The sequence below is a fragment of the Oncorhynchus clarkii genome, chromosome 7 (assembly GCF_045791955.1).
Source record: "Oncorhynchus clarkii lewisi isolate Uvic-CL-2024 chromosome 7, UVic_Ocla_1.0, whole genome shotgun sequence".
In the NCBI taxonomy this organism is placed as follows: Eukaryota; Metazoa; Chordata; class Actinopteri; order Salmoniformes; family Salmonidae; genus Oncorhynchus; species Oncorhynchus clarkii.
The window spans coordinates 35,729,705-35,801,793 of NC_092153.1; the positions used below are offsets into that span (position 1 = coordinate 35,729,705).

General features: G+C 42.2%; 3 protein-coding genes across 3 annotated transcripts in view; 1 reads left to right on the forward strand and 2 right to left on the reverse strand.

Annotated features, from left to right (window-relative positions):
- Positions 1 to 2,097, forward strand: part of LOC139414201 (vesicular inhibitory amino acid transporter-like) — a 4,893-nt gene extending 2,796 nt beyond the window's left edge. The window contains exon 2 of the mRNA XM_071162091.1: positions 1 to 2,097. This exon is cut by the window's left edge and continues 535 nt beyond it. Within this exon, the coding sequence (XP_071018192.1) occupies positions 1 to 653 (653 nt within the window). The 3' untranslated portion in view covers positions 654 to 2,097.
- A 22,627-nt stretch (positions 2,098 to 24,724) lies between these two features.
- Positions 24,725 to 34,248, reverse strand: LOC139412590 (ATP-dependent RNA helicase DDX19B-like). The gene is made up of 8 exons (XM_071159300.1): positions 34,192 to 34,248; positions 31,274 to 31,333; positions 27,947 to 28,190; positions 26,797 to 26,978; positions 26,438 to 26,585; positions 26,004 to 26,027; positions 25,031 to 25,222; positions 24,725 to 24,786 (listed from the first exon to the last, which is right to left on the reverse strand). The coding sequence occupies exons 1-8, from the start codon at positions 34,246 to 34,248 to the stop codon at positions 24,725 to 24,727; spliced, it is 969 nt and encodes a 322-aa protein (XP_071015401.1).
- A 14,576-nt stretch (positions 34,249 to 48,824) lies between these two features.
- On the reverse strand, positions 48,825 to 50,109 carry LOC139414203 (calcium/calmodulin-dependent protein kinase II inhibitor 2-like). Its single transcript, XM_071162092.1, has 2 exons — positions 49,584 to 50,109; positions 48,825 to 48,909 (listed from the first exon to the last, which is right to left on the reverse strand). The coding sequence occupies exons 1-2, from the start codon at positions 49,744 to 49,746 to the stop codon at positions 48,839 to 48,841; spliced, it is 234 nt and encodes a 77-aa protein (XP_071018193.1). The 5' UTR covers positions 49,747 to 50,109; the 3' UTR covers positions 48,825 to 48,838.
- Positions 50,110 to 72,089: the final 21,980 nt, after the last annotated feature.

Sequence of the window (72,089 nt, forward strand, 5' to 3'; positions counted from 1 at the left end):
CTATTGGAATCATCGTGTTCAGTTACACGTCTCAGATTTTCCTTCCGTCACTCGAGGGGAACATGGTGAAACCCAGCGAGTTCCACTGTATGATGAACTGGACCCACATCGCTGCATGCGTCCTCAAAGGCCTGTTCGCCCTTCTGGCTTACCTGACCTGGGCGGATGCCACCAAGGAGGTTATCACCGACAACCTGCCGTCAACCATCAGGGCTGTTGTGAACCTTTTCTTAGTGGCCAAAGCTTTACTGTCATACCCATTGCCATTCTTCGCTGCGGTTGAAGTATTGGAGAAATCATTTTTCTGTGAACGAGAACGCACATGGTTCCCAGATTGCTATGGAGGCGATGGAAGGCTGAAAGCCTGGGGCCTCACTCTCAGATGCACCCTTGTGGTGTTCACGTTGCTCATGGCCATTTATGTACCGCATTTTGCTCTTCTCATGGGTCTGACCGGCAGCCTGACGGGCGCGGGGCTTTGCTTTCTGCTCCCCAGCCTCTTCCACCTCAAGCTACTATGGAGAAAGCTGCTATGGCACCACGTGTTCTTTGATGTCGCTATATTTGTAATAGGGGGCATATGCGCCATCTCTGGTTTCATCCACTCAATGGAGGGACTAGTAGAAGCTTACAAGTATGGCATAGAAGATTAGCCAAGCCACTGTCTGCTGGATATCGATGTTTTTGCACATCTCCTTATATTGTGTAACTGAAATCCCCACTGAGCGCAGTCAGTGCATCCCTGCTTACAGAATTCATGCGAAATAAATGCGTGCACCGAAATGCAGTGCAAGCACTCATTACACACACACACACACAGTGGGACAGAGTCTAAATATGATATGGACAATTCAACTTGTAATTTATAAATATGAGAACAACATGCATATCCATATTTTTTCAGTGGAGTGAAGGTTTACAATAGTTCAATCGACCTAAACAAAATTGCAAAATGGGACACGTTTCTTCATCTCTCTGTGGTGTTTTCCCATCTTGAGAGACATTTCATTTGAAATTCAAGTATGTGGTTTTGGACGACAATTTGACGGCATCGTGACTAAATGGTATAAACAAAGTTGTGTGTTTGATATGATGGCACTTTCTTCTACATGATTTTCAATGTTTCAGTGGGCAGTGAATGTGATTATTAATTAACACATTGACATACTATAATGTGGACCTATTATGATGGGAACTACTAAAATGGCAATACATTTTAGGCTATCAGCAAGACAACATAAATATAATACATATCGTGAATGATGAAACAGTGTGTTAATGAATACTAGGAATATCCCAAATATCTTGGATATTTATTTAGAAGTAATTTGTATTCTCTCCAAGCGCTATTTCGAAACAGCATTAGCTACATTGAATGTATAATATTCAGACAAAAGAAAAGTGTTCAGGAATTAGGACGCGGAAAAGAAAACGTTCACAACCTGAGTAAGGAAAGACGTGTTTTGGAAATTTGAATAAACATTTGAACACATGGTTAGGCCTAAACACATATCGCACAGGTTATGAAATTGGGAAGAAAAAAAGACGGCAAATGCCTGTGAAGTAATAGGCTGTGTCATTATCGTTTGAAGAAGGCCCCACAAGTCAGTCACTTGACCGATATTCGCCACATGATTAAGATCACCATGGAATTCGGTCACTGTAAATTCGAATTTATCCCTTAATGTTTCATATTATAATGCATTTTACTTGTAAACTATACCTGCGAGATTAATTGAAATGATTCGATGTCCGGAATTAAGTGTCTGAATCATACAAATATGAAGAGATCATGAAAATAAGAAAATGTGCATAAAGACATTTTTCATTCTGCACAATCCAACGGTCCTGTGGAAATGTTATAAAACCGTATGTGTAGTGTATTGTGGTTTCAAAAAGATGGAATGTAAATCTCAAATCGTGATCATATATCGTGAAAATGAATATTAAAGAATAAAGAAACAAGTTAAATTATATCATATACATTTGTGTGGTGGGTTTTATGTGATAAAAACGAAAAACCGTGAGAACATGTACACTGAACAAAAATATAAATGCAACATGTCAAGTGTTGGTCCCATGTTTCACGAGCTGAAATAAAAGATCCCAGAAATTTGACATACAAAGAAAAAGCTTATTTGCACAAATGTGTTTACATCCCAGTTAGTGAGCATTTCTCCTTTGCCAAGATAATCTATTCACCTGGCAGGTGTGGCATTTCAAGATTAAAGCTGATTTAACAAAATTATCATTGTACCTTGTGCTGAGGACAATAAATGGCCACTCTAAAATTAGCAGTTTTGTCACACAATGCAATGCCACAGCTATGGGGAGCATGCAATTGGTATGCTGACTGCAGGAATGTCCACCAGCGCTGTTGCCAGAGAATTGAATGTTCATTTCTCTACCATAAACCGCCTCCAACGTTGTTTTAGGGAATTTGGCAGTACAGCCAACAGGCCTCAGAACCGCAGACCTGCGGGATCATCTGAGACCAGCCACCTGGACAGCTGATGAAACTGAGGATTATTTCTGTCTCTAATGAAGCTCTTTTGTGGGGAAAAAGTAATTGGCTAGGCCTAGCTCCCCAGTGAGTGGACCTATGCCCTGTGGGTATGCACAACCAAATAATTTCTGCACAAAGAATCAGAAACTGTATCAGGGAAGCTCATCTGCGTGCTTGTTGTCCTCATCTGGGTCTTGACCTGACTGCAGTTTAGCATCTTAACCGACTTCAGTGGGCAAATGCTCACCTTCGATGGCCATTGGCATGCTGGAGAAGTGTGCTCTACACGGATCAATCCCGGCTTCAACTGTACTGGGCAGATGGCAAACAGGGTGTATGGCTTTGTGTGGGAGAGCAGTTTCCTGATGTCAATGTTGTGAACAGTGTGCCCCATGGTGGCAGTTGGGTTATGCTATGGGCAGGCATAAGCTACAGACAACGAACACAATTGCATTTTATCAATTTGATTGCACAGCGATACCGTGATGAGATCCTGCGGCCCATTGTTGTGCCATTCATCCTCCGGCGTTCACCTCACCTTTCAGCATGATAATGCACGGCCCCATGTCACAAGGATCTGTACACAATTCCTGGAAGCTGAAAATGTCCCAGTTCTTCCATGGTCGGCATACTCACCAGACATGTCACCCATTGAGCATGTGTGGGATGCTCTGGATCGACGTGTACAACCACGTGTTCCATTTCCCACCAATATCCAGCAACTTTGTACAGCCATTGAAGAGGAGTGGGACAACATTCCACAATCAACTGCCTGATCAACTCTATGCAAAGGAGATGTGTCGCGCTGCATGAGGCAAATGGTGGCCACACCAGATACTGACTGGTTTTCTGATCCATGCCCCTACTTTTACATACATATCTGTATTCCCGCATGTTGCGGTTATATTTTTTGTTCAGTGTATTTTTTCTGGATAAATATAATAAAATATGGAAATTTGTTTTGTAGAATTATTGCAGATATAAAACAATGATTCATGAAAATACATAGCATTTCTTTGTTTGATGCGATTGATTAGGGTTATTCCTGTGTCATAAGAAATCTAAATTACAGGAATTCTATGCAATTACATTCCAGACCAAAAAGGTCATGTCTGTCTCTCTGTGTGTGTGTGTGTGTGTGTGTGTGAGTGAGAGAGAGAGATCTAACAAGCTGCACTGCTAACCACAGTGAGAGTAGGTGCACAAGTCACATGCCATAATTGTTACCATTTGCTTCTATGATGGTCAATTTTAACCAGTAGTTGTCTCTGAATGACTGTAGCCTATGTCATTTTTGCTAATGCTTGTAATAGCCAAGCCTTACAGATCTAAAATATTGTTTAGTATATAAAGGTAAAAAAGGGTATAGGACAGGCGTATTCCAGGCAGGTCACCCACGATACAAGTCAGTATTTGATGCCCATCCCTGTCTGAGAACGTCGGGGAGATTACCTGGAAACCGGTCAATAGCAGCGCTGTTACCTTCAACTCGGTTTTGGATTCATTAAGGCGTTGTGGACTGGTATGGCGGATGTGCATAATCACATGCGCTGATTCAAAGGTTGCGTGTTCAAATTCAGTGATAAAACAAAAAATACCAAAAATAACTTTCTAAGCCTATGCCAAACCTTAACCCATACCTTAAGAATTCAGAGTTAATACCTAAACTTAACCTCAACGTTTGGAACAAGTTCGAAATTTGACATATGGGAAACATGGATGAACAACTAATCCTGACGCGAGACAGAGCTTGTAGGGTATTCAACCTGGGGATCACGCAAATATGTTAGTCCCAAAAAAATGTCCCATTGTTTTTATGAATGTCACTAGCGACTAAACTCATTTTGATTTACACAACATTAGAAAAGAGGATAATATATTTCTAATGATGTCAACTTTATTTCTCAACTCCTAATAGTGAGCTAATTACACTCACTGGAGTATCAGACATAGGCTTTGAAAAGCACCCATGAGTAGGCCGACCAGTTGCTGCAAGTGATGCTGGCTACTGGTAAGCTTTCTTGACATGGACAATTGTTTTGCCAACACATGGCTAACCTTTGTTTAACCATAGCTAAACAGCTGCTATTAGCGAAAATGTGTTTGGAGTTATCTTTCTAGTTAATATGCCATGTTAGAGTTTACACTTCTTCCTGTTATACACTGAACATAAATATAAACGCAACATGCAACAATTTCAAAGATTTTACTGAGTTACAGTACATATAAGGAAATCAGTCAATTAAAATAAATTCATTAGGCCCTAATCTAGGGATTTCACACGACTGGGAATACAGATATGCATCTGTTGGTCACAGATACCGTTAAAAAAAAGGTAGGGGCGTGGATCAGAAGCTGGGGGCGTGGACTTGAAGCTGTCTACCTGCTCCACTGCTGCTCCGACCTCATCCCTGTAGGCTGACTCATTGTAGCCTGTGATCAGGCCTACCACCGTTGTGTTGTCAGCGAACTTGATAATGGTTTTGGAGTCGTGCATGGCCACACACTCGTGGGTGAACAGGGAGTACAGGAGGGGACTAACCACACACCCCTGTGGAACCCCTGTGTCAAGGGTCAGCGTGATGGAGGTAATGTTGCCTACATTCACCGCGTGGGGTCGGCCCATCAGGAATACCAGTATCCAATTAGAGAGGGAGGTGTTCAGACCCAGAGTCCTAAGCTTGGTGACGAGCTAGTAAGTGACAATGTTATTGAACGCAGAGCTGTAGTCAATGAACAGCATTGTCACATAGATATTCCTCTTATCTAGGTGGGTGCCGGCAGTGTGGAGAAAAACGTGCGGATAACAGACTGGGACAAGGAGAGTTTGAAAATTACAGTGAATATGCCTGCCAGCTGTTCTGCGCATTTTCTGAGAACGTGCCCTGGAATACCAACGGGGCCCGCGGCCTTGCGGATTTTGACCTGATTAAAACACAATTTTCACATCGGCCTCACGTGACTCGATGTTGTTGTTGTCAAAGCATGCATAAAATGCATTGATTCTAGTAGAGGCATCATTGGGCAGATCATGTTTGGGTCTTCCTTTGTAATCCATAATGGACTATAGCCACCTTATATTGTCCTTTTGCTCATTTGATGACTCTGTGGAGGTCATAGCGGGCCTTCTTGTACTTATTCCTGTCTTCGGCCGTAGCATCAGGGTTGTCTATGATAACTCTGTGTGTGATAGCCCTGCTCTTTAATTTAGTTCCAACCTCTGTGTTAATCCAGGGCTTTTGTTTGGGGAAACAGCGAACAATCACTGTGGGTCCAACAACGCCAATGCATTTTCTAATGAAGCCGGTGATGGAGGTGGTTAGCTCGTCAATGTTATGGGTAGAGTCTCGAAACATATTCCAATCAGTGCTAGCAAAGCAGTCTGCAACATAACCTCTGATTCTGGTGACCATTTCTAAACAGAGCGAATCGCGGGTACTTCCTATTTCAGATTCTGCTTGAAATCAGGAGTTATCTGATTTGCCGAATGGCGGACGAGGGAGGGCCTTGTATGCTTGCTGGAATAGCAGTGGTCTAGGACTTTATCACCCTTAGTGGCATTGGAGACGTGTTGATGGAAGTTGGGCGTAGTGACACCGGCAACCAGAAAGTCAGCCTCTGGGTGTAGGGTTTCCTGCTTGTTTATAGCCTTGTACAGTTCGTTAAGCGCCAGCTTGTTATTTTTATTGTCCTGAGGTGGAATGTATACAGCAATCACATTAACAGCTGAAAACTGACTCGTTAGGTAGAAGGGCCGGCATTTGACCATCAGGTATTCCAAGACGGGTGAACAGTGGGTTGACACATGAACCAAGCTGGAATTAGCACACCAGTTGGAGTTGATGAAGAGGTAAACCCCTCCCCCTCGATTTCCAAGACTCCACTGTCCTATCAACCCTGTGAATGGAGAATCCATCGAGTTGGATAGCAGTATCTTGTCTGAGAGCCATGTTTCTGAAAACGCAGTTCCGAGAGTCCCGTTGGTAGGCAAATCCGCGATCGGAGGTCATCCACCTTATTATCAAGTGACTGTACATTAGCCAGTAGAATGGAGGGAAGAGGTGGCCAGTTTTTTCTTCGCCTTAATCTCACCAGGATCCCCCCTATCTTGTCTATGTAATGCCGGCGTTTCCCCTTGGGCAGCCCAAAAATTGGTTTGGAATTACACAGAGAGCCCAGGGAGGATGAGTCGAAATAGAAGCCGTAATTGGGGTAAGTAGCTGCCGATCTGATGTTTCAGAGTTCTTGTCAGTTATAAGAAAAGCGGATGTATTTCGTGAAAATAGAGTATAAATAGAAAACAAAAGAATTACAAAATAGCAAAGTCGGGTCGTTGATTACAAAACAGTAGCCATCCAGTTTGTTGTCCGTAGCTTATGCCTGCCCATACGATAACCCCACCGCCACCATGGGACATTCTGTTCACAACGTCAACCACACGACGCCATACACACGTCTGACAGTACAGTTGAAACCGGGATTTATCCGTCACGAGCACTTTTATTTAGCGTGGCCATTGAAGGTGAGCATTTGCCCACTGAAGTCGGTTACGACGCCGAACTGCAGTCAAATCAAGACCCTGGTGAGGACGCCGAGCAACGCAGATGACCTTCCTTGAGACCTTTCTTGACAGTTTGTGCTGAAATTCTTTGGTTTTGTAAACCCAAAGTTTCATCAGCTGTCCAGGTGGCTGGTCTCAGATGATCCCACAGGTAAAGGAGCCAGATGTGGAGGTCCTGGGCTGGCGTGATTAAACGTGGTCTGCGGTTGTGAGGTCGGTTGGATGTACTGCCAAATTCTGTAACGAAGATGGTAGAGAAATATGGTCGAGAAATTAACATAAAATTCTCAGAGGACAGCTCTGGTGGGTATTCCTGCTGTCAGCATGCCAATTGTACGCTACCTCAAAACTTCAGACATCGGTGGCATTGTGTTGTGTCACAAAACTGCACATTTTAGAGTGGCCTTTTATTATCCCCAGTACAAGGTGCACCTGTGTAGGGATCATGCTGTTTAATCAGCTGCTTGATATGCCAAACCTGTTAGGTGGACGGATTATCTTGGCAAAAATAAGTGGATGGATTATCTTGAAGAAATACTCACTAACAGGGATGTAAAACATTTGTGCACAAAATTTGAGAGAAATAAGCTTTTTGTGCGTATGGAGATTTCTGGGATCTTTTATTTTAGCTCATGAAACATGGGACCAACACTTTACATGTTGCGTTTAGATTTTTGTTCAGTACATTTGGGGGATGTGAAAATAATGAAAACCTAGCAAATCTAGTCATTTTTAAATGTCGATTATTTCTCCTTGCCATTATCATGCACCTGATAAGAAATGTGAATTTATTTTAGTAACATATGATGGGGGTCCCTGGGTCGCCAGTTTCCCTGGGCGGGGGTCCCAGGGCAAGAAAAGGTTGAAGACACCTGGTATAGGCTAATAGTTGAAGGTATGTGACGCTTGTAGAACTTGTCCACTTTGGTTCATCATCATGTATATGGAGATAAGTTTTAGGTTAACAGACGGTATGCTATTTGCCAGATTTATGCTGTGGGCACAAGCAGATAAGCCTGCCTGTTCACTGAACATGTGGATTTGTGTTCAGAAAAAACATCTGGACTGTAGTTTATTTATTTGAAAGGACCTGCACAGTCTCTCATTACAGTTCATAATCTGTTGATAAAGATGTATATTAGTGGGACAGGCCTATGCTTATAAAACTGCCTTCTGTAACGAGTGCATTGAGAGTCGGGACGCAAGTTCAGGGAGTGTGTTTTAATAAATAAATGTAACATAATACAAAACCACGAACAATGCACAGACAAGAAACCGAAGCAATGACACCTGGGGAAGGAACCAAGGGGAGTGACATATATAGGACGGGTAATCTAGAAGGTGATGGAGTCCAGGTGAATGTCATTATGCGCTAATGCACATAACTATGGTGACAGGTGTGCGCCTTTAACGAGCAGCCTGGTTGACCTAGAGGCCGGAGAGGGAGCATACGTGACAACCTACACCTTCTGTTAGCCCTCTCTGTGTCTGAAATTCGGCTACTAAAGAGGATGAAGTTATAAGATAGAAAATATGAGACCAAAAAAGGCGTTGCTGTCTGACTATTTGAGCTAGAGTACCAGTCAAAAGTTTGGACATACCTACTCATTCAAGGGTTTTTCTTTATTTTTTTTACTGTTTTCTACATTGTAGAATAATAGTGAAGATATGAAATAACACAATACGTGCGTCTCACAAAGACACGGTGGTTGGAGCCAAAAATCTCAAATTTGGACTCATCAGACCTAAGGACAGATGTCCATTGCTTGTGTTTCTTGGCCCAAGCACCCTTTAGTGGTGGTTTCTTTGCATCAATTTGTCCATGAAGGCCGGATTTACGTCTCCTCTGAACAGTTGATGTTGAGATGTGTCTGTTACTTGAACTCTGAAGTATTTATTTGGGCTCCGATTTCTGAGGCTGGTAACTCTAATGAACTCTGGGTCTTCCTTTCCTGTGGTGGTCTTCATGAGAGCCAGTTTCCTCATAGCGCTTGATTGTTTTTGCGACTGCAACTTGAAAAGTTATTCAAATGTTCTGGATTGACTGACCTTCATATCTTAAAGTAATGATGGACTGTTATATCTCTTTGCTAATTTGAGCTGTTCTTGCCATAATATGGACTTGGTCTTTTACCAAATAGGGCTGTCTTCTGTATACCACCCCTACCTTGTCACAACACAACTGATTGACTCAAACGCATTAAGAAGGAAATAAATTCCACAAATTAACTTAACAAGGCACACCTATTAATTGAAATGCATTCCAGGTGACTACCTCATGAAGCAGTTTGAGAGAATGCCAAGAGTGTGCAAAGCTGTCATCAAGGCAAAGGGTGGCTACTCTGAAGAATCTCAAATATATTTTGATTTGTTTAACACTTTTTTGGTTACTACATGATTCCATATGTGTTATCACTATTATTCTACAATGTAGAAAGTAAAAAATAAAGAAAAACCCTGGAATGAGTAGGTGTCTAAACCTTTGACGGGTACTGTATGACAGTCTCTGAATCTACCAGTGAGAAATCAGATATTTACACAATGATATATCTACAAAAATGTAATTTTGTAAAACTGAAATATTTATGAACAAAACATCACTCAAACAGTTCTTATTAAACTATGCTTTATTACCGTTAACTATTGACATTCACCTCCCAGTGGTGATATGACTGATTGCACCAGGTAGACTGCAATCAAACCAACCGATCATTATAGACACGGAGAAAGACGTTACAACCATTCGCATTATTGGACCAGTGCTAACCACTTACTTCTCCTGACACATATGCTCAACCAAATGGATTGTCCAAAATGAAGTGTTGAATTATCAACCCATTTTAACACGATATTGACAGCTGGACACGTGTATAAAGCTTACCTTATGCTTCCCAGTCAAAACAGTTCATGCATATGACGTAGTTTGTTTGGTCTTCGGTTTTTCATGCACACATTTTTTTCGTTAAGCAAATCGAAGCCCCTTCTTCGGTGATTGGTCAACAGTATTACTCGTAGGAGTGGGAGCTGTGGACGGGAATATTCCATTTAGTGTTTGTCATTCAACGAGAGATGATTCGTTTTCATGCAAAAAAAAAAAATCACTTGAGAAACATTTATGTCGACCCTTGCGCAGGAAGTGACAGTCTATTGCATACCATAGGTCTATAACTGTAATAAGGCATAGCCTACCACTGAGACGCAGGTGAATTTATAACGACACCTATGTTTAAACACCAATCACAGTTTGTGTTTCATAGTCAATTAAAGTACATTGGAATTGCGTGACACGTGGACGCACCAAGAAGCCACATGAAAATGAAGTCAAAACAAATTCTTTACTTCTCCCATAAATCAACATGTTGATGCATTGCTTCTTCATCAAAATGAGTGGGGCCCATCTAGTGGCAATAAAGTATATTGCAATGACAGGTGGAAAACAGTCCTTGCATTTGTGTATTGAATGATTGTTTGTACAGTTTGGTTTGCTTACTGTATTTTAACAATATGTACTGTATGTACTATATGTATACCTCATGAACATTGCTACAATATTTAAATTCAACATTTATTTAATCAAGAAATGACAGGAAATTCTCAATTTTACACACAGTAAAACAATTACAAAGACAAAATGCCATAGAAAAGTAAAAGGAGGCAGACATTACAAGGGCATAAAGATGACTGATGACGAAACATTGATTTCATAGTATGGTGAGTAGTATGGAAGTCAAGCATTAAGCATGGGTTGTGTCATTGGGCACCAAACGTAATAAAATGCACTGAAACATGTTCCGTTGCGTGCCCTAATGAACAAGACACTGGTCACAGTAATGTGTAGGACAGTTCGTTGGTGTACATCCCAAAGGGCAGCCTATTCGCTATATAGGGCACTTATGGGCCCTGGTCAAAAGTAGAGCCCTATATAGGAAATATGTTTCCATTTTAGACACAACCTAGGAGTTCCTAATTTGCTCAACCCTACCCTAGTAGGATCTCAGTCCTCATTTGCTTTGCTCAGGTCTGTGCGACATGGCGGTTGGCGTCTTGGTAGAGTTCTCCTCCACCCAGGGATGGGTCAGGACACCCTGGATAGGGAGCCTGTGGAGAGGGTTGTGTTTCAGCAGCTTGCCTTTCAGGTCTCTGCTGCCGGTGCTGACATTGGCCGGGTACGTGAAATCCACCAGCAAGAACGAGAGGGAATTCAGAGTTTTATTCCAGGTATATAATACATGCCACTTAGCAAATGCCTTTATCCAAAACAACTGTGCAGTTTCAAGAAGTGAACCCACAAACTTGCCGTTGTTAATAGGGCTGGGTGGTATACCATATTTTACTATATACCGGTATTGATGTGCGGACCGGTTTGGGTTTTTACTTTGCCTTCCATAAAGATATGTGACCTTCCACTCCGTTTTTATAGTTTACACCTCTACTTGAGTCATCCACCTGATTAGACTACAATCACCCTATTAAAAGGTGGAAGTCATCGTACCAATCTGGTATGATCATTTCCTCCTTTAAATGGGGTGATTGTAGTCTAATCGGGTGCACCCAATCTCCTTCTCACCAAGCCCCGCCCCTGTCACTCAAGGAGCACAGTCATGGTTGGTCGAGCACTGTTCTCTTCAGTCTGCATGGTCAGTGCAGCAGATGCAACAATATGTTGATTACCACTATGCCGTTTTCCTCAACATAAATCCACAAGCGTTCTGTAACTACACTAGTTTGTGTATCTTACTCTCTGCAAAGAGCTAGTTTATATTGTCTTAGCAAGTTGTGGCTAAAATAAATTGCAGCTAATGCCGAATAGCTAATAAATGTACTAGTGGGCCATAGAAAACTATATGCTTTTGTTTTCGAGGCGATTGATCAATCTATCTCGAGGAAGAAGCTGGTTTTTACATTGTGCATATTTATTTCAATTTGTTGGTGAAGTCAATTCTTGCAAATTTTTAAATTAATACTTTTATGGTCGATAGCTGTTCAGACAAACACTGCAGAGTACTAAACTGTAAACCAATCAAAATGTGTGTACTATCCATGTTAACGCCTAGCTAAGGTTACGTGATTGGTGTCTAAGGCCAGCAAGCCACGTTTCTTGCCAAAATCTTAGCTATGACGATTCAATAACAAGTCATGACTTCTCTCCCATCATGGATTGATGAATATTGGTCAAATTGACACGGGAGGAAGAGCTGCTCTGTCTAGTCGAGGTTGAGCTTGAGGTGGTGTACTGACATCCAAGCTGAGATCTCTGCGTGCCTGGCAGATATGAGGATATGACGGAGCCGAGTGACTTGATGTACAGTTGAAGTCAGAAGTTTACATACATCTTAGCCAAATACGTTTAAACTTAGTTTTTCACAATTTCTGACATTTAATCCTAGTAAAAATTCCCTGTTTTAGGCCATTTAGGATTACCACTTTATTTTAAGAATATGAACTATCAGAATAATAGTAGAGAGAATGATTGATTTCAGCTTTAATTTCTTTCATCACATTCCCAGTGGATCATAAGTTTCCATACACTTAATTTGGTAACATTGCCTTTAAATTGTTTAACTTGGGTCAAACGTTTCAGGTAGCCTTTCACAAGCTTCCCACAATAAGTGGGTGAATTTTTTCCCATTCCTCCTGACAGAGCTTTTGGTACTGAGTCAGGTTTGTAGGCCTCCTTGCTCGCACATGCCTTTTCAGTTCTGCCCAAAAATGTTCTATAGGATTGAGGTCAGGGCTTTGTGATGGCCACTCCAATACATTGACTTTGTTGTCCTTAAGCCATTTTGCACAACTTTGAAAGTATGCTTGGGGCCATTTTCCATTTGGAAGATCCATTTGCGACCAAGCTTTAACTTCCCGACTGATGTCTTGAAATGTTACTTCAATATATCCACATAATTTTCCTACCTTCCTACCTCCTACCCATCTATTTTGTGAAGTGCACCAGGCCCTCCTGCAGCAAAGCATCAAAGGCCCTCCTGCAGCAAAGCACCAAAACACACATGATGCTGCCACCCCCATGCTTCACGGTTGGGATGGTGTTCCTCGGCTTGCAATGCATCCTCCTTTTCCCTCCAAACATAATGATGGTCATTATGGCCAAACAGTTCTATTTTTGTTTCATCAAACCAGAGGACATTTCTCCAAAAGGTACGATCTTTGTCCCCATTTTTTGAATTTTACCCCATTTTCTCCCCAATTTCATGGTATCCAATTGCTTTTAGTAGCTACTATCTTGTCTCATCGCTACAACTCCCGTACGGGCTCCGAGAGACGAATGTTGAAAGTCATGCGTCCTCCAATACACAACCCAACCAAGCCGCACTGCTTCTTAAAACACAGCGCGCATCCAACCCGGAAGCCAGCCGCACCAATGGAGGAAACACCATGCACCTGGCAACCTTGGTTAGCGCCCGGCCCACCACAGGAGTCGCTGGTGCTTGATGAGACAAGGATATCCCTACCGGCCAACCCCTCCCTAACCCGGACGACGCTAGGTCAATTGTGCGTCGCCCCACGGACCTCCCAGTCGCGGCCGGTTACGACAGAGCCTGGGCGCAAACCCAGAGTCTCTGGTGGCACAGCCCTTAACCACTGCGCCACCCGGGAGGCCCTGAAAAACAAGTTTTAATGACTCCAACCTAAGTGTATGTAAACTTCCAACTTCAACTGTAGGTAGTGAGTCTGAGTTGAAGTATTTAGGTATGTGGTTTGATGAGAGGCTTACGTGGAAGAGACATATTGAGTATATTGAAATTAAGTGTGGGAAGCTGCAGAACCTCCTGAGGGCAGTGGCAAGATATGAATGTGGATCAGATAGACAAACACTGTTGTATATGTACATTGATCAGGTCATCTTTGGATTATGGGTGCTTTGTATATGGATTGTCAGCCAAAACGCTTCATGAGCTCCTGGATAGGGTGCAGTCAAGGGCCCTGAGATTGTGTGTGGGTGCCTTCAAGATGACACCTGATTAGACATTGCAGGTGGACAGTGGAGAACTGCAACTGAGGATAAGGCGGTTCCATGTGGCACAGTTGGTAGAGCATGGCACTTGCAATGCCAGGGTTGTGGGTTAGATTCCGACGAGGTACCAGTAGAAATGAAAATGTATGCACTCTGGACTAGAGCGTCTGCTAAATGACTGAAATGTAAATTAACAAAATAAACTTGCATTAGCGTACTGGGCGAGGTTGAAAGGGAGTTCAGAAGGACATCCTGTGGTCATGGCATCTGGGGAATGTAAGTGGGTAAGCAGAGGGTGTATGAGTGGACAAATGGGCAGAAAGTGATAAAATATGGACTGGGGGAGAGAGAGACAGGGCTGGCAATTGCATTGGGGAACGTGCTCCCCCAATGTAATTGTGTGGATATGATTGAAGGTAGGAGAGAATGGGGAGTGGAGAGATATATATACTTTTTACCCCTTTTTCTCACGAATTGGTAGTTACAGTCTTGTCCCAGTACTGCAACTCCCATATGGACTTGGGAGAGGCAAAGGTCAAGAGCTATGCATCCTCTGAAACACAACCCTGCCAAGTCACACTGCTTCTTGACACACTACTCGCTTATCCCGGAAGCCAGCCACACCAACTGGCTACCGTGTCAGCGTGCATGCGCCCGGCCCGCCACAGGAGTCGCTAGAGCGCGATAGGAAAAGGACATCCCGCCGGCCTAACCCATACGACGCTGGGCCAATTGTGCGTTGCCTCATGTTGCGTCTCCCGGTTGCGGCCGGCTGAAAAACAGCCCGAGATCGAACCCGGGATTGTAGTGACGCCTCAAGCACTGCATTGCCTTAGACCGCTGTGCCACTCGGGAGGCCCCAGATAATCGGTTTTATTTGTTTTTAAGGACATATACAGATGTTTCAAAGGATCCAGTCAGTGGAAGGGTGGGGGCAGGGGTGTATATCCCAGATTTCAATGTTAGAGTATGTAAGCAGTTAACTGATTATATGTCAGGGTATGCAGCCGAGTTGATGGCCATGATAATAGGTTTGAGATGGGTGGAGGAGGTGAAACCACTGGTGATCTGCTCTGATTAGGCTGCAGTGTTGAGTAGTGTGAAGACGGGTAGGTCAGATAGGGGAGACTTGTTTGTGGAGATGACAGTGTTGTTGATGGGATTGAAGAGGATGGGAGTGGTGGTAAGCTTTTGCTGAGTTCCTGCCCATGTGGATGTGGAGGCTGATGTGGTGGCTAAGAGTCAAGTCCTTGATCCGGGGAAAAGGGCTCTGTCTTTGGCAAAGGGAGTGGGATGTTACGAGTAAGGGGAGGCAATTGTATCATGTGCACCGGTCGGTTAAGGAAAACGTGCGGAGTATGGGATGTACAGTAGGAAAGAGGAAGTTGTGTGGAGTAGACTACGGCTTGGGCACACAGGTTTGAATGCCACGTTGTAGATGATAGGTCTGTGTGATGAGTGTTCAGTGGAGGAAACGGCGGAGCATGTGTTAGAATTTTGTGAACTGTGTGACTTATTTGATTTATTTCACCTGTATTTAAGCAGGTAGGCCAGTTGAGAACAAGTTCTCATTTACAACTGCGACACAAACAACACAGAGTTACACATGGGATAAACAAACATACAGTCAATAACACAATAGGAAAACGTCTATATACAGTGTGTGCAAATGAAGTAAGATTAGGGAGGTAAGGTAATAATAATTCGGCCATACTGGCAGAATAATTACAATTTAGCAATTAAACACGGGTGATAGGTGTGCAGAAGATGAATGTGCAGGTAGAGTTACTGGGGTGCAAAGGAGCAAAAAAATAAATAGCAATATGGGGATGAGGTAGTTGGGTGGGCTATTACAGATGGGCTGTGTACAGGTGCAATGATCGGTAAGCTGCTCTGACAGCTGATGCTTAAAGTTAATGAAGGAGATATAAGGCTTCAGTGATTTTTGTAATTAGTTCCAGTCATCAAACTCAAGAGAACTGGAAGGAAAGGCAGCCAAAGGAGAAGTTGGCTTTGGGGGTGAACAGTGAAATAAACCTGCTGGAGCGTGTGCTACGTACGGGTAGGTGCTGCTATGGTGACCAGTGAGCTGAGATAAGGCGGGGCTTTACCTAGCATAGACTTATAGATGACCCGGAGCCTGTGGGTTTGGCGACGAATATGAAGCGAGGGCCAGCCAATGAGAGCATACAGGTCGCAGTGGTGGGTAGTATATGGTGCTTTGGTTACAAAACGGATGGCACTGTGATAGACTACATTCCATTTTCTGAGAAGAGTGTTAGAGGCTATTTTGTAATTGACATCGCCAAAGTCAAGGATCGGTAGGATAGTCAGTTTTACGAGGGTATGTTTGGCAGCATGAGTGAAGGATGCTTTGTTTGCGATTCTAGATTTAATTTTGGATTGGAGATGCTTAATGTGAGTCTGGAAGGAGAGTTTACAGTCTAACCAGACACCTAGGTATTTGTAGTTGTCCACATATTCTAAGTCAGAACCGTCCAGAGTAGTGATGCTTGACGGGCGCGTGGGTGCGGGTAGCGATCGGTTGAAGAGCAGTCATTTAGTTCTACTAGCATTTAAGAGCGGTTGGAGGCCAGAGAAGGAGTGTTCTTTGGCATTGAAGCTTGTCTGGAGGTTAGTTAACACAGTGTCCAAAGAAGGGCCAGAAGTATACAGAATGGTGTAATCTGCATAGAGGTGGATCAGAGAATCACCAGCAGCAAGAGCGACATCATTGATGTATACAGAAAAGAGAGTTGGCCCGAGAATTGAACCCTGTGAAACCCCCATAGAGACTGCCAGAGGTCCGGACAGCAGGCCCTCCGATTTGACACACTGTACTCTATCTGAGAAGTAGTTGGTGAACCAGGCGAGGCAGTCATTTAAGAAACCAAGGCTGTTGAGTGTGCCGATAAGAATGCAGTTATTGACAGAGTCAAAAGCCTTGGCCAGGTCGATGAAGACGGCTGCACAGTATTGTCTTTTAGCGATGGCGGTTATGATATCGTTTAGGACCTTGAGCGTGGCTGAGGTGCACCCATGACCAGCTCGGAAACCAGATTGCATAGCGGAGAAGGTACGGTGGAATCAAAATGGTCGATGATGTTTGCTAACTTAGCTTTTGAAGACTTTAGAAAGGCAGGGTAGGATAGATATAGGTCTGTAACAGTTTGGGTCTAGAGTGTCTCCCCCTTTGAAGAGGGGGATGACCGAGGCAGCTTTCCAATCTTTAGGGATCTCAGAAGATACGAAAGAGAGGTTGAACAGGCTAGTAATAGGGGTTGCAACAATTGCGGCCTGTAATTTTAGAAAGAGAGGGTCCAGATGGTCTAACCCAGCTGATTTGTAGGGGTCCAGATTTGGAACTCTTTTAGAAATGGTGGAGGCTTGGGAAAGTTGCTGTGGGGGGTGCAGAGCTGTTGACCGGGGTAGGGGTAGCCAGGTAGAAAGCATGGCCAGCTGTAGAAAAGTGCTAATTGAAATTCTCGATTATCATAGATTTATTAGTGGTGACAGTGTTTCCTAGCCTCAGTGCAGTGGGGAGCTGGGAGGAGGTGCTCTTATTCTCCATGGACTTTACAGTGTTCCAGAACTTCTTGGAGTTTGTGCTACAGGGTGCAAATTTCTGTTTGAAAAAGCTAGCCTTTGCTTTCCTAACTGCCTGTGTATATTGATTCCTAACTTCCCTGAAAAGTTGCATATCGCGGGGGCTATTCGATGCTAATGCAGTACGCCACAGGATATTTTTGTGCTGGTCAAGGGCAGTCAAGTTTGGAGTGAACCAAGGGCTATATCTGTTCTTAGTTCAATTTTTTTTAATTGGGCATGCTTATTTAAGATGGTGAGGAAAGCACTTTTAAAGAATAACCAGGCATCTTCTACTGACAGAATGAGGTCAATGTCCTTCCAGGATACCCGGGCCACGTCGATTTAGAAAGGCTTGCTCGCTGAATTGTTTTAGGGAGCGTTTTACAGTGGTCGTTTGACCACGGACCCATTACGGACATAAGCAATGATCGCTGAGATCCTGGTTGAAGACAGCAGAGGTGTATTTAGAGGGCAGGTTGGCCAGGATGATATCAATGAGGGTGCCCGTGTTTACAGATTTAGGGTTGTACCTGGTAGGTTCCTTGATAATTTGTGTGAGATTGAGGGCATCTATCTTAGATTGTAGGATGGCCGGGGTGTTAAGCATATCCCAGTTTAGGTCATTTTTTATTCATTTGAAAAATCAAATGTTCTTTCACATAACAAATGTGGAGTAAGTTGTGTAGATTGTTAGGGGGGAAAGAGGTGTGTAGACTTTCACTAGCGTCTGTATAATGAACAGTGTCTGTATCAACCCTGGATGGATACCAGGGGGCACTGTATTGAAGCCAACTCCCCCACCATTGTAAAAAATACTTTGTACGCTATAGAAATGCAATTTATTAATGTCTGCATTTGTTTTTAACACATTTATTTGATTACAGACACCTTAATGCATGCTTTTAAATGATCTAATAAACCAATGTGGGAAATTGTTAACTCTGTGTTACGTAGACCAAAATTAGTTTGGTTTAAGAGGAGTGTGGAGTGTTAAGTACAGAATGGTGGGTCAACCATATGTACTCCAAACACTTTCTGTCTCTCATTGATAATCAGTTTACATCCACAAAACTGTAGAAGTGAGGTGAGGTTCTGTAAAGGATATTCTGATTGAACAAACATAATTCCAGCATTCAAATCAAACAAAATGATCATGCCATATTATGGACGACTCTGAATGTTCTCCAAATAACTGTAATTTTGATCAGTCACCCATCATTTTCTTTATTTTTATTTCACCTTTATTTAACCAGGTAGGCTAGTTGAGAACAAGTTCTCATTTACAACTGTGACCTGGCCAAGATAAAGCATAGCAGTGTGAACAGACAACAACACAGAGTTACACATTGAGAAAACAATAAATAAGTCAATAACACAGTAGAAAAAATAAAATAGTCTATTTACATTGTGTGCAAAAGGCATGAGGAGGTAGGCGAATAATTACAATTTAGCAGATTAACACTGAAGTGATAAATGATCAGATGGTCATGTGCAGGTAGAGATACTGGTGTGCAAAAGAGCAGAAAAGTAAATAAATAAAATAATAAATAAAAACAGCATGGGGATGAGGTCGATAAAATGGGTGGGCTATTTACCGATGGACTATGTACAGCTGCAGTGATCGGTTAGCTGCTCAGTTAGCTCGGTTAGCTGCTCAGCTGCTCAGAATGTTAATTTACTATAATGGAGAAATGCTGTAGGTGTATTCAGCTGGTAAGGAATGATTTTAAATGGATCATTCAGATATATTTTTCATTCAAATGTATTTGACCTAATGCCATATACATACTAAACAAAAATATAAATGCAACATGCAAAGTATTGGTCCCATGTTTCATAAGCTGAAATAAAAGATCCAATTTTCCAGCACAAAAAAACATATTTCTTTCAAATGTTGTGCACACATTTGTTTACATCCCTGTTAGGGAGCATTTCTCCTTTGCCAAGAAAATACATCCACCTGAAAAGCTGTGGCATATCAAGAAGCTGATTAATTACATGATCATTACACAGGTGCACCTTGTGCTGGGGATAATAAAAGGCCACTCTAAAATGTACAGTTGTGTCACACGAAGCCACACAAAAATAGGACAAAACACACATCACGACAAAAGACAACACAACGCTACATAAAGAAAGACCTAAGACAACAACATAGCAAGGCAGCAACACATGACAACCAAGGGTACTCTGTGACAGGTTGTGGCTGAGACAACAGATTTTGACTTTATACACTGAACCCTTTGAGAAAGGTAGTTAGCACACCAGGCCAAAGACCACTCAGAGACACCAATACTCCTTAGCCGGCCCACAAGAATGGAATGGTTTAACGTATCAAAAGCTTTGACCAAGTCAATAAAAATAGCAGCATAACATTGCTTAGAATCAAGGGCAATGGCGACATCATTAAGGACCTTTAATAAGGTTGCAGTGACCCATCCATAGCCTGAAACCAGATTGCATACCAGAGAGAATACTATTGACATCAAGAAAGCCAGTCAGTTGATTATTGACAAGTTTTTCCAACACTTTTGATAAACAGGGCAAAATAGAAATAGGCCTATAACAGTTAGGATCAGCTTGATCTCCCCCTTTAAATAAAGGACGGACCGGGGCTGCCTTTCAAGCAATGGGAACCTCCCCAGAGAGGAGAGACAGGTTAAATGGTCAGAGATAAGCTTGGCAATGATAGGGGCACCAACCTTAAAGAAGAAAGGGTAAACCATCTGAACCAGATGTTTTTTAGGGGGTCAAGTTTAAAGGAGCTCCTTTAGCACCTTGGGCAGGGGGAAAATAGGGAGGAGCGTCAGAGCTAGTCGTATTAGAAGGGGTGGCTGAGTCAAATAAGAATCCTGACTTAATGAAGTGGTGATTAAAGAGCTCAGCCATGTGCTTCTTGTCAGTAACAACCACATCATCAACATTAAGGGACATGGGCAGATGTGAAGGAGGTTTATTCTCCAGATCTTTAATTGTTTTCCAGAACTTCTTGGGGTTAGACCCAGAGAGAGAACTGCTCCTTAAAGTAACTCACTTTGGCCTTCCGGATAGCCTGAGTGCACTTATTTCTCATTTGCCTGAACGAGAGCCATGAGTCAGCCTGAGTATGTGTATGCTGAGCCTTTTGCCAAATGTAATTCTTAAGGTAGAGTAACTCTGCAAGATCATGGTCGAGCCAGGGGCCGAACCTGTTTTTAATGATCATTTTGTGGGGGCGTGTTAACAATACCACTGAAAATATCAAAAAAATAAGGTCCAAGCGTCTTTGACAGAGGGGATCAAGCTGATTCTATACCATTTGACAGAGGCCAGTTCATGAAGGATGGCATGCTCATTAAAGTTTTTTAGCAAGCGTCTATGACAAATCAGGACAGATCGTTTCACTGAGCAGCCATTACGAACACAGGCTGTAAAACAGTGATCACTAAGCTCATTACAGAAAACACCAGACTGATACCTACCAGGATTATTTGTGAGGATAACATCGAGGAGAGTAGCCTTTTCTGGGTGTTTGGAGTCATACCTTGTGGGATTGGTGATAATCAGAAAGATTTAGGGAGTCCCATTGCTTTAGGACTTGGTCAGATGGTTTAAGCATGTCCCAGTCACTTGGCAGGATATATTCGGACTTAGTGTAAAGGGCCGGTTCTGATGGAGGACAATAGCACCTAGCAAAAGTCAACAAAGAGCTTTTTGAAAGTGTAATGCTTAAAACCAGCAAATCAAATTGTTTGGGGACAGACTTGGTGGAGACAACCGAGCATTGAAGGTGATCCTTGGTAAAGATTGCCACTCCCCCACCTTTGGAAGATCTGTCTTGCCGAAAAAGGTTATAACCAGAAAGGTTAACATCAGTATTCAAAACACTCTTAACCACGTCTCAGTAATGACCAACACATCTGGATTGGAGCTGTGAACCCACACTTTCAATTGATACATTTTAGGCAATAAGCTTCTAGTGTTAACGTGCAGAAAACACAGGCTTTTACAAGAGCAGAAATCAGTGAAGCAGATATCAGAGCACAAGTCAGAATTGGTGCTAGCAACAGTAGATGGGCCAGGGTGTACATGCACATTTCCACATATAATTGGCAGTAATACAATCAAGGTATGGCAGAGGACAGGGAGAGCTCTGCAGTGTTGATTTATCAAATCAAATGTATTTATATAGCCCTTCGTACATCAGCTGATATCTCAAAGTGCTGTACAGAAACCCAGCCTAAAACCCCAAACAGCAAGCAATGCAGGTGTAGAAGCACGGTGGCTAGGAAAAACTCCCTAGAAAGGCCAAAACCTAGGAAGAAACCTAGAGAGGAACCAGGCTATGTGGGGTGGCCAGTCCTTTTCTGGCTGTGCCGGGTGGAGATTATAACAGAACATGGCCAAGATGTTCAAATGTTCATAAATGACCAGCATGGTCAAATAATAATAATCACAGGCAGAACAGTTGAAACTGGAGCAGCAGCACGGCCAGGTGGACTGGGGACAGCAAGGAGTCATCATGCCCAGTAGTCCTGAGGCATGGTCCTAGGGCTCAGGTCCTCCGAGAGAGAGAAAGAGTTCATAACTTATGATTATGAATGTGCACCAGATGGCAACAAGATCACATTGTACAGCAATTTCATCAGATAACATGAATACAAAGCCGGCGAGAGGTGGTTAGAATAGGGTGGGAAGCCAAAAGTCTGTAACCAATAGAGTCATAGTCCCGAGTGAGGGAACAAACAGTCTGTCCCAAGTTTGGGTAAACAATAAAGTTCATAGTCAACAAAGCATGCAGGAGTCATGAGGCAAATAGCAAAATGCACAAGAACATTTTAAAAATATATAACAACTTGGGGCTAGCCATTGTAAGGTCAGGGTCACTTTCCCCAGCAGTGCGTGTGTGCTGGAGGCGAGCGAAAGCTCGGAAGAGAGGCGGGAGTGTGGTAAGGGTACCTGTACCAGACAGGGGGAGATGGGCCAGGGCAGACGGTGAACAGGAGGAATCCAAGCAGCAGTGCAGCAGGCAACGGGTGTAGGTGTCATCCATTTGGGAGCAGCTTTTTCTCGTAGAAAATGTCAGTGGATGGTCTCTGAACAACAGGAGGTAGCTTCAAAGACCTCTGGATTTGGGTTGGGCAGACGGAGTTACTCGTGCCACTTGTTGGGCCCAAAAGCCTTGATTCCTCTCACCTCAGTGCTAATTGAAGTTGTATCTGGTCTGTCCTAGCAAGCCTGGCAGCCTTAACTCAGCATTCAGTCCCCACAAAGTAAAATATATCATTGTAACGTACTTTATTTTTCTTCTCGGGTTTCAAAATAGAATCAGACAAAACACTACTCACTCAGTTCCAGGCTGGATGGTGTCCTCAGGTCTCTGCTGTATAGCTTGAAAAAAGGAATCATTGGTAGCAGTAATCCCTCCAGGTAATTTTGTCCAAAATTAGGTTGTTGGTTTGGAGTTCTGATCTGGAGCAAAGGCCATGCTGTGGAGGGTAGCATCCTGCCGAAAAATCCAAGTTTATCTAACTCCAAATCTACCCTTCTGTAAAAAAAAAAAAATGTTGAAAAATGCAAGAGCTCACATGCAGCCATCTCTCGCTCTCTCCCTTCTCTCACTGCTGACTGCAGGAACATCCACCAGAGCTGTTGCCAGAGAATGTAATGTTAATTTCTCTACCATAAGCCATCTCCAACTCATTGGCTGGGCCTGGCTCCCCAGTGGGTGGACCAATGCCCTCCCAGGCCCAGTCATGTGTAATCCAGATTAGGGCCTAATAAATCTATTTCAATTGACTGACTTCCTTATATAAACTGTAATTTAGTAAAATCTTTGAAATTGTTGCATTTATATTTATTTAACTGTATTTTATTGGATTAAAAAAAAAGTAGTAAAAGTAGTGTTTTCTCCATATCCCTTTTGCCATAGAAGTACGCATTGAGGGAAAAACCTGAAACTAACTATCAGAGGTTGTGATTTGAACACTTTACTGTACTAGAGGCACAATGAAAGGTTGATACAAGTTTGCATATACTCCTGAACCCAACAATCACCAAAGTATCTTTGTAAAACCTCTCAAAACACCACATTATTTCACTCTTTGTGCTACTTATCAGCATTCCTGTTTTCATTGCAAAGCATTCACGTATAACAAAAATCTTAAAGCATTCAGCTAATTTTCCTGATTATGCACTATGCTTCCCTGGAGATCTCATTCATATTGGTAATCAGGGACTGGGTTAAAGGTCAACTGTAGCCATTTTACCCTAATATCAAATTCCAGAAACAATTAAGTCTTACGGTGATGGGTGCACATTTTGTTTTTTTCCCCAAGCACTACACAGCTGATTCAAATAACCAACTCATCATCAAGCTTGGATTATTTGAATCAGCTATGTATTGCTTGGGCAAAACACTAAAAGTGCACCTGGGGACAGGGTTTGAGAAACCCTGGTCTGAGTTGGGGAGGGGAAAACTGTAAATGAGATGTTATTAACAGAGGTTTGGAACTCTTTAAAATCGGTCTATTAACTAATTTGCCGTATGGTGAAAACTACATCCCACAAAAACAGGCTGTAATTTCAGGTAGTCTTTCCAAAAGGCTCTTACACTAAAAAGTCATTCGCATTTTTCACAATTTTACAGTATTATTCCAACCGCAGGGTGGAAATATTATAAAATACAGGAATATCACAACTGCACTGGGCCTTTATACAAAAATCTCTGTAAAATGATGGCACTTGTTTCCACTCCACCATTTGGCTCCAAGCCTACCATTGTACCATGGCATTACAATACACACTTAGACAATATTCCCTAATATTACAGACTTTATTCATTAAGAAGTACAAAGAGTGAAACCCGTACATTTCAGAGACTTATTAAAAATACCAGAGATATAAAACATTTCCACCACATGTAAACATTATAGCTGTGTTTGTGGCCTTTGCTCTACTTCTCTCTCTCCAACTTGAAAATAAAACTATAAAACACTGTAGGAGTACAGACAGTGTGGGGTTGGGGGGGGTGCGGAGGAGGAGTCTGAGGAGTTGGTGTGGCAGGTAAGAGGGGGGGGGCTAAGGCTGTAGCAGTCAGGTTGTAGACGTACACACACTCTCTTCAGCTAGCAATTTTTTCAATCTCATCCAGATCATCTGTGTCCAGCTTCTCAATTTTCTTATCTGTGGATGATGGGGAATAAGGATTAGGTCATTCTAAAGACTATTGTCTTATGGAGAGAAAAAAACAACATGTTATATCAAAAGAAAATGGATGACTAGCTAAACTGGATAAATCTCTGCAGTGGACGTATTCTAAAGTTGTTATTTTGTTCTTGGTTGATAATTCATTATTTCTGTGTCATATAGCATGCAGAAATTAATATAGAGAAATATTGCACAACATAGCATTTCCATCGTGACTTACTGAAGTGATCCTGGATCTTGTTGAGGACATTCATGCTGAACTTGCTGTCCACCATGTTGATGGCCAATTCCCTCTTCCCAAAACGACCTGTGCGGCCAAGCCGGTGCAGGTACGTCTCATTGTCTGGGTCACCGTCTCTGTCCACCGGCAGATCAAAGTTTAGCACCACGGAAACCTGCTCCACGTCGATACCTGGAGGGAAGGTCAGAAAGACAGATGAGAACGGGTGGATGGCCAGATCATTTGGCGCCGACAGATAGGGCTGCTGTGCTTCTAGTTCTTAGGAAACTTCACAGTATTTTTTTTGTTTTGTGTTATTTCTTACATTATTAGCCCAGATTTTTTTGTGTTATAACATACAGCTGGAAATAACTTTTGGATATCAGAGAGGCGGCTACTCACCAGAATTACAAGGAATAGGACTTTCCCAAATCAGATCCTTTGTTAGTATCCCCCAGGGCAATTGAACTGATTCCAGAAGCTGACCAAAAACACCGCCGGCAGAGGAGATATAGAGATACTCAGAGTGGACTTCTAGTCCGACTCAGGTGGTGCACACACCACCCACCGCTTCCGAGTATATTACTCGCTAATGTTCATTCTCTGGATAATAAAGTTGACGAGCTCAGGGCGAGGTGTGATAACATAGAGAAACTCAAGTCCTTCTGCTCACCCGCCCGAGAATACCTCAAATGCCGACCGTATTACTTCCCAAAATAATTATCTTTGGTTAGGGTCGCAGCCATTCATATTCCCCCTCAAGTCGATACCATGACGGCCCTCAACTTCACTGGACTTTGTGCAAACTGGAAACTACATATCCTGAGGCCTCATTTATTGTAGCTGGTGATTTTAACAAAGCAAATCTGAGAAAAACGCTACCGAAGTTCTATCAGCACATTGACTGCTCTCTGCTCCACCTGCATCTCCCCACTGAGCAGCGCCATCTGGTGGCCCTCCCGGCACAGCTCACCTGCCAGCCAGCCCACAGCCTTGTCTGAGGGAGGACAGAGAAGGGGGATAAAGTATACTGAGAGGAACACCACATACCAAATCAACCCCCTACCCACTTGAAACTGCTCCCCTAGCCCGTTGTGTAGATCTGAGATTATCAAATAGGTGTAAGCAATATGGTAATACTGCTTACATTATTTTACAATTTTCAGATTTAAAGCTTGGCAGTTGGGATTGAAAATGCCCTGATTCCACATCCCTTATCTGAGAATAAATAAAATACATTGTGTGTGTTTGAGATCGACTACATTGCAGACAGACTGCTCCGAATCACTGATCTACAAATCACCTTGCTTCCCAAATAACTACTCATCATGTGATAACGATTAGTGATTCTGCACCTGCAAACGTCCAGATGACTCGCCCCGAATAACTCCTCTTAACTCACATGACAGAAGATCATGGCCTGAGCAATGGTGATGGCCCCGTAGATGTCGCAGAGGGCCATGAACTTCTCCTCTTTGCTGTGACAGACGACGTAGTACTGCTTGATGGTGTCCTGCGTCCCCTCTTCCCTCTTCAGCTTGATGATGTTGGGGGTCTGGGACGACGCGCTGGGCAAAGTTCCACACCATCTCCTCAAACGTGGCAGAGAACAGGAGAATCGAACACTGTTTGGGTAGCGTCCTAAAATACAGAGCGCAAGAGGGGGGGGGGGGGGGGGGTCAGGGAGGTGTGTTTTTTTGTTTGTTGGCAATATCCTTAAACACAGAGGGAGGAGGGGATCTCTGTGTTCGTGTGCGCATGTGTACCTTTAAATGCGTATGCTCTGGTCCTGGTGTCCCTGTGTAGCAAATCATGACATCAGCCTCATCCAGGACAAACACCTTAATCTTCTTGGGGGGGGCGATGAATTTAAACTTCAGACACCAGTCCAGCATGGTGCCTGGCTTCCCAATCACTACCTGCTCCTGGAGCTGCGTGCCTCTCTGCACTGGGGGGAGAGGTAGATAGATCACCCTTTTCTCACTATAGTGCTAACCCAAACCAAACTGTGTATTTAGGTGAGACTTGCGAAGCAAAAGTCCCGACTTTAGCTCTTCGTCATACTACTTCTCATTCTTATTCTTCCGTTGGCTACTCCTCTTACCCCGTTTAAGCTAGAAACGCCATTCAAACTTTATAATGTGTAATCTGTGTTAGGTTGCTTGCATACATCTTTCATAATTAGTCTTTCTTTTGGTCCAGCCATTCAGTTTAATGGGACTTATTTTTTCAACACTAAAGCAGGGGTAGTCAACTACTCTTTGAGAAGGTCCAGTGACACAAATTTCCTAAGTGGCAAAGGTCCGGGTTGACATCGTCCTTTATCGGCACTGTGGTACAGCGTAGTAAGACAGTTGTCGACATGTTGTTATATAAAATGTACATTAAATGAGACTAAGCATTTTAATTTATTTCAACTTTCTTTTGAATGTAAACATGCAACATTGCTGAAGAATAAAAGTGGTTGCATAATTGCTTATGCAAAAAGTGTACTGTGAACCATTGTACATGGGCCTTGAATTAAAAACACTTCAAATAAATTGCATGTATTCTGGAGAAGGAGGGAGAGTTGAACAGAAATAATCATCTGAATGCGAATCTGAACATCACTGTGGGCCATACAATATTCATGTAGAAGTCACTCTGGGCCTTTCCATTGCATCAGTGAGAGAAATCTCCTACCAATGCTTTGAACTTTTGCACAAAAGTGTGAGATCAACTCAGACACTGGAGAAGTTGTTCATTGGTGAGCTTGGTGCGGTATTTGTTTTTAAAATAAGTTAATTGTGGAGAAGACTGATTCACAGCTGTATGTGGAGCCAAACATGGTCAGGATGTAGAGTGCCAGTTTCTTGAGAACAGGGACATCAGCTGCAGGTAGCAATCTTTCCCCAAAAGGTTACAAAGTTAAATCACCAGCCTGCTCCTTCAAAGCCACATTCTCTTGCAGCTCAATCAACTCCATTTGCAGTGATGCAACACCTACCAATCCGAATAACTGTTTTGCTTCTTCTGACAACTTTGTCATATTTGTGACCAAGAAGTGGTCCTGGATGAGCAGCAGCAGTACTATTCCAATAGTGAAGTCATCAAAGCGAGCCATGAAGTTATCCATTAGCTTCTGGATGAAATCAACACGGTTGGAAACACCTTTGTCTCCCTGCATTTACACCAGAAGATTTGGGAAGTGGACAAGTAAGTTCTCCTGGAGATCATTCTTGAAAAGCTCCAATTTCTTCTGGAAAGCCCGGACTGCCGTTATATCATACACTGTCGTCCCATCCCTGCAGATTAACATTCAGTTGATTAGCGGTGTGATGTATTGTCTGTCAAAAATGCAACTGTTTCCATCTTCTCCTCATCTTCCAAAAACTCTGAAAACTGAGTTGCCTGGTCACTCTTTCTCTCGGAGTAAAACAAAAGCTTTGATTTCCTTCCCAAATGGCCCACAAGAGTTCCAAAACCCTGCCGTTGCTGAGCCATCTGACATTGCGCAGTAGTAAGTCCTCAAAACTGGCATTGGCCTCTGTCAGAATGCCTCGCAGCAGTTGATGTTTCTCTCAAAATGTTGACCAGTTTAATCATCGCTGTCATGACCTCAAGAATATTATTATTTTCCCAGACTGGCACATAGGACCGATTGATGAATCAATGTGCAACCAGTACCCTTATTCTTCCTATCATGGCTGGAGCGTCATCTGTGGTGATAGAGACCACAGACTTCAGATCTATCCCCCTTTGTCATTATCCCTTTGATGGCCTCATGGATATCCTTTCCCCGCATCTGTGCTTCTAGATTTGTTAAGCCCAACAGCTCCTCACAGAATCCCTTCTTTGTTTCGTTATGAAATCTAACAAAACACCAGAAGTTGGGCATAATCAGTGTCATCTGTTGATTTAGCCACAGCTAATGAAATGCATGTTGCATTCTGAATGGCCTTCATCAAGATGTGAAGTTAAATCTTCAGCTAATATTTCAGTCCTCATTGTTGTGGAATCTGACAGTGGGATTTGTTTGATATTCTCCCTGAGCTCATCTTTTTGTTTACCTTCAAGCAAGGTGTCAGCAACTTTACACATGCATTATTTTACCGTCTCAGTGTCTGAACATGTTTTTTGGTGTTTTCCCAAAACCCAAGTTATCCTCAGTGAAAAATCCATTGCACATTGTTGGGCTGTCAGGAAACTGACAAGGACTTTGGTGAACATCTCATATTGGGATTTGAGTTGGTTAATCTGGTTTGTTCTCACCTCAGTGTTCAGGGGATACATCTGATCCAATTTACTATGTCTGGGCTCATAATGGCGCTTAATAACATTGGGACTTTTCACAAGAGCTAAGGACTCACTGCATATCAGGCACATATGTGCTAGTTTTGTGCTAGTTGCGGGGAGAATGAATACATGCTGTTCCATCCAATTGTCTTTGAAAATACGGTTTTCAGAGTCAACCTTCATTTTTTACAAGCTATATTAACAAAGATACTGGTAACTAAGTTCCTTCTATCTGTGATATTAACGGTTGTGAACTACGGTCAAAACGTTGTTTCTTTCCGTCTACCTGTCCCAAGGTTCCGCAGAGGATATTTGGATTGATGTAATTGCTTAAGACGCGGTTTCTTGTATTTGCATATAACTACTCGATTGGATTAGACGGGGCACTAGTAGTAGGTGGCCTTTGCTAGGAGAGAGAGTAAGAAAGAGAGGTTGCGGAGTTAAAGAGAGCGCTGCGCCCGGTAGATTTTTTTTAAAAGCCGTCTAAAAATAATTTATTAACTTTATGTATCAAAATGCGATCCGGGTCCGGTCCGGATTGACCCTTCTCTGGGCCCGGACCCGGATCACAATCCACCAGTTGAGTTTGGCTCTTCTAAAACTTCCCATTGTGACATAATCACTAATATACACTTTAAACAATGTAACTTTTGACACATCAGCTACTTTGACCACTTCGCAATCAACTTAGACAAAAAGTTAAAGCATATGAAATCTTCCTGTATTTCTCTGCTATACAAATCTGAAATATTAACAGAATTATCTGATACCAATAAAACTTTACAGCTGTTTAAGTAACACAGCATGAACAACATTTTATCTAACTTTTTATAAACAACACCTTTTGACCACTTCCCCAACAAGTTAGACAAAAAGTTAGAGGGTATGACATCTTCGTATATTTCTTTCAAATCTGTTTGCAGAACAAATATATATCAGCTACGGATCTAACAATAGATCTGTTTTAACACATTTATTTCCAAAACAACTGCTGTTTTGACCACTCCCCCAACAAGTCAGACAAAGACTTAGAGTATGAAATCTTCATATACTGCTATTCAAATCTGGTTTGAACAAAAAATATATTCTACCAATAAAAAGTTAACTGTTTGTAGGAGTTTAGAGTAACAAACAAAAGCTAGCAAACAGAGCTGTTGCTATGGATACTCACACAAACTTAGAGGGTATGACATCTTGGTCTATTTCTGTGTTATTAAAATCTGTAACAGAATCTAGAACATAATTATTCTACCAATAACAGCTGTTTGTCAGAGTTTAGAGTGACGAAAAGCAGTTAGCCAACTAACACCTCTCTTTATGTTGCTTCATTGAGTAGAGCAAATTGCACCGTTGCTATGGATATATCAATGCATTTCGGATGGCAAAAAGGTCCATACACTAGAAAAAAAAAGGATTCCAATTCTCGACCTCTCCTCATTCACCATCAACTCCAAACCAATGCTGAGACGTTCAGACTGACTTTACTTAGATTGCTTGTCAAAAGTTTTTTGATACCATAGACACTTTTTGAACTAAAACCATTTAAAATTTGCATAAATTAACCTGGATTTTTATTTTATACTAGCATTTTGCAACCTCTTTTAAGAGACAGTAAAGGACTAAGTAATAGACTTACGTTTGTTTCCTCTGATGGCGTAGACTAGTTTGACCTCTGATTAGTACTTCCCCATCTGCTCAATGACCTTCCCTGTCTGTAGGTCCAGCTCATAAGTGGGAGACACATAGACACTAGGGGAGAGGAGAGAGGAAGGTGTTAGATAAAAGTGGTATTAAACATCTCACCTGCTAATGCCCAAAATATGCCACTATGAACAATGGAGACACACCTATGCAGTCTTGCCCCTTTACACCTGGGTCATGTTCATTAGGCGCGTTTGGACGTACTACCTGGAACTGTGTGTCCTAATGAATATAACACAGAGGTCAGGGTTCAGAGGTCAGACTCACCTGAGGAAACTTGTTGTTGGGGTCGACGTGACTGAGCATGGCCAGGACGAAAGCAGCCGTCTTAAATGGGGAAGAGCAAGAGAGTGAGGGAGGTAGACTCTTGGTAGTGATCTCATGTTTTAACTCAAATCTAGAGGAAGCTCTCTGTAAACTCACGGTTCTGCGAGCATCAAGGGTAAAGCATTCTTTTGGATTTTGGAGGGGCGGTTGAAGCCCACGGCGTATACTCCCTGAAGCTGCTGAGGTTTAATGTGAGGACGGGAAGGGGTGAAAGGACACAGTGGATATTAAAGGCCGAGTACAGTCAAAAACATGGATTTTCTTCTGTTTTATATATTTCCACACTATGAGGTTGGAACAATTCTGTGAAATTGTGAAAATTATAATGCACTTTTAGTGTAAGAGCGGTTTGAAAACACTGCTTGAAATTTCAGCCTGTTTTGGTGGGATGAAGTTTTCGCCTACCAGGCGGTATAGCTAAATAGACCAATAACAAAGTCTGCGTTTCAAACACCCTCGTCCACTTACCCTCGCCTTATGCCCTTGGGGGAATCCCCACGGCCATATTTGTCGTCGGTCCAAATGATTAGCCATGCAAGGGAAGTTTGCAGCGTAAGACCCTCAGCCCTTGTTTTGAAATGGAGTTTGCGAGTGTACAATTATGTTCACTTCGGAGCCTGAAACGCCCCATAATTCAATTTGCGATGATTGTACATCCGCTAAGAAAAGTCCACCAAAACTTAACGTCAACGTCGATAATGGAGTCAACTTTTTAGAAAAGTAAAAACGAATGTAAATAAGTTTGAAATTGTGCTAGTAATGCACAAACAGGTCTCATAAAAGTAATGATGTTTTTGTTCGGTTTGCTTTTGGAAATTTGAGAAATATAACATGTTCCTTCTTCAGAAGTAGCTAGGCAGGCTAACCTTAGTTAGCTAATTCATTTGCTAGCTATCATACAGTAGGCATATATTAATAATGCTATAGTTAATATAAGTAGACATGCAATCATAATTGACTGCAGCGCATATAAAGCACCCACAAGGGCGGTCCATTTAAAATGAATTCCTCCCTCCCTCGCCCTGCAAGTGTAAACTCGTCAGACGTCATCAGAAGTGTCCACTTAATTTGAGGGCTGAGGGGAGACGGTGTGCCTGTTAAGTGTTTGGAATGCAGCCAATGAGTTTCAAACCTAGTTCAGGTTACATATCCCTCCATTAGGCTCGTCCAATTAGGCCCCTCCCGCAGACCACTCCAAGACAGTCTTAAAGTTATTGCTTGAGAAATTGCTCATTGCTAAGCAGATATTTGCTTTTTTAATTTAAATTTTAATTGAAAACAATCACAGTAAGGTACTTAATTGTTACCCAGAAATGATTTGATAGAGATAAAAAAAGAAAATGGCTGCATTGGCGCTTTAAAGAGAGAAAAGGAGACAGGGCACCATGGGAAAAGCACATTGGTTGTGTTCAATAAGACTCACAACTGAAAATGTTTTTAAATATTTCGCAACAGAGAGCAAAAATAAATATTTTTGTAGGGGGGACAAGTTCATTTCAGGTATTCCGTGCCAGTTTCAGTCAGTTTTCTTCCATTTGATGCCTAATAAACACAACCCCTGTATGTGCACTCTTGACTGGACAGTTTGTAGCATAGCTGGGCAGTTTGTAGCATTACTTACAGCCGCAGCTCCACAAATGATTTTACGGAGTAGAGTGGAGAGTTAGGATCCCGCTGAAGGACCTCTACTTGATTTGTTGTGTTCACTAGATTACTGCGTATCAACTTATTCAACAACGACTGTGCCGCCTTGTCATCTAAGGAACATACAATACACCAGAAGAGATGTCAGTTTGGACATGCTGTTACAAGTTCAAGAACAGAGCAGTACTTTGACAACATAGAACATTTCCATGAACATCTGATCATTGAAGACGACCCAGGCTCTCTGTCAAAGTAAACTTAAGCGTACTATAAATAAGTCACCGTATTCTGTGAGGCCAAGCTGTAATGGTCTGTTGTCTTGGTTGTGCCCACCTTTGTCGTCTTCCTCCTCTGTTTTGTTTCCCTCGCCTCCTTCCATCTTTGCAGGCATTGAAGCACTTGCTGCTGCGGTTGTTGTTGTCGTGCTTGCTGCGCCTGTGTGGGTTCAATATGTTATGTGTTAGCTTGTATTCTCAGGACAAAGTATACGTTTTAAAATAAAATATGTTTATAGACCTAAGGCGGCTGAGAACCTATCTTACCATTTCCCTCAATCTTGTCTTTGAGTTGCAGGCTACCAATCTAGGAAACAAAAACCTTGAATGTTTTTGGGGACGTGCAGGAATTTTGATTATATGTTGTTACTTGTCATTTCAGGTGCACCCTTTCAATTACAAACAAAGAATGATTGCTGGCTTTGACTTGGTTCTCGGGGGCCCCATTGGAGTCATGAGAAGGGCTAACTTTGACTCAAAACAACTGACAGCCAAGTGCACTGACAGATCGATGAGTGGGTAAACGTCAACCACTGATTTCACACACGCATGCCCGGCCACTAGGGAATCTTCAGCTCCCTGGACAGATGACACGCTCGTGAACATGTCGCGAGAAGCAATAATTGTAATCTAGTACGAAATCAAATTGTGTGTCATAAGCGTAATGGCATGCATTACCATCAAAAACAAACCACTTGTTACTAGTTGATCTGGCTGGCCGAGTTAGAACGGTAACTCACTTGGTTAACTAGCTAGCGTTAGTCGTCGTGATGTTGATCGGTTTTAGGATTGAGGGAGTCTTTGAGTCATGCATACAATGTTCATTGCTTACAATACATTTAGGGAAGTTGACAGAGGACGCGGTAGCTAGAGAACTAGACGAAGTATAGGCAGGGGGACTAACATTTCGTCAAAAGCGCAGTTCGGGCTAGTGCTTACCGATTCCGCCGCGGCTTCTTGTTCGCCCACAGCCTGGGCCCAGGAGTCCGTTGCCATGATGTCAGCGGTTGTTCAGTCACCCTCGTCGTCTTCTTACCACCGGGACCCCTCTAGTTTCAACACCGAACAGACAACTGAGCTAGGAAAGTGTTTCCAAAGTCTGAAAAATAAACTAATTGTACAATGACGTGCCGGGATTCGAGTCCAGACGGTTTCCACTAGTTACCACAGCCACAAAGTCCACATCGATTTTTGGTCTTCATTCACGGTTAGGTTTAATAAAATCTAATTTAAAGAAAAGTATTTGTAGAATTAGTTGGGTTGTATGACTTTGTGTCAGTGGTAACTAGTGAGGACCGCTCTGGAATGCACCTGTGCGTCCGTAAAAAGGTCTGGATGGAGAATGAGACAAGAGCGAGCAAAATAGTTCCTCCCAACACCCAACTGGCACAAAAAAAAAGTGCATTCAAAACTGTCTAATTATATGTTGTGCATTTACAAAAAAAACGCCCTTTCTGGGTAATATTATTGTATTTCCGATGGAGTTTTCTCAATACTTGCCGATGCGTTCAATAATTTATCTGCCGTAAAATATTTCTCACAATATGAAATACTTTACTCAGCCTTTAGATGTCGCCCTAAACATCCTGTCTTGGAAAACTGGGATAGTGGTTGCATTCAAGTCATTTCATAGATCTTAGGGAACAGTTTGCAACTATTTGCAATGAAGATGAAGACTTCGGCAGTAGGAATCCATTCATAGCTCATGTAATGGCTGTGTCCAGTTATTTATAGACAGTCTATGGAATTGTGTTCTGAATTTACTCTTGTCTGGATGCAAGCAAGCCCAACGCCCTGACCCACAGAAGATAAGGGCACCTAAAGACCCTGTGGCTTGCCTGCCTGCCTGCCTGCCTGCCTGCCTGTCTCTCTCTCTCTCTCTCTCTCTCTCTCTCTCTCTCTCTCACACATACACTTTCTCTGTCTCTCTCTCACACAAACTCTCTCTCTATCTCTCTGTGTGTTTGTGTGTCCAGCTGCATTGTCCAGACACAGCATTGATTAAACCCACAGAGAGCCAGAGGTCACCTCTCTGAAGCTTGACTTCCCTGCGGCTACTGCTGCTGCTTCATTACATGCAGAATTGATTTAACACCTTGCTTGGTCTCGTTCCACTGGGATGGATGGACACAGAGAGAGAGAGAGAGAGAGAGAGAGAGAGAGAGAGAGAGAGAGAGAGAGAGACGGGATGGCTAGATAGATGGCGAGAGAGAGAGAGTGAAAGAGAAAGAAGAGGGAGATGTATACGATGACAGTGGCTTTGGATTGTGTTGAGGAAGACTATCTTGATCGTTGTTCCCATGTCACTCCTCGAGAGTGATCATCGGTGCATGTTGAGGTATCGGAGGAGGTGTGTGTGGGGACTTTCAGAGCTTTAGTTTGGAGATACATTTATCAAGGCTTAAAAAGGAGTCTTGAGTTTATTGTTGCCTTACAAACGGCGGCTGCGCTGGATGAGGTATCCATGGCAACCGAAAGTGTAAAAGTAAGGTTTAAGGTCCCCCGAGAATTTTGGAAGAGACAAAGAAGAAGTGCTACACATAATCACATCAATGAAACTCAATGGTGTGTGTGTGCGTGTCTGTGCATGCGTGTGTGCCTGTATATATTTAGCAATTTTTTTTAACCAACAAGCAGGTTTGGCGTCAATTCCAATTTAGTTTTAAATTCCAATTCAATTCTTGAATTCACTCATGTAGTCGAGTATTTACGTTGAATTCAATTTCAACCTTCAACAGTCTTCAAGTTTTGGAATTGGAACTTAATTGGAATTGTAAAAACATTTAATCTTTGGATTTGAATTGAATTCGAATTCAATATTTTTTACATTTCCAAGTTAATGGAATTAATGTACTTCGTATCAAACATTTACTGCAAGATTTGCTTTAAATCATTTTATTTCAATATTTCAAGTATAGCTAGGCAGTTTAAACAGTGATACGATCAGCCTGAAAGCCTGAGAGAATTGGAATTTGTAGAATTGTTGGGGATAATATTGAATTGGGAATTTAATTATTGGAATTGACCTAACATTGGAATTGAGAGGAATGGAATTATCTCTGAATTCAAACACTGACTTGGAATTTGAATTGAATTAAATTGAATTCACAGGGAGAAGGAATTTATTTTGAATTTAATGGGTAAGTCTTGTACTTACAAGACTTACCAATTTACCACATCATTCACATACATCTAGTAGACTGTGTTTACCATTACTGCAGGTACCAAACCATTGTCAATGTGACAACTATAGAGATAAGGTAGGAATAGTTGTATATGTGACAGTACATTGTTTTCACAAATGTTGAGCTTCAAGCCTGTGTCTCTTCACTCAGATGCACTTTGGCTAAATCAATTTGACAGTTTTATTTTTTACCAGTGTCGAAGTCACATATTTACAGGTACCAAACCATGGTCAATATGGCAATAATACTATGATCAGGTTCCTTCACATCCAGATCCAGTCTTTACTGTTTCCTCAGTCCCATTGTGAAGGTGTTTGGCTGTTTGTTTGTCTGCTAATGAATGAGATCAAAGGGAGGCTGATCCTGTAAACTGGTTGCAGGTCCCTGTGGTCAGATAGCAGGGATTAAAGAAGATTCTCCTCCTCAGTCCTCATTTGCATCCCAATTGGTACCCTATTCCCTATGGGCCCTGGTTAAAAGTAGTGCACTATATAAGGGATAGGGTTCCATTTGGGACGCTCTACTGCTCTGTTCCTGGAAGACATTAACATGCAGTCCGTGCCCCCCCTCTCTCTTCCTCTATGTCTCTGTCTCCCTCTCTCTGTGCATCTCTCTCCCTCTTTCTATTTCTCTCTGCCTCCCTCAGAAAACATGCACACCCACGCCAGAATTAAAATGGTGATGCAGCAGTTGTTTTCTGTCTTAGAGAGAGAGAGAGAGAGAGGAGAAAGAGAGAGAGATCAAGGCTGGTTGTTATTCCAGAGGCTTAGTGAGAGAAGTGAGCGGAGCATACTGGACATCACTACGGAATTACAATGGCGACACAACATCCCATAATAGAAGCATGTATTAGGGTTTTCACCACTATTCTTCACTGGGATGCATAGAGCATCGTTGCACACAGAAATGCATTGGATAGACTGGACATGATAGGGAGTCATTAATTACATTCCAAATTCCTTCTCTCTATCTGCTACGAACTTCTGAATGATGATGTGTCCCACAGTGAATACCAAGCATGTTCTTGGTTTACCCGACTGAGTGGCTTCTTGAACAGGGGAGCACTACTACGGTCCTTGAGGGCCGCTGTGTCTGCTAGGTTTCACTTCTCCCTTTGGAACAGTGACTGATTTAGACCTGGAAATCCAGGCAATATTTTGGGTTATTCGTAGCGTTAATGGATAAGATAGGTGCTAGGAACAAGAGGAAAACCAGCTAGTTGATCATCCCTGGGTCAGTGGTTATCAGTCTTGCATTGGAACAAACTATTCCATAAAGAATGTAATTTTCTTAATTTTTTTAAATCAGGAAAATACAGTAGTTCTGGGGTTATGCAATGACTAGTTGTCCACTCCCTAATTTAGAGGGTTCTAGTAATGTCCAAGCAAAACGAGTCTGCAGACTGGAGTTTCAGGGGTGAACTGAGCTGTTTCCCTCAATAGCTGGATCATGACATAACTCATGGGGCCAAATAGCTGCAGGTTCTTTGAAAACATTCAAGGTTTCTTTAACCTAGACCTAGTCCAAGTTGATGCTGTTGATGCTCCCTGCCTTGCTTTGTTTGTCAGGTTCATGGCCCCGCTTCAATGTCCTCCATCACTCAACAATTTTTAATTCCCTAATAATTTATTGATACTATACTGACAATCAAATTGCATATCAATAATGTAGAGCAGGGGTGTCAAACTCATTCCATGGAGGGCCTAGTATCTGCGGGCCTTTGGTTTTTCCTTTCAATGAAGTCCTAGACAACCAGGTGAGGGGAGTTATTTACTAATTAGTGACCGTAATTCATCAATCAAGTACAAGGGAGGAGCGAAAATCCGCAGACACTCATCCCTCCGTGGAATGAGTTTGACACGTGATGTAGAGGGTTCAGTGTCGTCTTATAGCCGTGTTGATTCAAAATACTTGTCTGTTGTGCTCATCCATGCTTGTAGACATTGGCTTTGTCCCAAATGGCACCCTATTCCCTTATATAGTGCACTACTTTTGACCAGGGCCCTATGGGACGCTCTACTGCTCTGTTCCTGGGCCCTGGTCAAAAGTAATGAATTATGTAGGGCAGGGTTTAACAAACCCCTGGGTGCACGTTTAGTTTTTTGCCCTAGCACTACACAGCTGATTCACATAATGAAAGAGTGACGATGAGTTGGTTATTTGAATCAGCTGTGTTGTGCTAGGGCAAAAACCTAAACATGCAACCAACTGGGGCCCAGGGAAAACCTGATGTAGGGAATGGTGTGCCACTTGGGATGCAGACATACAGTACAGTGAGCTATGTTTAGTTGCATGTGGTCTGTGGAAACAGCATGATTGTTATCTGCATCACTGAACTGAAGAGGAGACGAGCAGCAGCACATATAGCATCTAGAGCACGACAAAATGTTTATCATTCTCGGATTTTGTTTTTTCTTTTTGCAAGAGTGAATGATATATCGCATTGTGAAAGAGAGAAATTTTACAAACCCCGAGCTACAAGCCATAATACAAAAAACTGATACAATTGATTAGAAGTGAAGTAAAAACAGAGCAACCATGACCAAGATTACATATTGAGAAAGAGCAAAATGTTGTATCGAAAAACATGTCATATGTACATTATCTTAGTAGATGTACACTGTCCTTGGATCATGTCTCATCATCTATTTAAAGGTAGACTCGGGGTTATGATGTAGATGCAGAAAGTAAACAGCATAGTGGGTCAATTTCTGCAACAGCTAAGAGAGTTGAAGCGGCGAGGCTCAACTTTTCCGCTTTTTTGGTCCCCTTGCTCCCGTGCTGTGACAGCGTGAAGTGGACCCATGCACAGATACTGTGTGTGATTGTGAGAGAGCGAAGTCTTGCATCTCGCTCATCTTAATATCTCCGGTGCTGCTCGTGGCGATGACATTTCCCTGAGACTAACTTTAATTCAATATTCAGCTCCTTTTTATTTATTTGTACATGTTGTATTGTATGAAAATGCGCCATTGCATTGTTATTCTCCAACTCCAAAGAGGACAACTAGCAACAACAGTTGGGAACGTGTGCTAATTTCATCCACATGATATACAAACAAAAAACCTCTCTCTAAGGCCTCACTGTCCTGTGTGTTTTGACGCAAGCCAATCACGCATGTAGGACAAATTAAGTGACCAATGGCGGATTTCCACCTAGGTCACCATGTTTTATTCAGGAAGCTCGGCACACGTACACAGTTACATGCCACTTCGCCCCGGGGCCCTATACACAATCCCTGATTTGGCCTGCATCCCAAATGGCACCCTAGTCACTATACAGTGCACTACTTTGGACCAGAGCCCTATGGGTGAAAATGATCTCTGTGCATGAGGCCAGAAAGCATTCTGTTTTTTTTGTTTTTTTGTGGTGTTGTTGTGCAGCAAGCAGCCTGGTTTGGATATTGCTGATTGGGGGTGGGGATTTGGGAGTGGGTGGGGGGTAAAGTGGTGGTGGTGGAGGTCGCCGTTCAACGCAGGGAAGAATACAATCTGTGTGTGTCTGTGATAGCAGCTAACAGTAACGTGTTGCTAAGAAAGAGGGACAGAGAGAGATGCATATGATTCCTTATGCATGTTGGATGGACACCCACACTACCGTTCAAAAGTTTGGGGTCACTTGTCCATTTAAAATAACATAAAATTGATCAGAGATACAGTGTAGACATTGTTAATGTTGTAAATGGCTATTGTAGCTGGAAACGGCTGATTTGTAATGGAATATCTACACAGGCGTACAGAGGCCCATTATCAGCAACCGTCACTCCTGAGTTCCAATGGCACGTTGTTAGCGAATCCAAGTTTATAATTTTAAAAGGCCAATTTATCAATTGAAAACCCCTTTGCAATTATGTTAGCACAGCTGAAAACTGTAGTGCTGATTGAAGAAGCAATAAAACTGACCAGTCTCAATGTCAACAGTGAAGAGGCGACCCCGGGATGCTGGCCTTTTGCAGAGTTGCAAAGAAAAATACATATCTCAGACTGGCCAATGAAAATAAAATAATAAGATGGGCAGAAGAACACAGACACAGGAACACTGCCAAGAAGGCCAGCATCCCAGAGATGCCTCTTCACTGTTTTTTTATTTGACTTTTAATTAACTAAGAAACTCAATTAAGAACAAATTCTTATTTTCAATTACATCCTAGGAACAGTGGGTTAACTGCCTTATTCAGGGGCAGAAAAACATATTTACATAGCCTGGTTCCTCTCTAGGTTTCGGCCTTTCTAGGGAGTTTTTCTTAGCCACCGTGCTTCTACACCTGCATTGCTTGCTGTTTGGGGTTTTAGGCTGGGTTTCTGTACAGCACTTTGAGATATCAGCTGATGTACGAAGGGCTATATAAATAAATTTGATTTGATTTTATATTTTTACCTTGTCACCTCAGGGATTCGATCTTGCAACCTTTCGGTTACAAATCCAATGCTCTAACCACTAGGCTACCTGCCGCCCCAAATGTTGATGTTGAGAAATGTTGATGTTTGCGGGTACTATTTATGAAGCTGCCAGTTGAGGACTTGTGAGGCATCTGTTTCTCAAACTAGACACTCTATTGTACTTGTCCTCTTGCTCATTTGTGCACCGGGGCCTCCCACTCCTCTTTCTATTCTGGTTAGAGCCAGTTTGTGTTGTTCTGTGAAGGGAGTAGTACACAGCGTTTTACAAGATCTTCAGTTTCTTGGCAATTTCTCGCATGTAATAGCCTTAATTTCTCAGAACAAGAATAGACTGACGAGTTTCAGAAGAAAGTTTTTTGTTTCTGGCCATTTTGAGCCTGTAATCGAACCCAAAAATGCTAATGTTCCAGATACTCAACTAGTCTAAAGAAGACCACTTTTATTGCTTCTTTAATCAGAGCACAGCTGAAAACTGTAGTTTTCACAACTGTACATAATCACAAAAGGGTTTTCTAATGATCAATTTGCCTTTTACAATGATAAACTTGGATTAGCTAACATAACGTGCCATTGGAACACAGGAGTGAGGGTTGCTGATAATGGGCTTCTGTACGCCTATGTAGATATTCCATAAAAAATCTGCCGTTTCCAGCTACAATAGTCATTTACATTAACAATGTCTACACGGTATTTCTGATCAATTTGTTATTTGTTATTTGTTATTTTAATGGACCATTTTCTTTTGCTTTTCTTTAAAAAACAAAGGACATTTCTAAGTGACCCCAAACTTTTGAACGTTAGTGTATGTTCATGCATATGTTCACATGAAAGAGCAACTAAGACATCACCATGTCTTAGTTGCTCTTTCATGTTAACATATGCATGGACATACACTAACGTTCAAAAGTTTGGAGTCTGTCACACACAGATCAATGCCACACACAGATCAATGCAGACATCTCTCCTTAAACTCCCAGAACATTGTATTATGCTAAAAGATATATACTGTACACAGTATCTAAAAAGGATTGACGAATGCATGGGGATGGATGGAAAGCGATCAAGCAGCACAGTGTGAAAAAGAGCTCACAAGGAGAGGTGGAGATAGAGGGAGCAATGGAGAGATGGAAAAGGGAGATGGGAGAGACAGAGGGAGGAATAGAGAGGGGGAGGGGAGAGGGGGGACATGAGACATGTAGTGTTACAACAGCATTATTGTTACTGTGAAATAAGTTGGTTTATTAACATCTGCTTATGATGATGATGCCACATGCACCAAAATCGGGCTTGCTAAAAAAAATCCTCTCCTCTTCTCTCCTCTCGTAGTCAGTCGTTTCCCTCCAAAGGCTTCACAGCAACAAAGCAACAGTGCGAGAGAGCCTGGTAATGGTTGCCATGGCAACCATCCTGGTCGGTCTGAACCGACCGTTTCGCTGGTTGTCTGGCGCACGTTTCAACATATTGAGCCTATGCTCTCTCTGTTTCTCTCTCTACATCTTTCGACATCTCCCTCTCTCTTCCCATCTTTCCTCTGATCTCTATTTCTCTCTCTCTTTCTCTCCCGTCTATCTTTCTCTCCCCGTATACTTTTCTCTCCCCTTCTCCTCCTGTGAGATCACAGATTTCTTGGAAAACAGCAAGTTGTTTGACGATAATACAGATTGGTCTCCATCTGTCTGTCTCTTTCTCTCTCTGTCTCTGTCTTTCTCGCTTCTGTTCTAATGACATTGTTCAGTTTCATCTGTTAAAATAAAGGCGTGAGGAGGAGGAGGGGGGCGTCAGGCATGAGGCAGAAACATGTACTGGGTCTTTGGTTTCAGATTGGGAGCTGGTGCAGTAGGCTGCCAGAGAAAGAAGGAAACATGGGAAGAAGATGAAGTTGTGGATCAAAGTCATTGTTGAGTCATGCCATCTTCACTTCCTGCTGTGACTGAAGTTGGTAGCATATAGATTTCAAAACCGGTGTCACGTCCTAAGCTCAAATCTATTTTGGAATCTACCTGTGACAGAAACATGTAAAAACCCTGAACACAAACATAGCAATCTATTTTCATATACTACAAAAACATCATTTTTTTAAACTGACCGGCTACTGTGATTAATACACAACAGAAAAACAATTTCCAACAGTAGCTAGGTTTCCATCCAATTGGCGACAGATTTTCAAGTGAGTATTCGAAAATCTGCATAAAGAAAATATGTGCATTTTCCCACCAGTGGTACACTACATGGCCAAAAGTATGTGGACACCTGCTCGTCAAAAACATCTCATTCCAAAATTATGGGCACTAATATGGAGTTGTTCCCCCCTTTGCTGCTACAACAGCCTCCACTCTTCTGGGAAGGCTTTCCACTAGATGCCGGAAAATTGCTGCGGGGACTTGCTTCCATTCAGCCACAAGAGCATTAGTGGACCTCGCTTTGTGCATGGGGGCATTGTGATGCTGAAACAGGAAAGGGCCTACCCCCCAAACAGTTACCACCAAGTTGGAAACACAGAATCGTCTCTAGAATGTAATTGTATGCTGTAGCGTTAAGATTTCCCTTCACTGGAACTAAGGGGCCTAGCCCGAATCATGAAAAACAGCCCCAGACCATTGAAAAGATGGCATCCTATGACGGTACCACGTCTGGGCTCTTCATTAAGGCCATTCTACTGCCAATGTTTGTCTATGGAGATTGAATGGCTGTGTGCTCAATTTTATACACCTGTCAGCAATAGGTGTGTCTGAAATAGTGTCCACGCACTTTTGAATATATAGTGTATGTTTCCACCTAATGCGGGTTAAATAGCACTGGGTGATAAAGTAGTACACACAACATGTACTTTTTTCGCTTAAGTTTTCATGTACCGAATAAAAATCTAAAGTTCAATGTGTTTCCATCGCAATTTTCAGCTCTACCGATAGTTGGGTCATAAAAACTGTTACATTGAATAGCAAATGTGCCTACTCTGGGCTTGGCACCTATGTTCTAGTCAACATCTCGCAGATACAGTGGGAGTAGGCTGTGCGGTTTGGCAAGTCTACATAATGAGATTATTATGGATAAACAAGTCGAGCGTTGATCGTCATGTCAGGTCATCATTGATATTTACAGGAAAGCAGCATTAAGCTCATCACCGTGCACTTTCACTACCCTATGAAGTTTATCATGACCATTTTCCACGAGTCATAGTGGGAGGACCACACACCATATCATTGTGACTCCAAATTGACTTTGATATGATGGTTATTATATCAATATTTAAGGCATTTCCACCGCCATTTCCTGCTTAATACATTTTACTGACACAAAAAGATACCATGTCGAATGAACAAATTATCTGCCGGGCATTTAAAAAATTACAATGAAACTTCCTGTTTCAATCACAGCGTCGTGATTTTTAAAAATACGATATGACTTTACTCGCACAGAAACTGTGGATGGAAATGTGGTTGCTGACGTTCTAGAATACAGAGAATCAGACATAACATTCCTGGTACTCTTTAGGCACTAGATCCTGTTTTCCCCACTGTTCTTCCCGATCTCCCTGCTTATCAGTGGTCGCATGGTGTACTCCGAGCACTGACGATGACGGGAGACTCCAACCTGAAACAGATGCAAATCTATCCTGGGTAATTTGCTGGGTCATATTTCCTGGGTAATTTGCATGCCACACACACAGGACCACACTGCACCACACCACATCCATTTACATACTAACCCGATGACAAAGGACAGTGTGGTTTTCCACCCTGTGGTTTTCACTCACTCCTTCACTGGCCTGGCCCCGGGGCTGGGGTGGTGGGTGGGAAAACCCTGGTGGTGTGTCAGGGCAGCCTGCAGAGTGTGTTTAATCTGTCTGTGTGTGTTCCGTCTGTGTTCCTTGCTACTGTGTCTCGGCTCAGATAAGTTCTGACTTAAAGTGGTGCTGTTGATTCGCTGACATAGAGAGAGCTTGCCTGCTTGGTCACAGAACATGAATCATTTAGTCACCAGAGCAGAGCTGGAAATGTCAAGTCTCATCACGACGCAACATACCTCAGTGGCCCAGCAACCACGCTGTCTACATTACACCAACCTGAGTTAAGAGTTTAAGAGGAGGAGGAAGCCTTGAGTAAAGAGATAAACTGAGATTTGGATACCGCAGCAGCAGGGGTTGTTCGTGAAGGATGGGAGAGACACGGATACTATTAAGAATCAATCCTATGACTGGGATGAGAAAATGAAGACAGAACATAACAAAGCTTAATTTACAGAGCCAAGAGACACTAGTCTCTCCATTCATCTACTCTCTTGAGTCTTTAAGTTAAGTTAAGCTTATTGAAAACAGTTTTGAAGTAAAACTGTGACTGACTCGATTATTAATGAGCATTATTTACTTGGTCAAACAGTTCCTGTAATTCCAGTTTCATTCCTTATCTGAGTTTCCCAGAAACAGTAATCGGCTTTCTCACATAGGGAAAAAAAGAGGGCTGACTCGACCTTGACTGTCAAGTGGGAGACCACATGAGCAAAACTTATTTTGTAGTGTTTCCATTCCTCTCGGGACAGTTTCCTGGACAGAGATTAAGACTAGTCCTGGATTAAACACAATTCTGAATAGCCATTTTAGTCCAGGTCTAGGCGTTATCTGTGTCTGTGAAACTGCCCAGGGTTGACTTGAATACATTCTATTTCTGTGTTTTGTGTGTTCAGCAAATACAGGCCCAAACTTACCAATAAAGCAGCACAGGGGCGTCATGCACCCATTATTGTAGAGGTGGCACGAGGTACATGAGGATGGAGGAAGTTGGAGAATTTTGCAAACACCTGAAATGGCTTTTTCATGCAATCTAGTGCCATAATCATTATGCCTAATTCTGTTTTTTTTAATGTAAAAAAGTAAAGTATCTAAGCATACCTTTACCTGTTCAATTGTAATTTTAATGAGGGCGTCATTCTGACTGTTGTAAATACCACATCTCAATATAGGCTACTGCACTAATATGCCTAGGATATTTCTTCCAAATTTCAACACACTACATTGGATCATAACACACATCATACATTAAAGCAGAGAGCTCCTGTACATTTTGTAATTAATTAATTTATGTAATTGTTTTCCTACAATATTTTTGTTTTAAGATTGAATAATCAATATAGCTAATTAATATCATTAGAATCCACCACAGCATTAATATTGAAGCTGGCAAGTCATTTTGTTTGTTTGGCTAGCTAGCTAACGTTAGCTGGCTAGCTGTTTTGATTTGAATGCCAGCCAGTGTCCGGAGGTTGAGAAGCAGAAAGCAAGACAGCAGAGGTGTGCAGTGATGAGGATCATAGGGAGGACAAAGTTATAAGGCTGCTTTTGAATTATTATTTAAATGTGGTGTGCTTTATGGTACCATGTTACTGACGTAGCATCATCCAAGTGGGTGATTAATTTTGACATCGAGACATCTTTATGAGACCACGCTTCCTGCCTGCCTATGGACCTTCTCTCCCCGATTGACCACCTCGCGCAGTAATTGCTTCCTTTTATAAAGTCTTGTTCGACAAGGCTTGGTACCTAGTTATGAGGTCGGGAGATTGGGGACCTATCTAGCTGGCTAGCTAAAGCCAACCTCATTAAATTGCTAGGTGGCTAGTATTACAGAGAAACACGAAACATTTTTTTTTAAATGATTTATTCATCAACAAGGAATCAATAGGCTACATATCTTGATCAAATTAATTTGCAAACATACCTCAAGTCATGCCGATCACCGGGAGCTTAAATCAAATCAAACGCTGTATGTGTCAGTCTGCTACACTCTCTCTCCTCCTCCACTGGCGATACTGTCTGCATGCACTGCGTCCTGCATAGCATACTCTGTGGTGCACCTTGGAAGGAACCACTTTACTAGGGACAATAGGTGGGGGTACTCCATTTCAGGCTATCAATCAAAGCCTGTGTGCCCCCTCCACAAAATACTGCTGACAGAAGAAGAAAAAAAATAACATCTGAGGGGGCACGTGTCTTTGTGCCCCCAATGGGCATGACGCCTCTGACGCAGCACCATTTCGGCAGCAACATAAAATTATCCAACATACATCACAATAAACACTGTAAACATCTTAATTAACTTCTTCGGAATCTTTATTACAAGATATTAGACTACTGTACAAATCAGTGAGATAATAGTACAGCACAGTACAACGTACGTCATATTAAGACTGTTCTGGAGGATAGTCATTCCAAGTGGTATAGGAGGTGTTCTAGAATACACAAGATCATCTTCAGAACATTGCCATGCATGCATGATTCCATTTCTGCCATGCATCAGTTGGTAATTCAGTGGTAAGAAAAAGCCCTGAACAATGGCAACAACAGAAGAATAACAAAATTGTTACAATTAAACGTATAGAAAGCACAACATAAACAACCATGTTGTCTGGTTATCCCTCCTGATATTTAGCACACGTGATAATGCGCAATGCAATAGAAATAGTTAATAAATAGGGAGTGTGTACAGTTATATTTAACAATCCAGACTTTAGGCCTTTTGGTGCCTTACAAACCAGTGATGTACAGTACTGTATAATGTGTATACATGACTCTATAGATGCAAAGGATGGTAACAAAAACTGATCAGGCGACATCAAAATTTATAAGAAGTAAAAAAAGGAAAAGATCACTTCATTAATTCTGTCATCATAATTCTCTACATACAAAACTGTCCCTCAGTCAGGCCTTGAGCACTGCAAAAAACTTCTCCAAAGGCTTAATAAATAAGGTCTCTTTATACAGACACATTACGTTAGATTACAACAAACCATTTCACTGCTTCTTTTCTCCGCTGTGCAACAAAACGTTAGCCTGGTCTCAGATCTGTTCATGCCATCTTGCCAGGTCCATATCACGACCAATTGTCACGCCAAAAATGACAATTCCACAAGGAATTGACAAGAGAGCAGAAACCGACTGGCACCCAGGCTAACAGAACGTGGGGCTGCAGATGTAGGGATCTTAATTTGAGCCAGTTTGCTACAGCAGGAAAATAATCTTGCAGCAACAGGAAATGTGAATTAGTATGTGGATCATAATTAATGGACATTTGTAGGGTTTGATGCATTTCTCATAAGGGAAATCATGCCTGAAATTTCAAAGTGGAAATGACTAACTTCAGATGCCTTTTTAAACCTCACATACACTACAAGTTTTACTGCAACAGGGTGATCAAATTAAGATCCTACATCTGCACCATTTCTTATTTACAAGTTATTTATATTATTTATTTGTTTGCACTCGTCATCAGAAGAATCAAGAGCAGAAAGAATGGTAATGTAATATCATATGGTTTGATTGATATAAGAGTGTGTGTGTGTGCTTTAGTTTATAAGATCATTTCTATAGTTTGTTCCCTGATTTCTGCGTTTGTTCGACAGCATTGTCTTCCTCCATCAGCATCCTCTCCTGGTCACATGGTTTAGACCCTCCTCCTTGATAGCTATCCCCCTCCGGCAGGGTTTTGATCCATCCCTACTCTAATACACCTAATGCTACGAATTAGCTGCTACCCAGGACCATGAAAAGACAGTTTTCAGACTGCTACATTTGTTGGTCAACCTGCTTAGGAGTTATATACGACCAATAATTGACTAGTGTAAAATGTGTAGGGCTGAAGCAAAAGCCTGCTGCTCACCCAGTAGCTCTCTGGGTAGAAGGCTGGTCATCCCCCGTTTTAGACAAGCTCTATGGGCATAAACCCTGGCATGACAGCATTCACCTGGGCGTCTGTATCCATCACCGTCTCGGTCTCCGTGTCCGTCTCCATCTCCATCTCCATCTCTTGTGTTGGCTGCTTCCCCATCCTGCCAGTATAAGTCCCAGGAGATCACCATCATGAGGACTGGGAGAGGGTCTAGAAGTGCTTGCTGCCATATGGGATGAAAGTGCTTATATACAGTGTCTTTGGATTAAAACTGTTGATTTCGAATAGAAAATGAGAATCAATGTCTTTCGGGGGGGGGGGGGGGGGGGGGGTGGTGGTGTGTTTAAGCCTCCGTCTGTGTTTTCTCTGTCCCGTTTTTCTGCGCCTCGTCAACGCCGCTCTCATCCTCGACGACTGTGAAGAACACGAGGGAGATGATGAGGAGGAGGCGGTTTGGCACATTATCACATCTAAGAATCTAATCTTTAACTGAACACACAGAACTCATGCACTAGGCAACAGCACTGCACGGAAGTAGAAAGAGAGAAAGACAAAGAGAAAGATGGTGTGTGTGCATTTGCGCATGTGATACATGAGTTGTATGTAACACACACACACACACACGAATAAGGTACACACAGAATACATTCTACAATCCTATAGAATCGCACCAAGTGGAAAATTCAGTGGAACAGCATGGCAACACATAGCCAAGTAAAACTCAAATCCACGATGCGTTCTATTATTTGAGTGCTGAAATACATCGTTTTTTAAAATAAAAACTACATTTTATGTGACGTCTGAGCTCCTGTCCGCACACACTAGTCGCCGGTCAACTCGGTGATGTCAAGTACATTGTGGAGTTGATTTTTACACATGGACCTAGACGCATTTCACAGCAGAACGCACGCACTGCGCATCTAAACTTGTGTTGCAATGCGAACAGAATTCTTAAAAACCATTACCCCATACCATATTCATCAGAATAAACTTCCCATTGAATTGCCGATAGCCTACCATTATTTCCCATCCAATGTTGAGTATATGGACAATGGAGACACAACTGAAAATACTTTGGTCATGGTTACCTCGTTTGCTTCTGCCTATCTGTCCAAGTTTGGGCGGGCGTTTGCCCCCCTGCGAGCCGCTGAAGAAGTTGTTGGTGTCTTGGAGGCGACAGGTGAAGGAAAGGTGTCCCTCATCGTCCTCATTTCCATAATGACTCATTTCGTCTTGTAGTACTTCCGACATTTCCAACTGCGTCTCAATAACCAACCAAGGTGCACAAACCAAAATATGACGCTCTGCTCGACCTTAGGACCACTACCGTGGCGTTATAACAGCCTGTAACCGCTTATAACGCGGGAGAAAAACGATATAACCTAGGCTACTATCTGGCTGTCCAGTCCTGCTGTCTATTTACCTCGAAGGCATGTGTCTCCTCTAGTGCGCAACCAAACGGATTGATCCAAATATATTCCTCAATTTCACCTTCCGGAAAGCTTCGGCAACATTATTCAAATTTTCCAATGGGTTCCGCCGTGCGTATTGCTTTGGAAATGCCGGGAGCATGTAGATATTGCTGCGGTGCTACGCCTTATTCTATGATTTCGAGCGGCTAGACCGTCGCACGGAAAATCTAAAGAAGAAATGCAAATTAGGGAGAGATGCAAAACACGGCTCTCAGGGAAACGAGGAGGTGGGAGGGAGCGAGAGAGAGAGAGACAGAGACAGACAGAGCTGAGCGTCTTCTGCAGCCCATATCAGATACAGAACAGAGAAGATTCCAGTTTGTCCTGACAGGCTGATGTTCCATCTACCCGCTGGGATCTAGCTGAAATCCAAATGACACTAGAATAGTATTTTATTATAGGCTAAGGTCGACTGGAAGACTAAATATTGAGATATTTTTTATTCAATATTGATTCATTCAATATTATTGCATGTTCATCAACCTATTAAAGGAACAAAAGCAGGATAATTCTCATCTTGGACATTTTAAAAGGAAATTTATGTCCAATATAGGCTTTTTCTCCAGAGAATTTTAAAGACATTTTTGGCTGATTTTAAAGTCTAATGTTGAGTTGATGTATAGGTCCAGTCACTGTATTTTGCCCAATATTGTCTGATGGTCTATCAACCTGGACTTAGGGGTAGACATGTCATAGTAAATGCAAATCCGGGACACTCCAATTAGTATGATGTGATACCTTTCGTATGGTATGTTTTCATTTAGAGATGTCCATCATCCATTTCATATATTTTATATTTTACGAATTATAATTCATATGATATGTTGCAAATTGCAATTCATACAATATGTTATGAATTTGCAAAAAGGTATGATATGTAACGAATTCAATGTTTTTGTGATTAATGATAGCTTGGTGGCTAACACTACTGTTAGGGTTAGGGATTAAGGTTAGGGTTAGGCGTTAGGTTAAAGGGTTAATGTTAGGCTTAGGGAAAGGGTTAGCTGAAATACCAAGTAGTAGCAAAGTAGCTAAAAAGTAGTGAGTAGTTGCTAATTAGCTAAAATGCTAAAGTTGAAGTTCAAACCTTTGGGTTGCCATACATTTGCATTATACACCCACCCAGCCACACTGACCAGCCACCCTACTTTCATTTTTTGAGCTAACTGTCTTATGTATCCATACCAAACGTAACATATCATACTCATTTGAGTGTCTCGTAATTACATTTACTATGTTACATCTAGTCTATGAGACCAGGCTGATTTTTTTTCTAGCTGGCATGCCTTGTAATGCCTGTGTTACAGCAGTGTTGTTATGGATACACCCACCTAGTAGACAAGCATGAAGCCTCACCAGAGCATGGCAGTGTTTTCATATGATCAGACAGACAGGCGGTCGGTCGGTCTTTGATCCAAGGAGCACAGCCATGTATATACAGGACCTGGTTCTGTTTCTCACCCTAAAAACCATGAAGGCTGCCTAAGCTGAATTGGGACATAATGCCCCTTAAGACTTTTACACCTATAATTTGTTTTGTTGTTCTGTTCTGAATTCCCATATGTGACCCGATTCAGGAAACTAGGCGGATGTTGTAAGTCACGACTTCACAGGAGACCTGTTTGAACATAAACATTTATTTTTTTTAAATAAAAAAATGTGTTTTTTGGCAGGAATGCCTTCTCGAACATGTGAACGTTCATGTGCCTTATCAAACTTGTATGCCATCTGTAAATATGAATACAATTGTTAAATTGCGAGCCTAGTTGGTTTAGCCACAGAAAAAGTGAGCAACCTTCCAGCTAGCCGTGATTGGCAGAGATAATAAGTGGACTGGACATGATGAGAGAAGAGTTTGTATTGGTCTGCCATAGAGCATGCATCTGTCTATTGGAGCTGATCAGTATGTTGAGGTAAGTGTCAAACACATAAAAAAATAAAAAAATGTATTGCGTAGTAAAATTGCATAAACCTAATGTCAAGTTAAAGTGTACTGTTAGATATATTAGTTCGAATCCCCGAGCTGACAAGGTACAAATCTGTCGTTCTGCCCCTGTACGAGGCAGTTAACCCACTGTTCCTAGGCCGTCATTGAAAATAAGAATTTGTTCTTAACTGACTTGCCTAGTTAAATAAAGGTAAAATAGAAATAAAAAAAGATAGTCTAGCTAGCTACATTTTCAGATATTACACATTTCTAATTTTGACATTTGCTTGAGTAATGTAAATTCACTCACTTTTGTACATCGCCTTGGTCCGTACAATTGATCTTATTTTAGCTCCCCAAAAACGTAATACTTCCAGATCAACTGTAATGTCAATACCATTGTAAAGCACAATTTCTCCCCTTTCCAACATGATCAATTACATGACCCCCACGCTGCCGTCGGGTCTTTTTTTTAAATGGCGGGTGGGGAAGCGAAACTAATGGGTGATAGTGAGAAGGAGAGATGTTGTGTGGGAAAATTGCTTATTTTTTTTCCACTCGATCTGTCCAACTCATCGCCTCTAAAATGTAAATAAAACACTATAATTTGAATCAGGTTTTTAGGGCGTTGCTAAAGTGATCTTAGAAGTAAACAGCGGCTTTGAGAATGATGATCGCATGCAATGATGACACAAAATGACTAGGTATACACCCCTTACGCCCGTCACTGTCCATTTCTTGTTTTTAAAGGATGAGAGAAGTGCTACACCTGGTGGAGAGAGATTGTAAGACATAAATAGTAGCTTTATGCGTGCTGTACGTTACGGCATGACACGTCACGATGTAACAGAGGATCAGTTCTCAACTTTTCTCCAATACTATAGAGCCATTACCATGTCGATCAACGCTTGAATAGAAACCTAGTTCACACCCCCGATTTTGAAGTCAACACAGTCGCTACAGTCCCATTAGTTTTCTTTGTAGCCTCGTTTGAATGTTGCGGTTGCGCACATTTGTACGGAATGGGGTGAGTTTACGTTAGTTATAGCCATTGAACCTGGTTGGTTAGCTACCTGCAGATTCATGCAGGGTAGTAATGTCATGAGTTGTGATTATAGTCCATTGATAAACTAGCTAGCTAGCTACATGTCTTAACAAAAGACTCCACTCTAATTTTGACAAAGTATTTTCAAGTTAGTGTACTGTTAACTAGCTAGCTGACGTTAGTTGGCTGGTTCGCTAACTAACGTTACGTCATGCATTGGGATTCATTGTTTACCAAGCTAGCTATCTAGCTACATTTCTTAACAAAATACTCTCGTCTTAGTTTGCCAGAGCACAGAATAACTGATGGATTTTTGATCACTCAACACCCGTTAAATATGTCCGGTGTCAGTAAACGTTGGCAACAAAGCATAATTAAATTCTTGCCAGCAGCACTGTTAAGGTCACCAATGCTCTGGATAAAATAAAAACTGCCTAACCAGCTCTGATAGTGGCAGTAAAATGGTCAGAGTGGGGTGTTCTCTCATCATGTGTCTGGAAGTAGCTAGCCGGCTGTTAGCCAGTTAGCTTGGGTGCTTGACTGTCGTTGTGAGGTCAGAGCTTTTCTGAACAACCCTACGGTGCATGTACACTAGATAGCAATAAATTGCAGCGTGTCGCTTGTGACGTTATCAGGGATATTATACTTTAGTAATCCACAATGACCTGGTGATGTAAAAGTCAAATAATTACATTGTCTTCCATATTCCTACAAATACCTTGTAACTCGAGATTCCTTTCCAAACGATTGCCTACAGTTAACATCTAGGGCACTGCAAGGTTGGGTGACCAGGGATATCTGGGACTGCCTCCTGGAGGAATACAGGTGTGTGAAGGCTACCTGTGTCCTGCATAACTTGATGAGGATGGACACGAGGACAAGCAGGGGATCTGCAGCTTGCCGACGTGTTCCAGAGGAGAAGTCTGCTGCTCTGCAGGATGTTTCAAGGATGGGGTCCAACAACGCAGCAAGAGAGGCTATCTGTGTACGGGAGATCTTCACCTCCTATTTCTTCGAAGAGGGTGCTGTTCCCTGGCAACACCATAGACTACACTATGCACAACGAAAGGCTCTTTTAAGAGACATTCACATTGCAATAAGAGTATTCTTCCATTTACTTAGCTATGACAACTGCATTTATTCAATTCCCAGTTTCTCTCCCTTTGATTTCTACTTCTCAGGTGAGGGTGCTGTTTAGGTAAGGGTGTGATGTCTGTACAAAAACAAAACAGGCTATTTTAAAATCACCCATATTGAAAAAGTGTAGAACAATTAGGCACCCTATAACCCACACCTACACACTGATGTAGCAATCTGATTGATTCAGGTGTATAACTGTGGCTCCTTCCACCGTAAAATAATAGGCAAGAGGTCCAATAGTAATAATAGTAATAGTAATAGTAAGACACTTCATTATTTCTAGAAGTACACTATATTGTTTGTTCTCGTGTGTCCGTTCATGTTTTTCAGCATGTCCACTTAGTGTGGACACCAGGTGAGGCCACACACAGAGATTCCTGTTGAACACTGTCTCTTTAACTACCTTGTTTTCTCAATAACAGTCTCTCTCCTTCACTTCACCCCTCTCTCCTCTTCTCCCTAAATCCTCTAGGTCATATCAGCTGTGTCGGTGAACCCCTCCCGCATCTGAACTGGCTACATAGAGGGCACAGCATGATCAGAGGTGAGGTCAACAGGAAGTATTGTTAAAGAGATGTTTTACATTGAAATACAGATAAAGATGCAGTAGTCCCAGAGTTAATGATCCAAGATCAGTTTTGCATTTCACCTCCTGATTATTATGATGATTAACAATGTTAGTATAAAAATTAAAAACACAAGGCTTAAACATGCTCTCTCCCCCCTTCCATCGGTCTCTCGTCTGCAGATATGTTTTGATGTGAGAGAGGATGCCAACCCTCAGTCCCATCATCTCCACCTCAAACAGTTTAAAGATAATCTTCAAGCTAACTAGATACACTATGTAATTGTGATGAACTGAGAGAATATTTGGGTGGCACTGTGATTCTTTGAGCATATGCTGCCTTCCCTGCTCCTATGTCCTTAACTATTTCCTTTTCTGTCTTGTACACCTCTCTCGCTACCTCCTCGTTCTTCCTCTGTTTTATAATGCACAACAGATGTGCATTGAAGTACAGATTGAACTTGTATTTATAATATTACAATTATAATATGTATAATGCATGTATTTATAACACTTGGATAATGAAGAGTTTCACATTCTCTACTGGTTGAAATTAAGCATCTCATTTGATTAAATACTACACCTATCTTGTGTTTATCAGATCAATGCAGATGAAGGACAGACATTGAGATGAACCGGTTTTAGAGTATTTACATGATGCATAGGAAGTGTAGTGTACTGTTTTTTAAATTCTCTCTCTGTATATATGAATTACAAATCAGCCTTTAACTAGTTAAATCCTGTTTGTAGTCTATTGGTTACAATGTGTAACCATTGATGTGCCAGGACCAAGATTGGTAAACACTGTTGAAGTGTATAATTGTAATACATACATGCAGACACAGCATAATTCAAAGACTGGAATTTGGATATGACTAAAAAAGAATCTCAAAGACATTCATACCTGAATTTCACCTTTATTTGCCAAGGTAGAGTACATGATCAGTGAATATATTAAATGTACAGGCTACAATGTGGGGATCTCATGCATGGTAATAACTACATTTATATACAACTTGCATCCTTGGCACAAAGTTATATTATATTGTACTCAATCCATAGGCTTCATTAATGTCATTCAGACTGTTTTGAAGTTGATACAACTAGCTATGATAGCTGAGGTTCATAGCTAGGTTCTGACCTAATACGTATACCAAATGTTTGGGTCCATACACAGATCGGCTAGATAGCTAGCTACACATCCACAGGCATACAGGTATTTTTATCCTCCACTGCACAATAAGCAAGAACATAGCTAACTACGTTATTTCATCTGTCTGCATTGCATGGCAAATATCAGTCAGGCAAGCTTACAAAATCGTACATTCAATTTGCAGTAAATGCTTTAGCTAGCTAGATTCTTTACATCAACTGTTAGGCTAGACAGATGAAATTCTTAACAACACTTTTTCGGACAAAAATTAGTTCATTGCATCCGCCGTGGAGCCCAGTTTCAAAATATTACAATATGTCCCAGCTGCTTGCCATAATTTTGAAGTAATCACAAAAAGATAGGCCTTATTTTAGGGCATTTTTCACCCTGCCAGCTCCTATTAGTTCTATTGAGCACCGTGGAACCAACTTGCCTTCCGAACATTCTATTCCCAGCCCATTGTTCTACGTCACAATGCCTGCTTCGCTATTGCTGGCACTGAGACCTGCCCACACTGAACTCGAAGGCTTACCTGAGGTGATTCATTATTAAAAAGGTTACAACTACTTTGTGAGCAAGCTCACTGTTTGCCTGGGTACACATTTTTGTGACCCACTGAGTTAATGATGACTGGCACATAGCCATCAAATGTTAAACATTCTATGGTCATGGTTAACCATATTCTTTTCAGAAAAAGGTGTAAACCTGAACAAAAGGCATATTGCTGTCCTCTTTTTCAAGATGTGGCCGATTTAAACAGCCAGAAGACATTTCTTAAATGACGAAAAAAACTTCTTTTTTTTAACGATTTGTTGTTTCTAAATGGCTGCTGGGGAATTTGATATGCGTCTAAATATGTTTGTTTGTATGCATCAAATTGAGCAAATTCTACGCAGTTTCACTGAGTTGCAAACCAAATGGATAGGTCTAGCTCATTGATTTGCAGATCTGATGCAGTTGCTACCTCAGATTATGAACCTAACAAGTGTTACGAATGAGTAATGTAGTACCCACAGAAGGCCACAGGGAGGAGCAAGAGAGCTATAAACCCATACTGTTTTTTGCCTTAAAACCCCTAACCCTAAACCCTAACTTGTAACACAATGCACCTATAGCTGTAATGGTACCATTTTTCTAACCCTAAACTTAACCCTAACCCTGATTGACATAATATAGCATGCAACAAAATCCTATATGTCCCATGATATATATATAGTATTAGGCCTGTGTTGGTTTTGGGAGAGAAAAAATATATATATAACAACAAGTTTTGAAACCCGGACAAATAATCACTAGTCAGATGCGCAAACCTCAACTCTAGTATACATGCATTATGTAACCATCTTAATACCTCATTTAACAATAACAGAAAACACAAAAGACTGCCTCTTCAACAGCCTGCGAAAAATTAAATCATGCAACCCTCGCAGTTAACAAATTAACATGCCCTTCACTTGCACGAGAAGACAGAGTGATCGCTGCCGCTGACAGCATGAGCTTTTGGCAGGGCTTGTTGAGTTGGCTACTTGTGCGAGAAGGCAGAGCGGCTAGATTATGTTGGTTGATGAATTTGACAATGAGAACGTGACAATGAATATAATAGGAAAAGTAAACTGCCTGTAGATCAGGCCCTGAAGCCAGGCTATGCATATAGTTGGTACCATTGAAAAGAGAACACTTTGAAGTTTGTAGAAATGTTAAAATAATGCTATAATAATATAGCACAATAGATATGGTAGGAGATAATCCAAAGAAAAACCAACCATAATTGTTTTATTGAGAGAGAGAGACCATGCAAGAGAAAGAACATATTGAAAATCAGCTCCCTGGATGCAATTACAATGGCTTCCACAAGGTGTCAGCAGTCTATGTTAAAGGTTTCAGGCTTGTTACTTCAAAAACAAATAAGAAATAATGGTTTTAGTAGAAGGACACAGTCTTGGAAATTTGTGTTTGCGATCGTCTTGAAGGAATTACGCACCTGCTAAAATCGATTTCCTATTGAACATACTTCTTTCCGAAATAAATATTGTAGTTTGATTAGATTTTAGGGTATTTGAGGAGTAAATAGAAATGTATTTTGACTTGTTGAAACAAAGTTTAGGGGTAGATTTTCGGATTTCTTTCTCTGCAAATTGAACGAGTGGATTACTCAAAATCGATGGCGCCAACTAACAGACTTTTTGGGATATAAAGAAGGATTTTATCTAACAAAACGACACTATATGTTATCGCTGGGACCCTTTGGATGACAAATTAGAGGAAGATTTTCAAACAGTATGTGAGTATTTAATCGTTATATGTGAATGTATGAAACCTGTGCCGGTGGAAAAATATTTTGATGTGGGGCGCTGTCCTCAAACAATTGTGTGTACCTACATTTTTAAAATCCATAATATTTATGATTATTTATTTCAATTGCGCGCCCTCCAGTTTCACCGGAAGTTGTCCGGCTAGCTGAACACCGATCCTCAAACCTCCAGACTAACTTCAATGCCATACAACTCTCCTTCCGTGGCCTCCAACCGCTCTTAAATGCAAGTAAACTAAATGCATGCTCTCTTCGCTGCCCGCACCTGCCCGCCTGTGAAGCATCAATACTCTGGACGTTTCTTGCTTAGAATATGTGGACAACTACAAATACCTAGGTGTCTGGCTAGACTGTAAACTCTCCTTCCAGACTCACATTAAGCATCGCCAATCCAAAAATAAATCTAGAATCGGCTTTCTATTTTGCAACAAAGCATCCTTCACTCATGCTGCCGAACATACCCACGTAAAACTGACTATCCTACCGATCCTCGACTTCGGCGATGTCATTTACAAAATAGCCTCCAACACTCTACTCAGTAAATTGGATGTAGTCTATCACAGTGCCATCTGTTTTGTCACCAAAGCCCCCACCACTGGAACCTGTATGCTCTCGTTGGCTGGCCCTCGCTTCATATTCGTCGCCAAACCCACTGGCTCCAGGTCATCTATAAGTCTTTGCTAGGTAAAGCCCCGCCTTTTCTCAGCTCACTGGTCACCATAGCAGCACCCACCCGTAGCATGGGTAGCCCGTAGCACCCCCAAATCCAACTTTCCTTCCAGTTCTCTGCTGCCAATGACTGGAACGAATTGCAAAAATCACTGAAGCTGGAGACTCATATCTCACTCACTAACTTTAAACATCAGCTGTCAGAGCAGCTTACAGATCATTGCACCTGTACACAGCCCATCTGTAAATAGCCCACCCAACTACCTCATCCCCATATTGTTTTTTTGTTGTTGCTTCTTTGCACCCCAGTATCTCTACTTGCACATTCATCTTCTGCACATCTATCCCTTCAGTGTTTAATTGCTAAATTGTAATTATTTCACCACTATGGCCTATTTATTGCCTTTACCTCCCTAATCTTACTTCATTTGCACACACTGTATATATACTTTTTCTATTGTGTTATTGACTGTAAATGAATCTGTTAAAAATTCTGTTTCAGTCCTTCCTCTTGCATTAGCAGTGTGGAAAGGGACAGAAAAAGTGTGTGCGGGAGTTCTTCTGTGAGACCGAAGGGGTGTGGGAGCTGGGGGGCTGTCAGCTATAGTATGCAGTAAACTAACGATTGGCCCGGGGCATTCGTTTTGCATAATATAGGGCATATAGGGTAGCCCTACCGGTCGCCATATTATAGAATGCAAAACCAAAGATACGCCCCCGCACATCCCTATGGGCTTTAGAGATGCCTGGCGTTGGCGCGTTGCCTCCAGAGGAGCCGGTGCAGGTATGTAGCCTAGCATTTGTTTGGTGTAATCTCAATCAACCCGAAATCTGTTCCTTTTGAGTGACCTTAATGTTTTCCCCAACAGGACTCAGTGTTTGTGTTCTTGCAGATTATATGTTTCAAGGCGCAAATCATGCATTGCCTGATGCACACTGCGGGTGCACCCTGACACCTCTCTGGAGTGAGCAACACATCAGCAGTTGTACCATTTGCATATCTTCAGGGGTCCACTGCATTTGATTGTACACATTGGCACAAACAACATAGCTCAAGGGGATTCTCCTTACGACATTATCAGGAGGATGCGGGAACTGATCATTGGAGTTAGGGAGTATCGGTATGAAGTAAAGTTTGCCGTTTGCTCCATTCTACCCCAGCCGAAGGACAATGCTACCACTAAACGTGTAGTTAAGGAAACAAAACAGCATTTTGGGGCATCTGTCACATGAAAACGATGGTGTCATTGATTTTAGAACTAATAGATCATTTCTGAGGCACTCACAACCCAATCACACACTTTATAGCAGTGACCAGCTTCATCTGAATTGTCACGGCGAGGGTAGGCTTTTTGATTATTTGCAGCGTTTTTTGTTTCATGAGGTAGGTTAGTCAGGGCAAGTTTAGATAGTTTATTTCTGTTCTTTTCTTTGCATTTATTTTTTGAGTTGCCTCACATTTTTTTATTTGACCTTACATTTATTTGAGGTTTTAATTGTGATATCCGGTGTTCATGTTTCTTGTTGTTTTCCAAACATTGAAATGCCCCAAATCTCTTTGTTCATGTGATGCCGTTCACTTGAATATGAGAACTGTTGCACTTTGTCAATTTATGAAACGTTTACAAACACTGTTTATTGGCTTCTGCTGTGTTTTTGCCAAACATTAAAATGCACCAAATTGCCTCCTTCTTGTGATGCTATTCACTTGAATTAGTGCAACTTCTGACAGGCTTATAGTGTAAGACATATTGCTATCAGTGCAATCCTTAATTGCATTTTTTCCATCGGGTTTACAACACAAGCATGCTACATACATCCCCCCCCCCCAAATGTGATTTCTGAAATTTTCCCAACCATGAACATTAATAAATATGCCTGTATGTCTGTCTAAGAATGAACGAGGCGCCCTGACTATATGTTAGATTGCAGATATCTTTGGATGGTTGTAAAACCGTGTATCTAAGCTACTCGGGATGTGGTCGACCGTCAATTTTACTTCATGAGAAAGTTTTGTTATATTGTTATATAAGTTGGTGATATTGCATGCCAATAGCATGCCTAATGAAATGCATGCACTTGCGTGCAGTCGGTTTCAACTCGAGCAAATCAAATGCATGTATCTGATTGGCTACCGTTCCCAGGTGGGAAACTTCCTGATGACGTGCCCTCTGGTCCTTGCCATCCTGCTATCCAGGTTCGTTGGGACGTCCCTATCCATTGAATTTGAGGGTTAATGTTAGCAAAGACAGGAGGTTTCTTTACGGGCACCCCACTTAAAAGTGTCAATATGAGGTGACTGAATTCATGTTCAGGATTATTGAGAATTGTTATTGAAATAGTAATTAAGTATAATTTCAATACATGCACATGAATACAGGTAATAATACAAATTAAGGGTCATTCATTCACAGTAATCAGTTCAAAACTATTTCTGTAGCTGTGCAATAGCTAAACTCTAACACACATACAATGGAAATTAGACCATTATTATGAATGATTTGGCTCTTAAAAGAGCCTTCGTTTTTGTAACAGAAAATTATGTTTAAGAAGGTTGCACCAACACTCATATTCTAGTGAATGTAATCACAAGAACAAAATGTTTTGGGGGGCATTTCAATATAACCCGCACTAGATAGTGAGAGGCAGACACAATATAAAAGTCATATTAACATAATATACTGTAAAGAGTGTGATTAGCATGTCTTTGAGTTAACTACATTATGAACCTAAAAAAGTATATACATACAGTTGAAGTCGGAAGTTTACATACACTTAGGTTGGAGTCATTAAAACTAATTTTTCAACCACTCCACAAATTTCTTGTTAACAAACTTGTTTTGGCAAGTCGGTTAGGACATCTACTTTGTGCATGACACAAGTCCTTTTTCCAACAATTGTTTACAGACAGATTATTTAACTTATAATTCACTGTATCACAATTCCAGTGGGTCAGAAGTTAACATACACTAAGTTGACTGTGCCTTTAAACAGCTTGGAAAATTCCAGAAAATGATGTCATGGCTTTAGAAGCTTCTGATAGGCTAGTTGACATCATTTGAGTCAATTGGAGGTGTACCTGTGGATGTATTTCAAGGCCTACCTTCAAACTCGGTGCCTATTTGCTTGACATCATGGGAAAATCAAAAGACATCAGCCAATACCTCAGAAAACAAATTGTAGACATCCACAAGTCTCGTTCATCTTTGGGAGCAATTTCCAAATGCCTGAAGGTACCACGTTCATCTGTACAAACAATAGTAGCCAAGTATAAATACCATGGGACCACGCAGCCGTCATACCGCTCAGAAGGAGATGCGTTCTGTCTCATAGAGATGAACGTACTTTGGTGTGAAAAGTGCAAATCAATCCCAGAACAACAGTAAAGGACCTTGTGAAGATGCTAAGCAAACAGGTACAAAAGTATCTATATCCACAGTAAAACGAGTCCTATATCGACATAACCTGAAAGGTCGCTCAAGGAACAAGCCACTGCTCCAAAACCGCCATACAAAAGCTGACTAAGATTTCCAACTGCACATGGGGACAAAGATCGTACTTTTTGGAGAAATGTCCTCTGGTCTGACGAAACAAAAATATAACTGTTTGGCCACAATGACCATCGTTATGTTTGGAGGAAAAGGTGGAGGCTTGCAAGCAGAAGAACACCATCCCAACCATGAATTACGGGGGTGGCAGCATCATTTTGTGGGAGTGCTTTGCTGCAGGAGGGACTGGTGCACTTCAAAGAATATGGCATAATGAGGAAGGAAAATATGTGGATATATTGAAGCAACATCTCAAGACATCAGTCAGGAAGTTAAAGCTTGCTCGCAAATGGGTCTTCCAAATGGACAATGGCCCCAAGCATACTTCCAAAGTTGTAGCAAAATGGCTTAAGGACAACAAAGTCAAGGTATTGGAGTGGCCATCACATAGCCCTGATTTTCCTACAGAAAATGTGTGGGCAGAACTGAAATTGCGTGTGCGAGCAAGGAGGCCTACAAACCTGATTCAGTTACACTAGCTCTGTCAGGAGTGGGCCAAAATTCACCCAACTTATTGTGGGAAGCTGGTAGAATTGCTACCCAAAACATTTGACCCAAGTTAAACAATTTAAAGGCAATGCTACCAAATACTAATTGAGTGCATGTAAACTTCTGACCCACTGGGAATGTGAGGAAAGAAATTAAAGATGAAATAGACCATTCTCTCTACTATTATTCTGACATTTCACATTCTTAAAATAAAGTGGTGATCCTAACTGGCCTAAGACAGGGAATTCTTAGTAGGATTAAATGTCAGGAATCGTGAAAAACTTCCGACTTCAACTGTACATACTTAATTAAACACAAATATATATATATACAGTCTTGTAAAATAGTATGATTAGGGGGTGGGAATGGGAAGGTGGGAGTTGGCTCTTTAAAGAGCCTTTGTTTTGGGTTTGGGAGAGCAACAGAGTTTCATATATTAGAATGCAAATCTAATCAAATGACTGAAGTTACATTTTATAAACGGGCATTCAAGTTTAACAAAGAGTTACCTTGTAGGCTCCCTGTCTCATATCACTTTCCTGACAGTCCTAAAGCAGCTACGTTGTATTGACACAGAGTTATATATTATAACAAACACAATTTATGAAATACAGTCACAGCTGGTATTTTATCCACGTCACTTAAAATGGCTATCTGCTCATCCACACTGGTCCAGAACCCACCATATTTGCCCATATCTACAGTAATCTGTTGTTTTTTTACTGACTCCCTGAAGGTCTTTTTGATTTTGTCTATCTTGTTTCTCTTTAAGTGCCTGCAGTCTAGTCTCTTATTTTGAACATGCGCTCACAATATATGGCTCTCTGTCCTTTAACTGATGCCCTAGATGTTTCAAGGACCTCAGCTTTCCTCTCAGGACCTAAGCTAGCCAACCATTCCCAAGAATGCTCTCTAATACTATTATGCTTGTCCTAATCTTTAATCTTATTAATTGATAAATCCCTCTCACATGCAACGTTCGTTTTTGGAGCAGATTCCAACACTTTATTCTGCTCATCAGATACATTGTCATACCATCCATGCTTTAGGTGATCTGCGGTCAACCTACAGCACACTTTCACTAGACTAGCAAAAATTTGCTCTCAAGCTTATTTTGTCATGTCATCAAACTCTTCTGATTCTTGTGCTAGGAGTTTGTTGAAGATGGGTCCCCTGTGGACGTCTACGTCATCAAACAAAGTGGCCTTGCCTCTAATGAAGGTACAGCTGTCTGCCTGCCGCTCTGTGAGCTTTATAACAAGCATTCTGTACTTGTTCATTGCAAGAATCTCTTTTTTTCCAAGAACTCTCCAGAATGGTTCTGTAACCTGTTTGGACTTAATGCCCTACATGCATTGAACTGAATGACATTCAGATCAGCAGGAATGGCTTGAACTAACCTGTTTCCATTTTGGGTGAGTCTCGTGAAGTCCAACAAGTCATTGTAGAGATAGGAAACACAGTTCATTCTTAAAAAACAAAAACTGTCAAAAAATATCTATACCTGTCACGGTTTTCTTCCATCAAAGGAGAGGAGGTTAGATGCAGCGTGGTTAGAGTTCATGTTTTTTTGCAGCGTGGTTAGAGTTGATGGTTTTTAATATGAGAAACTCAACATGAACACAATAACAAAAACAACAAACGTGGCAAAACTCGAAACAGACCTATCTGGTGCAGAGAACACAAAGACAGAAAACAATCACCCACAAAGTATCCACAGAATATGGCTGCCTAAATATGGTTCCCAATCAGAGACAACGATAGATAGCTGCCTCTAATTGAGAACCAATATAGGCAACCATAGACATACAATATACCTAGAAAGGAAACAGCCCCATAAACATACATAACCCCTAGACAAAACAAAAACACATACATCACCCATGTCACACCCTGACCTAACCAAAATAACAAGGAAAACAAAGAATACTAAGGTCAGGGTGTGACAGTACTCCCCCCCAAAGGTGCGGACTCCCGGCCGCACACCTAAACCTATAGGGGAGGGTCTGGGTGGGCGTCTGTCCATGGTGGCGGCTCTGGCGCTGGACGTGGACCCCACCACACCATAGTCTTTGTCCGCTTTAGTCTCCTCCTAGGAACGGCGACCCTCGCCGTCAACCTAGGATTGGCAACCCTACTAAATGGCCCCACTGGACTGAGGGGCAGCTCTGGACTGAGGGGCAACTCCGGACTGAGGGGCAGCTCGGGACTGAGGGGCAGCTCGGGACTGAGGGGCAGCTCGGGACTGAGGGGCAGCTCGGGACTGAAGGGCAGCTCCGGACTGGTTGACGACTCTGGAAGATCCTGGCTGACTGGCGGCTCTGGCGGATCCTGGCAGACTGGCGGCTCTGGACAGGCGGGAGACTCTAGCAGCTCTGGACCGGCGGGAGACTCTAGCAGCTCTGGACAGGCGGGAGACTCTAGCAGCTCTGGACAGGCGGGAGACTCTAGCAGCTCTGGACAGGCGGGAGACTCTAGCAGCTCTGGACAGGCGGGAGACTCTAGCAGCTCTGGACAGGCGGGAGACTCTAGCAGCTCTGGACAGGCGGGAGACTCTAGCAGCTCTGGACAGGCGGGAGACTCTAGCAGCTCTGGACAGGCGGGAGACTCTAGCGGCGCTGGAGAGACGGAAGAATCTGACGGGGCTGGAGAGATGGCTCTAGCAGCGCTGGACAGGTGAGGCGCACTGTAGGCCTGGTGCCGGCGCTGGTGGTACTGGGCCGAGTACACGCACCTCAGGGCGAGTGCGGGGAGGAGGAACAGGGAGTACTGGGCTCTGGACACGCACAGGAAACCTGGTGCGGGGGGCTGCCACCGGAGGGCTGGTGCGTGAAGGTTGTACTGGATAGACCGGACCGTGCAGGAGCACTGGAGCTCTTGAGCACCGAGCCTGCCCAACCTTATCTGGTTGAATGCTCCCGGTCGCCCTGCCAGTGCGGCGAGGTGGAAAAGCCCGCACTGGGCTGTGCTGGCGAAACGGGGACACCATGCGTAAGGCTGGTGCCATGTATGCCAGCCCAAGGAGACACACTGAAGACCAGATGCGTAGAGCCGGCTTCATGGCACCTGTCTCGATGCCCACTCTAGCCCGGCCGATACGAGGAGCTGGTATGTATCGCACTGGGCTATGCATCCGCACTGGGGACACCGTGCGCTCCACAGCATAACACGGTGCCTGCCCGGTCCCTCTCGCTCTCCGGTAAGCACAGGAAGTTGGCACAGGTCTCCTACCTGGCTTCGCCATACTTCCTGTGTGGCCCCCCTCAATAATTTTTTGGGGCTGACTCTCGGGCTTCCAGCCCTGCTTCCGTGCTGCCTCCTCAAACCACCGCCTCTCTGCTTTGGCTGCCTCCAGCTCTGCCTTGGGGCGGCGATATTCCCCCGGCTGCGTCCAGGGTCCATCTCCACCCAGTATCTCCTCCCAAGTCCAATAGTCCTGATTGCGCTGCTCCCCAATAATTTTTTGGGGCTGACTCTCAGGCTTCCAGCCTTGCTTCCGTGCTGCCTCCTCAAACCGCTGCCTCTCCGCTTTGGCTGCCTCCAGCTCTACCTTGGGGCGGCGATATTCCCCCGGCTGCGTCCAGGGTCCATCTCCACCCAGTATCTCCTCCCAAGTCCAATAGTCCTGATTGCGCTGCTCCTCCTGCCGCTGCCTGTCACCAGGACCAAAATGCAGCGTGGTTAGAGTTCATGGTTTTTAATATGAGAAACTCAACATGAACACAATAACAAAAACAACAAAGGTGGCAAACCACAAAACAGACCTATCTGGTGCAGAGAACACAAAGACAGGAAACAATCACCCACAAAGTACCCACAGAATATGGCTGCCTAAATATGGTTCCCAATCAGAGACAACGATAGACACCTGCCTCTAATTGAGAACCAATCTAGGCAACCATAGACATACAATATACCTAGAAATAAACAGCCCCATAAACATACAAAACCCCTAGACAAGGTAAAAACACATACATCACCCATGTCACACCCTGACCTAACCAAAATAACAAGGAAAACAAAGAATACTAAGGTCAGGGTGTGACAATACCTAAGGTCACTGAATAAAGTGTATATCCTTACTGAAATAGCAATTACTCAGAAATGCTTGAAATAAAATATTTGCTAGATTATTTAATCAATTACAATCATAAAATAAAACATTTACAGCATAACAATTAAACTAATGGTCCAAAAACACCATAGATTTAATTAAGTATTTAAAAACCCTTTCTTTACATAGGTAACATTATTTGAGCTCCCCCTGTTAATCAGGATAATCTCTTCTTTCGAATTATGTAAGGCTGGGCAATGTATCTCGTTGTCATCGATCGCTAGCCACAAAATACTTTTTGCCCTTGAAATGCTGAACTCCCCCCATTGTTTTCCTGTGGAAGAGGCATGCTGGTATATTTCACCAAATATCTATCAATGTTTAAATGTGGATTTTTTTTCAAGTAGGACACCATTTTAATCAGGAAAATCTCTTATTTTTAATTATGTAAGGCTGGGCAGTGTATCTCATTGTCATTGATTGCTGGGCCAAAAATAATCCTTAGTTGCAGTTTGTTTTCTACTTCCTCCTCATGCAGACATAAGCACAGTTGACACCATAGAGGTGCGTATGTTTACTTTCTACACAAGTTCCTAAGAACAAATTGTAGTGGTAACATGAAAGGGATACCTTTTCTTGTACCATTTAGGCAAAATGGAATTCTAAGCATAATTCCAGTAAAAATAGGCTCTGTGAACATTTGATTCAATTCATTTGCCATGGGCTCGTGCTAGTGTTCCAGCTTAGCCAACTTTCTATTGCCGTTTTCAGCCTTGAGTGAATTTGAACTCGTTCTATTGTCCAGCCTATCAGTGTCTCACAAGGTGACAGCCTGGTTTGCTGGTTGTTTCAGTAGTCCCTAAAACATTAAACAACCAGAATTACAAGTTCATACTCATGTCACAACACCCATAAAGCTAGCCAGCTAGCTGGCAAATGTTAGCTAGTCAGTTAGCTTGCTAAATCACGATTTTCGTAAATGAACTTTATGATTAAAAAAATTGCATAATCATTTGTCTCTACATTAACTAACACATTCCTGTCAACTGTACATTTTTTGCATGATTCGTTATGACATAATCACTAACCCATCCTAGTATTTTGTCAACCATCTTTGCTGAAGAAAGTTTCCAGTGTATCATGATACTCTTGCACAGGGTGCCGCATGGTGAAACACCGCTTCCCATTCATTTCAACTGTATGAAAGCAATGAGAAGAGGAGAGGGCGGGGCACCTTTGGGCGGTGAGAAGGTAGCGTGGGAGGCAGTGAAAAATATAAACTTTTCCCAACTTTATGCAAATCACCAGGGGTGACCGCTGGGCAATGACCAATCATATCGAGTAGTTCCATGCCGAATTTGATGCTATGCGATCAAGGCTGGAGACTTTCTCCAGCAAAGATGGCTGACAAAAATACTTGGATTGAAGCAAATGTAAGTGACCGAACGGATCAACACTTAAAGAGATGGGTGAGGCTGAGGCTTAAGAGAGTGTCAACAATGCTGAATGGATGTAGACAAAGAAGGACTCTCCAATAGTAGTACCAAAAACGTTGAAAGACGATTTTCTCAAAAGTGAGTTTACAAGTTGATCAACTTTCAAAGCAGAATGACTTTCCCATTGTTTCCTCAAATACAGTGTGTGATATACCATTTGTAGCTCTGAGTCTCTACTTTTATCCAATGTAAAAAACAGAAATTCAAATTATTCTACATAAGACCGAATCCAGGTGGTGAGTCACATATTTTCACACACACTCACACTCAGGGCCAGGTTGAGTCCACTCTATTGGGAGACGACAGTTTTCAACCCTTTTGTTATGGCAGGCCTAAATAAATTCAGTGGTAAAATTGTGCTTAACAAGTCACATAGGTTGCATGGACTCACTCTGTGTGCAACAATAGTGTTTAACATGATTTTTGAATGACTACCTCATCGCTGTACCCCACACATACAATTATCTGTCCCATGAGCAGCGAATTTCATACACAGATTCAACCACAAAGTCCAGGGAGGTTTTCCAAAGCCTCACAAAGAAGGGCACCTATTGGTAAATGGGTAAAAAAAAGCATTGAATATCCCTTTAGCATGGTGAAGTTCAAAGCAAATCTAATTTTATTTCTCACATCCACCAAATACAACAGGTGTAGACCTCACTGTGAAATGCTTACTCACAAGCTCAATTCAGTTCAAGAAATAGAGTTAAGAAAATATTTACTAAAAAAATCAACTCAAATCAAAAAGTAACACAAAAAAGTTTAAAAAAAGTAAAAGTAACACAAGAAAATTATGAAAAAATAACGAGGCTATACACAGGGGGTACCTGTACCGAGTCAATGTGCAGGGGTACAGGATCATCGAGGTCATTTGTAAATGTAAATAGTCCGGGTGGCCATTTGAATAATTGTTCGGCAGTCTTATGGCCTGGGGGTAGAAGCTGTTAAGGAGCCTTTTGGTCCTACACTTGCCGTGCGATAGCAGAGAGAACAGTCTATGACTTGGGTGACTGGAGTCTTTGACATTTTTGGGGGCCTTCCTCTGACACCTCCTTGTATATAGGTCCTGGATGTCAGGAAGCTTGGCCCCAGTGATGTACTGGGCCGTACGCACTACCCTCTGTGGCGCCTTACGCAAGCGATGATGCAACCAGTCTAGATGCTCTAGATGTTGCAGCTGAATAACTTTTTTGAGGATCTTGGGACCCATGCCAAATCTTTTCAGTCTCCTGAAGGGGAAAAGGTGTTCTCGTGCCCTCTTCACAACTGTCCTGGAGTGTTTGGACCTTGATAGTCTGTTGGTGATGTGAACACCGAGGAACTTGAAACTCTCAATCCGGTCCACTTCAGCTCCGTCAATGTTAATGGGGGCCTGTTCGGCCCTCCTTTTCCTATAGTTCACGATCAGCTCCTTTGTCTTGTTCACATTGAGGGAGAGGTTGTTGTCCTGGCACCACACTGCCAGGTCTCTGAGCTCCTCCCTATAGGCTGTTTCATCGTTATCATTGATCAGGCCTAGCACTGTTGTGTTGTGAGCAAATATAATGATGGTATTGGAGTAGTGCCGGCCACGCAGTTGTAGGTGAACAGGGAGTACAGGAAGGGACTAAGCACAAACCCCTGAGGGGCCAGGGTGTTGCGGATGAATGAGGCAGATGTGTTGTTGGCTACCCTTACCGTCTGGGAGCGGTCCATCAAGAAGTCCAGGATCCAGTTGCAGAGGGAGGTGTTTAGTCCCAGGGTCCTTAGCTTATTAATGGGCTTTGTGGGTACTATGGTGTTGAACGCTGAGCTGTAGTCAATGAACAGCATTCTCACGTACAGTAGGTGTTCCTTTTGTCCAGGTGGGAAAAGGCTGTGTGGAGTGCGATTGAGATTGTGTCATCTGTGGATCTGTTGGCGCGGTATGCGAATTGGAGTGGGTCTAGGGCTTTCGGCATGATGGTGTTGATGTGAGCCATGACCAGCCTTTCAAAGCACTTCATGGAAACCGATGTGAGTGCTACGGGGCGGTAATCATTTAGGCAGGTTACCTTCGCTTTCTTGGGCACAGGGACTATGGTGGTCTGTTTGAAACATGTAGGTATTAGAGACTCGGTCAGGGAGAGGTTGAAAATGTCGATGACCAGTTGGTCCACGAATGCTTTCAGTATCCAAAGCTATTAATTACACTTTTGATAGTGTATCAAGGATACACCCAGTCAATACAACGATACAGACATCCTTCCCAGGGATTTCACCTTGGGGACAATGGTGACTTTAAAACAGTTACAAAGTATTATGACTGTGATAGGAGAAAAATTGGACTGGATCAACAACCTCGTATTACTCCACAATACTAACCTAAAAGACTGAGTGAAATAAAGGAAGCCTGTACAGAATAAAAATATTCCAAAACATGCATCCTGTTTGCAATATGGCAAAAAGTAATGGTGCAAAAAATGTGGCAAAGAAATTAACTTTATGTCCTGAATACAAAGCAATTTGTTTGGGGCAAATCCAACACAACTCATTTCTGAATACCACTCTTCATATTTTCAAGCATGGTGGTGGCTGCATCATGTTATGGGTATTGTGGCGGAAGAATCCAAATGAGTTAGGTAACATAGATAATTAAGATGTCTTTGTCAGAGTTTACTAGGAGTGGTGGGTTGGAGTCAGGCGCAGAGAGCAGAGGGTTCGGTAAATCGTAATTTATTCTCCGGCACAAAACGGTCACACCAAAATACCGGCCGCATAAAACAGACCAGCCTAAATACAGGACCAAACAGTCCGGAGAAAACAAACACGGAAATCACATCCACAACCAACAGAGTAACAATCCCGCACAAACCTAGGCGGACCTAACAGGCTTAAATAGACATATCCCTTCAGACTCTGGAGTTGGCAGTTGCACTTCCTCCCTCAGCTGGGGCTCAGTCAACTGGGGCCCAGAGAGGGGAGAAGTCAGACTTGTCTTTCACATGTCTCTGGTGCTATGCAGAATATCCGAAAGAGAAGAGAACATTGTCTTCATACAGTATGTGAATGTGTCTTTACCTATTCTAAACCATGTGAAGGGATGGAGTGATTAATGGGGAACTACTTACTTGTCTCCACAATGTCGGTGCGCCAGTCACTCCCTCCTTTAGGAGGATAAGATCTGAGAAAAGATTGGTGGGGTAGTGTCTGGAACCATTGTATGTAATCTCTGATGTTGCACCTATTCTGGGGTAGTGTATGACCTAGAAGCTCACTAACCTCAGTGAGCTTGTCCAGGTGTGTGGTCAATAAGGGGTTTTACTTGAGATGGGAGTATCTGGAGTTGACAATTGATTAATGCCATAGAATTAATTGGTGTTTCTGTGCTATGAAGTACCAGGAACGAGATCGGAGCTTCATCTTAGGGGCCAGACTAAACAATAATAACAGTCTTCATAGCAAATGCTATCTGGCTGTGGGATACTCCTTTCTCATTCATCAAGTTTCACCTTGTGACCTATTCCATACAGTTTTTTGTTTGTCAAGAAGACTACAAGGGCGTATCTTTTCTATAAAATATATTTGTGTTCTTCATATGTCAGAGATACTCGCCACAACACCTGGAAGTGTTGAGCCGACCAGCCTCATCATTATAGAAGCAATTGCTCTATGCTTTCGTTATTAATACGTTTTAAATGAAGTAATATCCAGATTGGTGATTGACCTTGTCTCTCCTCGTTGTCGATTAGAATTCCCACCACAGT

What these genes read in the sequence shown, in the direction of transcription:
- LOC139414203 (XM_071162092.1), bottom strand. Translation starts at nt 49,746, where the DNA reads ATGTCGGAAGTACTACAAGACGAAATGAGTCATTATGGAAATGAGGAC. An exon ending in GATAGGCAGAAGCAAACGAG is followed by an intron (nt 48,910 to 49,583) that starts GTAACCATGACC and finishes TGTTCTTCACAG; the next exon opens with TCGTCGAGGATGAGAGCGGC.
- LOC139412590 (XM_071159300.1), bottom strand. Translation starts at nt 34,248, where the DNA reads ATGGCAACGGACTCCTGGGCCCAGGCTGTGGGCGAACAAGAAGCCGCG. An exon ending in GGCTGTGGGCTGGCTGGCAG is followed by an intron (nt 25,223 to 26,003) that starts GTGAGCTGTGCC and finishes CCTTCCCTCCAG; the next exon opens with GTATCGACGTGGAGCAGGTT. An exon ending in CAAGATCCAGGATCACTTCA is followed by an intron (nt 24,787 to 25,030) that starts GTAAGTCACGAT and finishes CATCATCCACAG; the next exon opens with ATAAGAAAATTGAGAAGCTG.